This window comes from Neolamprologus multifasciatus, chromosome 1 (genome assembly GCF_963576455.1).
Source record: "Neolamprologus multifasciatus chromosome 1, fNeoMul1.2, whole genome shotgun sequence".
NCBI lineage: Eukaryota > Metazoa > Chordata > Actinopteri > Cichliformes > Cichlidae > Neolamprologus > Neolamprologus multifasciatus.
The window spans coordinates 34808065-34880153 of record NC_140439.1 but is presented as its reverse complement, the minus strand read 5'-3'; the positions used below and the strand labels follow the sequence as shown (position 1 = coordinate 34880153).

General features: G+C 39.2%; 1 long non-coding RNA gene across 2 annotated transcripts; it reads left to right on the top strand.

Moving 5' to 3' along the window:
* Window positions 1-22240: 22240 nt before the first annotated feature.
* On the top strand, window positions 22241-38126 carry LOC146526159 (uncharacterized). 2 transcript variants are annotated; one of them, XR_014874487.1, is made up of 3 exons: window positions 22583-23267; window positions 32535-33007; window positions 33664-38126. It is a non-coding gene; the product is annotated as an uncharacterized LOC146526159 (long non-coding RNA). The 2 variants fall into 2 exon arrangements; XR_014874486.1 differs by having other exon boundaries at window positions 22241-23267; window positions 32535-38126.
* Window positions 38127-72089: the final 33963 nt, after the last annotated feature.

Genomic DNA, 72089 nt, shown 5'->3' with positions numbered 1-72089 from the left:
AGCTCTGAGCTTGTGGATGAGAACATTGAAAATGAATACATGACTGAAATAAATGTACACCAGTTTTATAATATTATGTCCTAGGGTTAAATATGGATTAAAGAGAGCAGATGTGAGAGACCACGGGCTCTGACTCTGAATAGATACAAGACATCTATTTAGACTGCGCTACCAAAGCAGGTGTACATTAGTATTCAGCAGCAGGACTGTGATGAGGCTGACTGCATGGGTCAACTCAGCACCACATCTGGGCTGGCTGCATTTTAACACATTGTTCTTTAGGTAAAAGTGCAATGATGAGACGCTGCATCAACTTTCACACGGCCGGAAAGATGAACACAGACATGGATCTGTTTATAAATGTCCCAAATTTCAGTTATTTTCAGTTAATTTCAGATACACTAAACATCAGTATAAACCTTTCACCATTCACTGCCTGATTAACTGACGAGATTAACCATAAACACTGGATTATATTTGGTCTAAGACAGCACTGACAGAATTGGTGAATTGTTGATTCTATAGCTCTACCAATCCCCAAGGTTCTGTCCCTGCTCCACTTTCCCTTTTGAAACAAATAATTAAATAGATTGCGCATGTGTTCTGCTTTTTATGTATTCTCTCATGATATGAAGTTCAATTAAAAAGTTATACTGGCTCAGCTCAGGAAAATAATTTAAATTTGCATAATTTACGCTTCAAGGTCATCTCTTTGTGCACCTCTGGTCTGCTTCGGGTGCCTTCTATTTTTAAATAGATTACAATAGCAAAGTGTCTTTAATACTACTTGCAATCATGCATCTATGATTTCACCATGAAACACACTTAAGCAAGCATCGGCTCCTGTGTCAATCTCAGCTGGGTCTCCTGCTACAACTAACAGACCAAAAAGCCTGTTTCTGTCTGAAGAGTCCACAGTGACTAAGTCTAAACATAGTGACTCAAGTTAGCAGTGTTTCTAGGAACATGCTTAGGATTGTTTTTAAAATTCATGGCTGGTTTGCACACTTAGAATATATTCCACACAGTCAGACTCTCAGCACAGATAATTCAATGGCACCAGAGCAAGAACATCCAGCACAAGCCTCTTAAGGAGTGATTGGTTGCATTGAAAAAGGAAGTTTATGTCCACATCAGCACAATCTTTCAAAACACTTGCCCCACTCACCAAATGCCATTCAAGTGGAGGGGTTGCCATTTAACACACTGAAGGAGTTTTCTCCCAGATATTTAGTGTCATCAGTAGTGCATAGGTTAACTTTATAGAATGATATACAGAAGAACCACCTTATGCCACCCATCGGTTCACACACACCGACTTCTGTTGCTTTTGATCACTTTGAGCCCTTATCGTTTCCACTTCTGAATGAAGTAGTCAGTCACTTGAAATCCACAAGATGTACTCTGGATATTATTCTATCTCATCTACAGAAAGATATTTTTGACTCTTTGGGTATGAGTGTGCTGAGTCGTCAGTTCAGGTGTGTCCGTGCTGATTTTAAACATACTCTGGTGGAGCATATTCTTAAGGAACAAAATCAGCATCCAACAGGTAAGTTGGTTATAATAATAATAATGGATTGGATTTATATAGCGCTTTTCAAGGCACCCAAAGCGCTTTACAATGCCACTATTCATTCACTTTGCACACTGGTGGAAGCAAGCTACAGTTGTAGCCACAGCTGCCCTGGGGCAGACTGACAGAAGCGAGGCTGCCATATCGCGCCATCGGCCCCTCTGGCCAACACCAGTAGGCGGTAGGGTTAAGTGTCTTGCCCAAGGACACAACGACCAGGACAGAGAGCCCTTCCGGTTACAGATACGCTTCCCAACTCCCTGAGCCACGGACCAATTTCTAGTTGCCTTTTCTTTCTAAAGTCCTGGAGAAAGTTGCCCTTCATCAGCTCCAGCTCCTCTAAAGTGCACAACTGAAACTGTTCTTTTAAATTTTACTGATTTGAGAGATTCTGCCATTTTAATACTATTAGACCTCAATGCTGCCTTTGATTCCATAAATCATAGAATTCTTATTTCTGGAGCACTGTGATGAAATCAAAGGGACTGCACTGGAATATTTTAAATCTTACCTGTCAACTAGAAGTTTTTCTGTCACATTGGGGGATACAGCTTCCTTACAAACCGCACTTTCTTGTGGAGTTTATACGCTCCCTGTGGCTCAATTAAAGAAAAAAAAAAACAAAAAAAAAACATGGCACTTCATTTCATTATTATGCAGATGATTCACAGATTTATCTGCCACTGAAACTTAAATGTATGAGTCCTCTGAAGGTTTTACTGGATTGTTTGGATAATGATACGGGATGGATGGCTTTAAACCTTCTTAATTTAAATTAACAGAAAACAGTGGCCATTGTGTTTGGTCCCTGTGACCTCTATGATTTTGGCCCTTTGGGGATTTATAAAAAAAAAAAACCTTTGCAAGGAGCTTTAGAGTGATTTTTGACAGTAATTTAATTTTTGATAAACAGATGAATGCTGCAATCAAAGCTAGTTTCTGTCATCTCCTGCTACTTTCAAAAGTGAAGCCATTCCTCTGTTTCAGAGACTTTGAGAGAGCTATTCATGCTTTCATTTGATCTGTTACTACTGTAACAGTCTTTATTTAGGTGTCAGTTTGTCATCGGATAGCCGACTGCAGCACAGTTACTGGCACATGTGAGCAAGACCACATATTTCCCATACTAGCATCCTTACACTGGCTGCCAGTCAGTTTTGACTTTAAGATTTTATTGTTTGTTTTTAAGGCAGTGAGCAGGTTAGCACCTCTATACCTTTCTGATCTTTTGATCATTCCTTTAGGATCATTGAGGTCAGTGGAGATCAGGAAAGAGGAGATCAGGCCTTTCCTGTGACTACTCCTAAACTGTGGAACAAACTGCCTCTTCATATCAGGACCTCCCCAACATTAGACATTTTTCAAACTCATTTGAAAACCCACTTTTATTACTGGGCTTTGCTGCTTTTATTTGTGTTACATCTTACTCAAGGTTTCTCATTTTATGAGAGAGAGATGAGATGAGATAGCCTTTATTTGTCAGTTGCAGGTCTTTTGCCCACAACCGAGATGACAGACCTTGCCGACCGTACATACAATACACAAACATCACATTGGGGAGACAGGTCAGGCTAGGTAGCGAGGAAAAAAAAACATCGAAATGTGTAACACAAAAGGATAATACAGGAATGCACAGATATCAACACACCATAGCACAATAAACACAGACAAGCAACATGGGAAAGAGTTCCAGTGTGCACATCTGATCTGGGACCGCTGCAATCTTTCGACTGCGCCTCCAACTGACCCGATGTCCACATCAGAGGGGAGGTAAGCGTTGGAGGTGGCGTTGGATCCGGGGTAGGGAGGGTGATGCGTCCGTGAGTGCTTATCAGCATATGTATGTGTGTGCGTGTCGATAGTTCAGCTGAGACAGTGTCCTTTGCCCTGCCAGGCTAAGTAAACAGTCTTCCAGCCAACCCAGGTGGCCTTGCATGGAATGGGAAGGAACAGACTAAACACAGTCGTTATCAGGGTGTTTTGTTCAGCTCCGGCCTTGTAGCTGGCGCCGAGAGGGTATCCGCATAAGTGATGTTATTTTTTTACTTTAGTGCGAACAGCTCATATGAATTTCAAAGCAGTTCTACAGTCCAACACTGGTCCCATTGGAGAGCCGCGAGCTTCGCCATACTTGCTTTCTGTGATGTTGTCATTTCTTGTGCTCAAGGAGCCGATTTCTGAGAACTCACGGCAGTGTGCCTCCCCGAGATGTCATCCAATTTTGCGCCCAGAGATGTTATTCTGGGCTAGCCCTTCCGAGATGTAATCCAGTCTGCAGTCAGAGATCTTATTCTGAGTATTCACAGCAGCCGTAGCCTCTCCAAGATCTTATCCGTGCTGACTCAATGAGCCCATTTTGAGAAACTCACGCCTCTCCCATCGTTCCAATCCCAGCGGGCAGCCTTGTGGGGGTTTGAACAGCCGGTTCCGCTTTCTTAATTCTTCGATAAGTCAGGGCCAAGCCAGCTCCGATCCGCCAGAACCCTGTTACCATGGTTCCGAATAGGTAGATATCTTCAGCACTCAGGCTCACCCAAGCCCAAACTTCTCGTTGAGAAAGGGGTGTCAATTGCATTTAGGGACCAGTTGATCCAATCCATAATTCCTCTTTTAGGTTTTAGAGAACAGACTGTGAGAGAATGTTCCAGGGAAAATACAAAAAAAACCCACGAGACTAGACTTCCTTTTTTTAAATTTTGTCATGTCTTCCTTTGTCCAAGTCTTTTTCCATTTGATTATTTTCAGTGTACAGCACTTTGGTCAACAGCTGTCGTTTTAAATGTGCTATATAAATAAATTAGACTTTGACTTTATGAAGTAAAAGGTCTTACTTTTATTTTATTTTAAATTTCAAAAGAAAACTTTTGCACATTAGTACTTGCAAGAGACAGTTTACCACTTAATAATACAGTTCGTTTCATAAGGTTTTCTATAGTCTTTTTCAACCACACAGGTAGAATAAAATATGTAGTGCACAGCCTGATATTTAGCACAACTAGCAACCCGTTAAATTGTGTTTTTATTTGATTGCTATGGTAAAGGAAATTAAAATAGATTTTTCCCAATTCTTCTTTATTAGATTGATTACTAAAAAGCAATGAACTTCATCGTGTTATAGATTTCTTCAATTCTGGCAATTTTTAATGAGAATATCAACAAGAGACATTTAACAAACAAGTTGTCGATGGAGATCACTAGCTGCCCGATGTGCCTCCCGGCGTAGGAGGAACTAAGTGTGTAAGTAACAAACAAGTGTGCTGGCAAAACAAATGCTATTTACACTACTCATCAATTTATAAACCAAAATGTAGCCACCTTTGGCACATATAACAGCTGAACACACCCGTAGTATTCTTTTTATAACAGAAATCAAATATTCTTCAGAAAGTTCTTCCCATATCTGTTGCAGAAGTTTCCATAAATGCATGGCACTTGTGCGTCATTATCTTGGTGTAGGTTGAACCCCTGACCAACTAGCTGCATACCAGAGGGTATTGCATGGTGCTACAGAAAGCTGTGGTAGCAGTTTTGGTTCAGATGCCACACACTGGAACCATCCCTTTGCCTACTCAACGGCTTACAAAGATCCTGCATGATGAACCAAAGATGTCAAATTTTGATTCATCAGTCCATAATAGCTTCTTCCGGTAGTGCAAAGGCCCAGGCAAGCCTCTTTGTCTTATTCTGATGTCTTAGCAGGGGCTTTCTTGCTGCAATCTCAGCTGAAACTGAGATTTGCTTACTACAACCACTATTAAGCTATGCTTGAAGCAGTTGTCCTGTAGGTCGCCTATCATACAAGCTGTTAAGTCTCAGAAACATCCTCTGATTCAGTTGTGGCTTTGGGTCTCCCAGACCTCTTCCTGTCAGAGTTTGCCCCAGTTTGCCTTTCAATGGTGAAGGAAACTGTACTTACTGACATTGACTTTCTTTGCATGTAGGAAAAGAATTGAGGAAATACCTAAATTTTTAAGTGTTATTATGAACTGTCTCTCTTTCATTGTTAATTGCCTTTTTCTCGCCTTTTTTTGTAGCAACACTACTTTCTGCAATACTATTCAACTTATGCTCACGAGAGTACAGTACCACAGTGCTGCTTTTATACAGACAGAAAGGATTAAAGGCAGTTTTTGGTAATCCAAGTAATCCAAAAAAGTTGGAACACCCGTAGGAATTAGTAGCACCAGCTTTCAAGGCTTGATCAACCTCCATTTTTGGAGAATAGCTTTAAATTCTTAACCCATTCTGTGTTCCCTGAAAAAGGCCTTTTTGTATAAATCTGAAATGTACATTATTTTTCTGTTTTGAGTAACCTTACCTTTTTATTTTTTTAACCTCTGGCAGTTTGCCACTTACCTTTGTCCCATTTCAAGCTATTTATTGGACTTGAACTACTTAAGTTTCAATAAATAACTGGAAGATTTTGACCGGTAGTGTATAATATGGCCTCCCTTGTCCTCCAAGTGCTAACTGGCTTCTCTCTTTCTGTCCTTCTTGTTGATCTAGTGAGTTTCACTATCTTTCCAATCTTTTGCAGTGGTTATTGTGGTCACACTATATCCAGCAGGGACACCTGTACTCCATCCCCAACTCTTTCATTCTGAACAATCTAATTAAGTCCAACGACTTCGACTTCTTTTTACTTTTTTTTCTGACTAAAACTTGGCAGAGTGAAATGTTTCATCTCTGGAAGGACTTTTGTTCTAAAAGTGCAATATAAATAAACTTATTTGTGCTCATTGTTGTACTTCATCTTAAACAGTTTGTTCAACTCACACAAAACATGCAACTTACAAACTCACTTGGATGACCAACGACACCTTTCTCCCATTGAAAATTGCTGTATCCAGATGAACAGAATCAATTTTAACTGATTTTTGAGCATGTACCAAGACACAACATGCAACTGAGAACATTTCAGATGGAGTGAGACGGTGTACTGGAAGAGATGGGGAGCGAAAATGCACTCATCTACCATGGGTCACTACGTCTTACTATGGGGTGGCTCCATGAACACCACCCCATCATAACCTTCCTAAGAGCAAGTTGTTATGGCTCATGGACTCTTTACATAGTTCATTACTTCATGAAGACTATACCTGACACCATTCATATCACTGACTGTTGGGGTTTCTTTCTAAAAATTCGGGTTTTTACATTCTAAATCCAAATCCAATTTATTTATATAGCACATTACAATATAAAGCATTTTGAGGCAACTGTTTTTGGGTGTCAGCACTAAAATGTAATTTAACTCTAAACATTAATTGACTATATTGCAGTGTTCTGTTTCACAATAGCCAAGAGTCATATTAAATATTACTCATATTTTGTATTTTACTTTGTCATAAAAATTTAATTATGGCCACGGAGTATAAAAAGTGCATGATCCAAAAAGAGAAATATTGACATTTTATATGTGTATGGTTTGCAAAAGCATAAAATTCTACATGTTTGTGTGCTCTGCCTCAGTGGCACAGTTTGTATCTATACCAATCTGGAAGGCGCTTTTCAATAAGTTCTCCTTCAGCCAGCACTTACTATCTAGAGGATGAATCTGAAACCTCCTGCACACAGAACTCAAAACGGATCATGACTGGTTTGATTTTAGACTCAACTTTTCAATTAGTTTTTGTTTTATAATAGTATTCATCACAATTAGCACTGTCACCTCACAGCAGGGTTTGAATTTACTGGTTGGCTGGGGACATTCTGTGTGGAGTTTGCATGTTCTTCCTGCGTAGGTTCTCTCCAGGTAGTCCAGCTTCCTCCCACAGACATGCATCTTAAGTTAATGGGTGTTTCTAAATTGGCAGTAGGTGTAAAAGTGAGCATGAATGATTCTCTGTCTCTACCTCTGTCAGCCCTTTGATACACTAGCAACTTGTCAGGGGTGTAGCCTACTTCTTGCCCTATGACAGCTAGGCTTGCTTGTGACTTGGACAAAGGGATGAATGTATGGCATGGTATTCCTAGTTATTATTGCTTATACTTTATTGCTGTGATGTCTAACCCTTGATTTGCAAAATCCATACAACATACCTATGTCAAAAAATGAGAGTTAAATAAGAAAGAAATAAGAAAGAAGGTGTATTGAAGGATAGATTTAAAAGCATAGTTTCCAGTCCCTACATATAAAACAAGGAGCTGCAGAATGTTCTGTATCCCAGTTTGTCTCCTCTTCTTGGAGTGGTCCCCTTCCCATTCCTTTGAATTCCTTCAACTGCATGACTTTGCATAAGCGACACCTAATTGAATATTAATGGCTTCTGATGGTATTTGATTATCTGTTTTTCATTTGAAAAGATTATACAAATGAGCCTCATTTGCATGTCAGCATCCAGGAAATGAAATGAAGTGTGTCTGCCAGATTATTATTTCTTCTTCGAACGCTGCTGAGCACAACTTCTTTAATCTCATGAATTCAGGATTAGTTTCACATTTTGGTGTGATGCTGTAATTTAGTTTGTGCAAGGAGGTCATTCACACCAGGGGAGAGCTTTTGTTTTGCTCTAGTAGGTGAAGACAATAGACATAATAAAGTTTCAATCAGCTTTGTTATTATTCCTTAAAGCTTCACCGAGCTTTGGTATTTGTCGCATGGCATCCGTTCTCACGCAGGGCAGGTATGCAGGCAGATGGTAGCAGTAGAAGGATGATGAAGAGTATAGTCCCATTCAGTCAGTATGAAGTAAATGGAAGAAATGAAAAGCCCATAATAGGAGTGGAGTGGAGAATTACTGTCCTGTCTGGCTCCCAGGCAACAGCTTTATCTTCACAGCAATTTACAGTAATCCGGAGCGGCTGTGAGGGCCTGCCTTAGGCCGAGGTTTGCTGCTGCAAAATGACATGTGAGTATACCAAGCTACAAAAGGAAAAAAGAAATCTGGAACAAGGCCTAATCATCACTTTAAGTCACATATTATACATTTAGATGGCAACTATAACTCAATTGAAGGGCACTGTGCACTCTTTTGCTGCTGGGCCACTGTACATATGTCAAAGATAATAGTCTGCCTGCAACACAGAGTGGAAAGACAGAATGGGAAGGGCGTTTTTTTTTGTTTTTTTTTAGAAAGTATTTAAGATTTACCCTTCAAAAGTCTTGCAGACCTTACAGAAGTTCTTATTTCACAATGGAATCAAGCGAACTGGGCCTTTGGAATTTTAAACACCAATTGGTAAATCACATTATGTTATCCAGAATACAAATTGATGTTTATTCGCCTCATAGGCTCAAAGTGTAGCTGATTGCCGATGTTACTGACCACACCTCATATCGGCAAATCAATCCTAAGTGAGACACTGCTGAAGTAGCTCTTGATTTTGATTGAATTTTGAGCATAGAGTCTTCCTTTCGATTCTTATCCCAATCAATTCTGCCTGGCGTGCCACTGATCTGATAAACATGAGCGCAGTGGCAGTGCAGAGTTTTGCCAAGTTGATATTGAATCAGAAGTGACTGAAGAATATCCATAAGTATTGATTGTTCACTAAACCAAGTCAGTAAATAATCCTCAGGTGCATGCTTTATACGTGACGATAAGAAGACACGGATCAGAGACTTCCCCAACCAGAATGGATTCTACCATTTGCATGATATTTTTTTCTAGTGTAAGCTTTTGCATTTTGATGGATGGTCAAATATTCAAGTTTTCCGCAGAGATGATGCATTTACATTCAGAGGAGCAACAAAAAGGGCCTGGCACAGCTAATGCTGCCAGTGAACTCACATTCTTTGCTGAAGTCACTTTCTCTTCGTCACTGTCTTCTTTCCACTTCCTTTCTTTTTCCTACTCAGCAAGCAGTCTGAGGATCTATTTCTTATTAGAGTTCACCCCAGAAATCATGTTGGGCCAGTGTGCTCCTGCAGTTCCAGACTCCATTAAATGCCTCGTTCAATTTTATAATATAGTTTTTTATTTGACATTAAAGACTTTACAAAAAAGCTGTGGAATTATTAGTAAAACATAAATAAATAAATGACAGCGAGACTGTGTGTGTGTGTATAAGTGAGACAACCACTCACAAGAATGCTTTTATACATCCTGATTTACTGTCTTTCTTCTCCTGCAAATTTTCAGTACATCTTTTCCAAACCTCACCATGCATAAATTGGCTTCAGGAGTTCTACCCTGTGTATATTTTTTTATAATCCTTACCCAAATGTACCACAGCTGTGAAGATGGCTGATAGACCACGAAAGCCTTAAATACACAGCCTGTGATGACAGTGCAAAACAAATATATAGCACCAAAATTAACTTGCGAAATCTTGCTTCTAAATTGATTGGCAATTACAAAACAGAATTATAATTGTTTAGATTTATTTATCCCCTTCAGTGTCACAAAGAGCTCACATAAATGTAAGTCGTAAGGACTATTATAAGGACTGTTATAATTGCAAGGCTGCAATTAGGTATAATACAGGAAAAGAGATTTTTTTATGTAAAATTGTGGTTACTGTGTGATTGCTACCTCTTACTAACACTTAACAAAGACACAAAAAAAACCCTTTATAATACACTCTGTTTCACTTTCAGTTTAATTATGTGCTAATATCTTCTGCATAATTGCATTTACACTGTAGATTTCTTAAAAGATCCCTTTGTAAGTACTCTCTTGATTGCTAAGTATTTGAATTCATTCTAACAACACATATCAAATATCATTAAAAAATTGTTTCAGGTGTGCTTTGCATTTGCACCACACAGTAGACCGAGGATCACTTGGTTAAAACCAAGGGGGAAATACATGTCCTTTGATTCTTCTATTCTCACTGATTTGCTACAAAGGAAGCAAGTCAACATGAAGTCATACACACTGGTTGCTCACTAATTGGGCAGCTTTATTGATGTCATCTAGCATCATCAGTGGGTCTATGTGGTAGTATACGTTTGTACTGTGACTGAAACTAAAACAAAACGGGAAAATTAGACATTTTATACAATAATATTATAGAAATATTATGTTTATTGCTTCTTTTACACTATAAGAGAACTCATTGAATGCATCAGAGTATATGATTAATATGTATGTAGTATGAAAAAAATGAGAATTTACCTTCAAGAACTACTAAAGTGTATGGAACTGGGTTGAGGCTTGTTAAGTAACTACATAAAAATTAGTAATTAGTCCTATCTTCTCATTTACAGTTGTACAATTAAGTGTTAATATGGCCATTATAATGGAGTAAGACCTCCCATACAGAAAAATGAGCATTTTCTACAAGAGTGACTAGCTCTGCTACAACTGACTCTCAGAGTCCCATGTATCTGCTTGTGGTGACTGACAATCTTTGCTGTATTCCAGCAGAGACACAAAAAGACAGGTTTACTCTGACAACTTCCCCTTGTGCCTTGAGCTTCCACATCACGCATTATCCAGCAACAAGACCACAAATCCGTCAGTCAGTACTATATTTCTTTACTGGATTTTTAAAATATAAATAAACACAAAAGATGTGAGAAATATTTGAGAATGTTCAAATAATGCTGATAAATGTCAATAAGTTATATGAAAGCAGCTGTGAAAATCATATGCCATGAAAGCCAAACATTATTGAAAGTTTGGATTTTTTAAATGGCAACAAAACTAAAGCTGCATATCGTAACAACGTGGAAGCATCCGCAATTTTAGTGTAGGAGCTGTTTTATTTTGAAATATAATGTGATATTATTCCAGCCGGTGTATGAATGAGATATAGTGAAAATGACTTTATCAAAAAAAGCAAAATGCTTTCTTTTTACATTTTTTACTATGGAAATGCAAATATATTGGATCTGATGTATATTAAAACATCCTAAAAAGACTCACAAGAAGTGAACATCAGTGAAATCTATGGGTATTAGCACTGACAGGAAGTAACCCTGGAGGAATCTCTCTCTGAACTCAGCCCCCAGCCACAATATAATTAAAACCAATCTAAACAGCCAGCTACAGAGGTTCATTGTAGAGCTTTAACAGGCGTTCATTCTTCATCTGTTCTTGTAGCACCAAGAGTTTACAGCACAAAAGAGACAACAAGGTGGCATACAGCGTGGTGTCCCTTGTTGTCTTGTGTGCAAAGCCTGGAGACAGCTTGAAGCTTTTTTTCATCTTCGTTCTGCAATCTCTGTCAGTGGGGACTCTCATCTGGCGCAGGGCGGTGAGCAAGAGGGTGCAACCCAAACAGTCTCTGAGAACGCCGTCCTTTTTATTCATCTGTTGCTGGGTAAAAGAATGAAGGTCGTTCTAACATTTCATCAACAACTAAAAACTGCATTTCTTTCTTTGCAGATATATATGAGCACATTGCTCTTTGGAAAAACATAATCAAAAGGAAAGCATGCATTCCTAGACAGCTCACACAATTAAAAATCCTCTAGATGCTGTTTAACCTCCTAGGACCTGGCGTCCACATATGTGGACATCACATTTTGGGGTATTTAGGCCAAAATACTCAATTTTGCTCTACAAGGGCTTGATATCCACTTACGAGGACATTATACTGCTACTGTTCTATCAAAATTTTAAACAAATATCCTCATATGTGGCTCTTATTTTTCTTAACAACAAAAATGAGGTACAAAAAAAATCTGGTAATTCTTTGTTTTTACATTATGCCCAAATATCAACGTGAAAATAAAAATGCATGCTGTGGAAGAGTTCGCGTCTTAGGAGGTTAATGCAGATCACTATAGAAAATACTAATTTTTGAATTTGAACAAGCACAATAAATATAAAATTTAATGAAAGGGGCAGCCCAAATAAGCCAAAGGTTCTTTTCAATACGTGAAGCCTACATGTGGCACACAGACTATAACCGGAATAATATATTTAACTGGAAACCAACTAAAGGATGGAGATATTCAGCTATTAGCAGTCTTATAGAGAGGAGGAAAAATAGCCAGAATTACCTGTATTTTTTGTCTCTCTAGTTAATACAGCCAAATTTAAACAAGGGAGCAAATAAAGGGTTAATTGTGTTCTAGTTGCTTACAATTATATGAATGTGCTGCCTGAAAAAACGAAGGTAACAGCAACATATTTTGGCCTTCTTCAGCGTGAAAAATGTTTTTGCTGCTTCTTGAGTCAAAGAAGAAAAAGGCAAAAACTTGTTTGCCCATAGTTTTCGGTGCAGTCAGATTTATTTTTTCTAGTGCTGTCAGCGTTAATCTCGTTAAAATGACGTGCGAGGGGCTGCACGGCGCTAACGCATTAACGAGCTAACCGTGTTGACGCTGTGCAGCCCCTTGCACGGGGGAATAAATAAAGGCAGATGAACAACCATTGATACCAGGCAACTATAAAATGTATATCTTGGCCCCAACGAGACTATTAACTCTTGCAGCACCAGGTGTTCGTAATTTTGGTTCAAGTGAATTGATAAACTTTTTGAAGGCAACTGACTCACACAGCTGTGTAGATATCCCCGTCCTGTTGTCTCGGGATGCATCACGCTGCCTTGCCTGGGGTTAGCTTCTGTTTTCTGGGGATGAGGGTTGAGTGTGCTCCCTTACCTTCTCAAGGTAAGCTAGGTTAGCCTTCTTGTGTGAGCTTTTCAAGTGCACTTTAAGGTTTGTGGGATTTTTTTCCCTTTAGAAATGTCCCTCATAATTTGTCTGTTTCCACTACAAGACACTTGCTTTATCCAAAACACAGTCATATTCAAAGTAATCCCAAATTGGACTCTGGCTCCCAACTTTTCCTGACATGATTCTGCGCGTGGACGGAGCAGCGACACAGACGACTCGACTAACGTGCTGCCACCTGCTGGCATAATGAGACACAGCAAGAAAAAAATCTGGAAACTAAACCCCATTTTCACCCTTGACTATTGTATGACACGCACACATCAATGAAAACTAAACACATTTTTGCTATAAATTCAGTTAATTTTAGTTAGTTTTGTGAACACTCATTATAGTTTTAGTTAGATTTCCTTTTTTTTGTTTTTATTTTTATTTCCGTTAACGAAAATGTTTTTTCATTTCTAATTTTCGTTATTTCGTTAGTTTTCGTAAACATAATAACCTTGCAGCACACATTTTTTCTCTCTCTTTTGTAGCCTATGTCTACAGAAAAATTTAATAATAATCCGAAATATTTTTGTGCTTCATTTTTTATGTTTCAGAATTGATTTCATTTATTGGGACCCTACCATAGCAGAATTCCTATGAATTTGTTGTTTATCAAAAAGACAGCTTGAAACGTGTACAGCATATAAATTGGCTCTGTACACTTGTGTTTTTGTCGCTGGCCTATGGCCTAGCAACAACCAAAAGCAAGAACCAAAGACCTCTAGCATCTGAGAAAATCTAATCAGAAATTTTAAGTTTCTGCAATAGTAGCTGATATTATTTGTTATTTTTTATTCTGGCTTTTAATAACTTTGCCCCTTGCATGTTTTAACTTCCTGTTCAGTCTTAATTTGTAGCACTTTCAAGGCACATGAAAGTCTAGCTTAATAAACATTCACAATTAATGATATTTCAAAATCATTTGGGCATGTTTCGGCCTTAGGGTGTTGTTTTATTTCCCTAAGTGTGTTTTTTTCCCCCTTATTCTATTTCCATTCTGACTTCATGACTTACACCAAATGTTTTCTTATTGGCAAAAAAATCCTAATAGGCAGAGAGGAGTCTGGCTTCCAAGATAGAAGAGGGTGGGGATTATACCAACAGATCCAAAAGTCCATGTCTTCTCTATCAAGGCTTAATGGTTTAATGAGAAAAGAAAAAGGCAGACCACTCATCCCAAATGACTTAGTTAATGTATCACAGTGGTAAACAGCACTTTTTGGGTTTGACTCCAGCACTGAATAGATTCCAGGCTTTCTTGGTTCTCAGAATGACAGCGGACACTGAAGCATTTACTGGAATGTGAAGTAAAGAAATATATCTATAAAAAGGAGAAATAGTCTGTTTTGCATCATTATTTTCATCTATATTTCGGTTGTGTACCTCCTTAAACTGCCATGTGTGTAGAAGAAGAGTGACAGACAGCAGGTGTCTAACTATTCAATAAGAAGAGCAAAATGGCGCCACGACAACATTAGGTGCTGGCGAACTGCTGTCACTGTTGACCTGTTAAACATTTGCCGAGTCTTTGCAATCACAGATAATTTTCTTCCACATAATGTAAATCGCAAAATGTTCTTACCATTAAATGTCAGCTTTCAAAATAATTCATGTCAGTAGTCGTGTCATTATGCCTACTACACGCTGATGCGGTCCATCTTTAGAACATTTTACAGCTTCTTGGTGGTAATTAGGCATCAAGAATTATTAGAATATATACCCACAAGACAGAATGAAAATGTCGAGAATGCTGCAACTCATTAACAGTATTCTTCAGGGGGAACAAGCTTTGATTAGATTGTTCATTCCTTCAAGCCAATTCCAGCAGAACAAAGGGTTTCTGGTATGTCTATGAAACTGTGGATTTCACAGTCTTATATTTTATGCAATAAAACATATGAATATAGCCTGCTGCTCTTTGGATGCACAATTTCAGTAGTGCCCACATGCATGTTTTAGATTTAATAAAATCACTCTATTTGAACATTAAAAAGAAAATGATTTTGGCTAAAAGTAACTCTTTGATGCGAACATTGATGGTCCTCATTTAAGAATGCCAGCACGCTGAGATTATATGATTTGGCAAATTAAATGTGAATCTGGTGTGATTGGACAAACAATAATGTTCCATTCTGTTTACAGTGCAAATGGGATGAGCAGATGACCAAACAATGAGCTAAATTTAAAAGACTGATGTTCTGACAGTGTAAATTAACTAATGGAACTTCATAATTAAGAATTTGATGAAAGCATGACTAGTCAAAGATTAATAGCTCTGGGAGTTTTTTTTTTTTTTTTTGGCTGTAGGATTCAGTTTATCTTGTGCCGTTATGTCTAGAGTCATTGTTAAAAGGGAAAAGAGAGGCAACACATAAAGGTGAATTTACATCATGGAGCCCTGCTCTCAAACACTTACGTAAATGTAACTCTGTCGTGAAGCTGGATTTAAGAAATAATTGCTTAAAGTTAAAGTTTTAACAGCATGTTTAGTGCCATAGCTGGACTGGTCATCGGGCATACCGGGCATTTGCAGATGCAACACGCTGGCAGGTGGATGACGGAAAGGCATGCCATGTTAGAAAAAATATTTTGCCCTGCCATGCTGTTTATTGATGTGGCAAATGAATGGTTTATGAAAATATATCTAAATCTGTCATCAGTAATGATCATGTCTCACCTCTAGTTTTCTCTGTCTTAATTTCAGGTTTTCACCATGTGTTGTAGATAGTTCAGGAGGTTAACTCGACCAAGCAGTCTACTTCCGGGTACCGTTTAGAATACCAGAATAGGGACGATGGTGTAGGTTTAGGTTTATTAGACTGATACATATATACCAACAAGACAGTGTGTATTCGTTTTCATTCAAAGGCTTTATGGTTTTTCCTATAATACCTGGTGGGCCGGTCTCTTGTCAAAATGCCCGGGCCGATTTTTTGTCCCAGTCCAGCCCTGTTTAGTGCCATCTTCTTTTAGTATGGAGCGTCATATGGTTGGTTGGTTACATGTAATACACTTACATTAGTTTATGTTAGCTAACAGAATTGATAACTCAGAGGAAAATAAGGACGCTAAAACTAAAAATCAGTTAAATGCGTTAATTTTGTGCTGCTCCTGTCTGCTACGATGAGTTTTATGTTTAAACCAAGGATATACTGTCCTCTTTCACTGTCTGTGTGTTTAGCTGTAAGTGGCTCTCTGTTGTTTGGCTAGCTACACTCAAACGGGAAAATCCAGCCGTAATGTTCAGGTTTGTAAAGCAGTGGTCTCCAACCTTTTTTGCGCCACGGACCGGTTTATGCCCGACAATATTTTCATGGACCGGCCTTTAAGGTGTCGCGGATAAATACAACAAAATAAAACTAGTACCGGTACCGAAAAAAAGAAAATTTATTCATAACACACGTGAAAAGACCAAGGAAAACCGAGTAAACGATAAAAACGATAATAAAATAACGCTGAAAACCGATAAAAACCCTGAAAACTATACATTTCACACCTGAGCCTCAACTCTCGCGGCCCGGTACCAAACGACTCACGGACCGGTACCGGTCCGAGGCCCGGGGGTTGGGGACCGCTGTTGTAAAGCACTTAATAAATGAGGACTGTGTGGAGGAATCTTTATATGTGTAGCATTTCATGTCCCCTTATCTGATGTCATGTAGAGAAGGCATAATTACTGCAGATGCCATGTAAATTTGATAACAAATGCATCTCTCTCACTGGGTACCGCGGTATCTTTATATGACCCGGTTCAAACTTTACTGAGATGTTGAATCAAGTAAGCTTCATTGCCATTCATCAACAGAATCTCATCCTGTCTTGTCAGGCAAATCTTTCATTTTCCTCACTCCCATTTCTTTCTGAGGGGGTTTTCTCCTCTGCAATTCTGTAATTCCATTTGGAAACTGCATATTGTTGCAAAAAAATCTTCATTGTTCAGTCAGTGAGGAATGAGCAAAGGGGTAATGGATGCTTGGGCCATGAATACTAAATGCTAGGTAATTAAAGGATACCTGTGGAAAATTCCTTTGACTGGCTCAGCAGAAGAGAGTTTCAGGCTAATGTCCATTAGACTGAAGAGAGGACTGAAAAAGAGGGTCAGGTCTGAGTGATGGCTTCTCTCTGAATCACTCATTTGGGTTGAGAATCTGACATTTGATTAAGTCTGACCTACATGTCACAGACAAGAAGTCATGTCCTCTTACATGCACTTCAGTGGAGAGTCAGACTTTAGGAGTTTTATGAGTTTGAAGAGACTTCAAATAAGATTGTTGTTCAAATTAAAGACTGTCTGTCTGCCTTGCCTGTCTAGGTAGGAACAAAGAAATGCAAACAGCAGTCGCAAATATCCATATACTTACTCTTTTAAGGTATTTCCATTAGTCTTAATATTTTATCTCTCTTTCTCTCTCTCAGAGGTCTTAGTCGGGTAATCTAACCAGTGTTGAGTGTAATTGTGTCATTATGTGGCTGACAAAGGTTCTTCAGTCACCTGCACACTGGATGGACAGAAAGACAAATAAAATAGAATAAAAATACAAAAAAGGAAAACAAAATTGTTGTAACTAAAACTTTCACATCTGGCACCATCAGATCATATCAGCTGTATCTCTTGCTTTGAACATCAATTGGTCTAATCTGTGTTAAATTCAAAAATATAAATCGTATTCTGTTTTGCTGATACTACACGATTGCTTATCTGTAATGTCATAGTTTTGATATTTAAAAAAAGGAATAAAAGGAAGAATAGGTGTCACAGTGCTGTGGTGTTTAGCACTGTCACCTCACAGCAAGAAGCAATGGCTTTTCTGTGTGGAGTTTGTGTGGTTATGTTAATTGGTGATTCTAAATTGACCGTAGGTGCAAATGTGAGTGTGAATGGTTGTCTGTGTGGCTATGTGTAAGCCCATCAACAGATTGGCAGCCTGTCCAGGGTGTTAACCGCCTCTTGCTCTGTGAGGGGGCTCCAGCAAGGCTGAAATGGGTAAGTGGACAAAAACAGGTGGATGGAAAGGATGAACGCAGAAAAAACAACATAAAGTGGTGTGTGTTTATCTGGTTGTTGTTACTTAGAAATAATATTTGTATTAAAAGAAATTAGTTAGAGATGGAGAATTTGTTTTCATTGTATGCACACATAAAAAGATTCTCTGTTGTGTGTCTTTTCACCTTCATCAGCGTACACTGGAAATGAAAATGCTGTCTAAGAGACATACTCTGGGATCTGCATCACAGCACTGCAGCTGATACTCCTTCCAGCAGCGTTATTTCTGATACTGATGATAATCGTAATTTCTCCAGTGCTGAGCGTTGTAGCGCTGATGTATAGCTGCTGCATACCTATACTGAAAGTAGTCTACCAGTGAGGAGGTCCAAGACTCAGAACAAGTTAATGGGGCTTCCTGACAGAAATTCAGCTATCAGGTATTGTGGAAATTGTGTTTAAATTGTGGGCTTATATTATCAGTTCTTTATCTCCAGATGGAAGAAGACAGGTTGGATAACCGGTACATTGTGCTTAGTCGAACTTTAGATAGATTATAATGGAAAAGTTATTCAGAATAACCACAGCTAAGCACATTTCTTACTGTATGAGAATATGGAGCTGACAGGCAGGAGGAAAAGAGCAAGACCACTGTAAGGATTCATGGATGGAGTGAAGGAGGACATGCAGTGGGTTGGTGTGACAGTGCAGGATGCAAGTGTTAGGATGAGATGGAGCAAGCCGATGGTGACCCTGAAAGGGAGCAACTAAAAAAAGACTGTGATACTGTGATGCATTATACTCAGATTAAACCCTTGGCATTATCAGGGATCATTAACATGAATAATCATTATATAGCGATATGTTTCTATCCTACAACTCCAGTAAGATAATATCTAACCTATCTGATGATATGTAAACACAGCAGACAATTCACATAAAACACATTTTGTATGCCTTAACACAGTAGTGTGTTAGCACTGAAGAAATCCAGGTAACAAATCACAAGAGGAATCTTGGGATTACACACATTGACTTTTTGAGGTGTCTCACTGATATAACCTTGACATTAATGGGAGGTTTTCACATTCTCAATTGTTCTGGGTCTCTCCATAATCTGTTATAGACACGACTGAGTTCTCTATTGGGTTTGCCTCTGAAGTTTGAACCTTAGAAATAACCTTGTCTTGATGGGTTAGATGATGTAGTTGTCCATCCTTCTCACTATCCTCTTGATGTTTACCAAACCCTCTCCACCCTTCACAGAGCCTACATTTGCAAGCCCTCTAGAGATCAACGCACCAATTACTCCATGTGCATCTTGACTGAATAATAGGACTTTTAATTGTCTTGTCTTTCACAATTATGTCAAAGCCATAACCTTTAATTAAGTGTCTGCCAATTATATTATTCCTTTTTTTGTTTGAGTGGATGAAAGTAATTACTGTCACCTTGTAAAGTATGAGAAGTAATTAATCCTTTTTGATTTCACCAAATCCCATTTTTTTGGTCATTAGTTAGCCTTTTAATCCCCAGAAGATTATGAAGCCTGTTAATTATAGAGAATGGAAGCAGCTACTTGTTGTTTGTGCATGGTCACATTTTTTTTCATAGAAAAATCTACCACTTAGAACAGAATAAATCTGCACCAAATCTGAGCTGTAGGGCCTAATGAAAGAGTCACTGCAACTAGACTGTCTTTCAAAACATGCTGCAATTCAGTGGTTTTGAAATTTGACTTATGTAGATCAAATGTTTTCAGGTTCTCTCATTTTGTCAAAGCCGCCGGATTCTCACAGCTCCACACAAGCCAAACTTTATCATCATTGCCTTGAATTAGTGACTGTGTTAGTATTGGACACCTAGACCAAATTGCAGGAGGGTGATTGTGCTCTTATTTACAGGGGGTTCAACCAGAAGACCATAAAATATCCCATGGATTCTTTTTTTGGTCATACACACATGAGACAGCGTTGGGACCAGGGTCAGTAACTAACACTGTATATATCTCAGCAGAAGGCCAGAAAAAATTGCTTCCAAAAAAGCAAAACTGAGTAATAACAGTCATCTGTTTGGGCACATCGATTGCATGCTGGATGGGATGCAGTGTGTGTCCTCTTTCAAAACCATTTATCAGACAAGGCCAGGTGGGTTGTGGACCCAGAATGTGGGCCATTGTTGTAGGCCAAAGAAAACCTTGGATGTCTGGGGGATCCCACCTCCCAACCCAGGAGCTCTGTGTGGCTGCTATGTAAAGGCTCCAGCCCAGACCCAAGCATGCATATTGTGCAGGTCTGAAAGGACACTATAATCCATCCCCATATGTGCCAACAGTCCTCCACCCCCCATCCTCTATTCATACATCACTGTGACTACATGTCTCAAGAGCGCCTTTAACACTACACAATGCATCGCTGCTTAACATGCGTCAAAACATGATGGAGAGCTAAAATTGTCTTCTTCTGTGGTCAAAACAAGCGCTTCTCGGCACGAGGTATTTTTTAAATATATATATATATGTATTTTATCCAGAGATAATACCGACATGAGTATCTTTGATATGGAGAATGTTTCTTCCTTATTATTGTACATATGAGCTGCTTGCAAAAATAGAAAATAAGCACAGAGGCTCTGAGTAGCTTATAAGCTTGCAGTTTTGCCTAAAAAAAAATGCAGTCACATTGAGATTCAGGTCCAGCATCTCAGCCAACAGTTGGTCCCCCCCCCACCCACCCCCATAAAATGAAAGTAGTATTTATGTTGTGTTTTTTAGTCCTCCTGTTTTATTTTTTTCACTCTCCTTCCTGTCACTTCAGCCGCCTTGCTTTCTCTGTGATGAATCTCAATTATGCCAAGGTCACCTTTCATTGCGATGATCCCTCTCCCACTTTATTGGAACTGGCAGTATTTCCACACTATCATGGCCATGCTTATTGACGGCCACTTCCTTCTCCAAAACAAAACTGGCAAAGTATATAAATAAATAAACAAATAAATAAATAGAAAGGGAAAAAAAAATGGTGAAAAAGTTGCATGGCCTCTAATTTTGGCCGACAGAGCTGGCATGTCTACTTCAGGCTGTGCCTAATGATTTGTAATCATTCTCTTTTTGTGCTGTCCAGAAAGTGGGCGGAGGTGGTTTAGGGCAGCTTATTCATATGTTGGTTTTACTACTGTAATTGCTAAATAATTCTGCTGAAAACACGCTGTGAAGAGAGCCTTTGGAATCAATTTGTATTAAAAATTTACAAACCTCTCCAGCAGTCTTGGATTTTGAATAACAAATGTATTGTATTCACTGTCCATGTTTCGTCTGCCTTTTTCGAAGCAGCGAACTGTTTTTAAAACCATGAAGGTTTATTGTTTTCCATTGTTACCATGACTACTGTACGATGACACTCGTGAGGTCACACTTTCCTACCCTGAACAGGGGAAATGAATGACATAGAGAGTCACAGGCTAATTTGTTTGAGCATAAACAAGATTTGGAGTGTGCGTGTGGGTAGATGGCACCGAGATGACATCCGCTATTCACATTTGATGAGGATGCTACCACATGTAATTGTTGTTTCAGTGCAGCATCTGTTGTTAAGAGGAAGCAGAATGGGTGGGGTAAGAGCTTGCGGAGAGATAGTTAGCCTCACAATTGACAGTGACACGTTGGTAAGCACGAGTGCAGAGTGTGTTAGCTGAACCAATAGGCCTTTGATGGTTCTCTGATATAACTCGTTAAACAAGCATTGGACCGTTTTCCTCTGTGATGTATCTTGGTTGTCCATTTTCTGCTGTCCACACATCCTCACAAACGCTGTCCTTCTTCACTGGCATCAGATCTCAAAGGAGCTACTAGAACAAAGCTGTATAGTGTAATTTCCATTATAACTTATTCTTGGCATACTTGCATCTCTTGAGAAACTCTCTCTTGAGAACATAGCAATTCACTTTATATCAACTTATTTATCAATGTATATAAGACATTTCATAGCAAAGTTAGTTTGTTTACAGAATGAGTAATCAATCATTTCCTGCAGTAAAATAGCCTGAACAACTTCTAAAAATTAAATCAATCAAATTAAATGTTCTTGTCTCACACAGGCCTGATTGGAAATTATACAGACTTTGTATTACGGAGATAGGAGTGTAAAATCCCATCTGTGACTGATCCAGTCGGTTCTGACATTTGCATTCTTACATACAGCTTCATCGGCTAATGTCTTGAAACGTATGGTGCAGTGCATATGTGAAAAATGCTTTACAGCCTCACTGAACTAATGAAGCAATGCTGAGTAATATTAACTTTTTCTGTTGGGCCAGTATAATGGTCTGGAAATGAACTTTTGCCAACCAATACTGAAAATGCAGTGGTTTTTGTATATTCATCCATCCAAATGGTCTTCAAGTTTTAAAAGAAGAATCCTATGCTTGGTTTATAGATATAGGCATTATGATAGAGAAAGTTGACCCCATCTTAAAGATTGTCTTTACCGTAATTGTCGGGCTATAAGCCGCTACTTTTTGCACAAGCTTTGAACCCTGCGGCTTTTAGTCAGGTGCGGCTTTTCTAAGGATTGTCCATGATTTTTGTGATATCGTAAGAGGATTTGTTTTGTTTGTTCCGCTGTTCTCCGGCACTACGTTGCCTGGCGGAAGGATCGGGGTTCAAGAGTGGTATGTTGGTCACATGTCCGTCCGCCAGGCAACGTAGTGCCGCACGAAGTAGCGCGAAAAACAAACTTCAAAGTAGCGCTACGTGTTCAGCGGGAGGCGTGGATGATGAGCGGCGATAAACTTGCGAAAAGAAAGTTATGCCCAACTCCACCAGTGGATTCTGACAGCGTGGAAAAGTGTGAAAACATCCACGATCACCAACGGATTTCGAAGGGCTGGACTGCTGCATGATGGAGACACCGCCACGGCCCTTCAGAGGGTGTTCGACTCTGACACTGACAACGAGGATTTGTTTGGTTTTGAAAGTGACAACGAAGGAGAGAAGCGGAGAGTGGATGACGAAGCCATCCTGAGCCTGTTCGTTTCCGACACTGGAGAAGAGGACTTTGGTGGTTTTAGTGCGCAGGAAGAAGAGAAAGATGGTGAATGACTGACTTTTCTTCTTGTTAAAGCCGTGTCACTGCACCTGAGCCTAAAAGGTAGGCCGAATCTATTTTTCTGGTGTGCTGTAGGTTATTGTTATGTACTACATTTGTTACTCGTTTATGAAGCACAGTACATGTTTCATACTTGTATTTACCGGTACTTGTACATATACCTAAAAAGTTATACAAATATGTACCCATAACTTGTTTTTCAAAATATTAATAAAAGGGGTGTGTCTCCAAACAGCCACCTCTTTCCTGACAATTCCCTTTGTGCATATTCTCTTACATATGATAAGTCAACATTGAAACACCTGCGGCTTTTAGTCAGGTGCGGCTAATATTCAGGTGCGCTTTGTAGTCCGGGAAATACGGTACTTTGAATTTTAAAATTCAGCTTTTTAAGAAAAACATTGCTGATATTCAAAGATTTGTACAAGCAGTGGTTCTGTCAAGCATATAGTTGGAAAAAAGACGTGTGTCAATCTGTGTCACAATAAAAAATTGGACATGCCATTTATTGTCATACAACTGATTCCAAGATTCAATATAGAGAGCAACCCCTTGCATGCAAAAGAGAATGAATGGATTCACTTTCAAACATGCCATTGACCCTCTAAATGCCAAGTTCACCCAAACCTCTTATGCCTGGATGAATGGCAAGGTTCTAGGCAGTGTGAGTTTGTGTGCCATGTCTTTCGCCCATAAAAAAGTCAGATACCCCATGAGACATGGAGTCCACCAGACTGATCACAAAGCTGTTGCTTTATCCAGAGAAAAACTGGGCTTTAAAATGTTTGTGACACGGTAGTTTTGGCATTTTATAATGTGAGTTTAACATGACACTATGAAAGAAAGCACTTGCTTTTCTGTAAATTACCTGTAAAAACCTGTATACTGTACTTCACATGCCTGTCCTGTCATTGTTTTGCTATTTTCTTGCCTTTTCTTTTTTTTCTTTTTCTTTTTCTTTTGTTTTGTTTTTGTTTTTAACATTTTTATTCCCAAACCCACGTTTACAATTATTATAGTGATTTTTTTAGGTTTCATATTGTGGTAGAAGCATTCACAGAGTCACGTTGACAGGCATTGTTTGTGCCATTTTAACAGACAACTGTAATCAAATGGCAGGTGATCCTAACCCAAGGACAATGTGTGTATGGCAGTGTGCCATCTACGTTGGTGGTAAACACACATCCCGAGAACAGGAAAAAGCGGGACACGGCTTGCTGGCAAACACTTTGATCGCCTTTCATTCACTCCCGCCTCTCATCTCTTTGGGCTTTTGGGGAAATGCACTGTTTAATCCACCGTATGTCGCAGAAGTTTATACAAGGTACTCCGCAGAGTTTGGGGCTCACTCTACACGGAGGAGGCGGGAAAAAAAGCATACATTTACACGGTTGAGTGGTGTAATCTTCATGAAATACCGGTAAATAGGGAGAGGAAGCCTAGTGGAGCCGTAGATTAATGCTGCTATCAAATGGCCTGGGACAAAGAAGAGGATGGCTAATGAGCTGGAAAAGGCAGGGCTGTTCACTGCGTTAAATGATACCGTAGCACCATCTCCCCACTGGCCACCGCACTGCCATGTTCACACATTCTGATGTCGCTAACAGCAATGTAGGACAAATACTGGAAAATGTAATTTAAGCAAGAACCAGAAAGATGTGTTTGATATGTTAAAAATGGCATCATTAAAGGCATATTCCTACCACACAAATGCTTTCTAATTTGACCGTCTATCCCATACGCTTTATATGCCTCCTTACAGACTTTCTGAGAGGTAATTTGCTGACAACTTTGTTTGTATCCCCCAAAACGGATGGTCTGTTCTCTCACTCTGTCCCTTTATCGAAACCTCTATTCTTTGCTTTAAGTTCATTTAATTCAACCTCTCTTAGCCATGATATAATGAAAAACAAGATTATCTCCCTTGTCTATCTCTTTCCTTTGGTATCATCTCAGGCACGCTTGTAACCTCCCATGACTGTCGCCTAGGTTACAGGAAGAGTGAGATGAACTCTTGGGCTTAGATAAATTTCTTGGTCTGGCCTGTGGAGACCGTATTAATTTTTGATGTTCTACTGCCTCACAGACACTTTTGCAGGCATTTTTTTCATGTTTTATTTAGGTGTGTGTTAGAGCTAGGTTAAAGTTTCACCAGACCGACGCCCTGAAAGAGTCTGGTGGCATGGAGGAAATATCACGTTGAGGGCACGAGTGGCCTTTAATGAGGGTCAGACAAAACTCAATGCTTCAAGCTTCGAGCTCGAAGCTTGCATGCTTCAAAATATAGCTATAACGTTGTTGGCTAAAGTATAACATGAATATCTGTCATGACATCTCAACAGCGATCAGATAAATTAAAAAGAAAAAACGATATCGGATTTCCATAAAAAAATGTCTCTCTCTTTATTGTGAGTGCAGTCAAATACGCAGGCCTGCTCCAACAGCTTCAGGCCTCGACATATTTATCTTACTTGAACCAAGTGACAGTTGTCTCCACAGTTATTTCATTTTACACGCCACAACAACAAAAAATATGAGAGAAAAAAAATTAAATTAATCAAATGTGGAAGGGATGGGCGAAAGAATGGGCGGTGGAGCTGTGTGGTGGAGTGGATGGTCGGGGGTGCAATATACCCCCCAGTTGTGCTGTGAATCAGAAGGGATGGGTAAATAAATAAATGTGTTATGTATGACCAAGCACACAGACCGGGCTCTGGGGCTACGTGCTGGTTCGACCGCGATGTACTCAGACAAGTGAATAAATCAGCACACAATTAGGGCTTGTGATTTCATTTATGGTACCTACGAGCGCTCTAGTGGCAGTTTCTGGCAGATGTCATTTCTAGCCAATTGATTTTGCTGCTGTCCCGAGGCCCGAGCAGTCATGGCCCCTCTATCCGAATTACAAATGAATGGCAAACACGAGCCAAATGGCTGTCCAGGCAATTTCTGCATGATAGGAGTAGAATAATGTAAGAGACCACACTGGCACCAAAGAACAAAGACATAAACTGACACACACATCACTGGAGGCTCTGCTATGAACATACTGTAAAAACATGCATGTAAGAAAAGGAGTTTGTTGCACTCCTAAGAAAACGTATTTTCAGTCAGACATTAGCGAATTCCTTGAAGGCGCATTCTGCATGTCTTTGTTACGGTAAATAAGATTCTGTTCAGCAGACAGGTTTTAGTGGTGAATTCACTTTAAAATATCCTTCAGCGAGAAGAGTGAAATTGTTTCTAAGCTACCGTGAAATCTCTAAATGTCTTGGGTTTATGCATCTGTGATGTTTTCACTTAAGGCCATGCACAAAAAAAGAAGCTCCAACGCAATCACCACACACTGAACACTGTCATCTCAATCATGCGGTAAGAGCACTTGACCACATGCAATGCAAATTAGCAATGTCATTTCAAAGCTGGAGTGAATGAAGACCTTAGGCTTCAGTCTGAAGTAGTTCATAAATCTGCCAATGGCAGATCTACTGCTACCTTCCTTCTCTACCTGTTGGCTCTATTTTATGTTTTGCCCTTAAATTTCAATTTCCCACTTCCTCTGATGGAATAAAGTCCATGTACACCATATGAACAGTGTACTGCAGCTGACAACAAAATTCCATTATAACAGCAAGAAGGTGGAGATTATCTCAATTGTTGGGATTTGATGGTAGTAAAAATATGCTTAAGTGAGTCGTACCACCTTTTAAGAGATTCATAACTGAAATAAACATAATAATAATTATATTAATACTGTTAATCTGCTAGCATTTGAACATCCTTTTACAGTCTCAGAACTTTATTAACCTGTTAGGCTTCTATTGATGGACAACAAGGCAGGTAGAGAGTTGTCATCAGGAAAATACTAATGAAGTCTCTAAATCTTATCATAAACTAACCGAAAGCCCCTCCAAGTAAATAACTACCAACCATGAGAAAGATATGTTTACAGCTTGAAATTTCCCACTGCCTGAAATATCATGAAGTAGCAGTTAGTGGTAGCAGAGGAACTTAGGGAAAGACCTGGATGATCAAGAAAATGTAGTGAAAAAGCTATGGATCTGCTGGCCAAAAAGGCAAAACAAAACTGATGAACTGATGAACAAACATGAAGGATTCCAGGATGTATTTTAAATCAAACACTCAAGTAATGTCTAAAACCCATGAACATCACCAAATACTGTGTCTAACCTCTTTGAGATGCTCTGCTTGATCGGCTTCCTTCAGTTGATCCTTTTTTGAGAGTATGTGTTTGTTTCATCTTTGGTAACTCAAAAACATGCTCAGTTGTGATGAGATCAGGTCATTTGACCAATGAAAAATATCCCAGTACTTTGTCTTAAGAAACTTCCAGGTTGCACTGCAATATTTGGGCCATTACCCGTTTACACTCTCAAGTGCCATCCAAACAGCAGTGTACCCTTGTACACTTTAGATTTCATCCTGCTACGTCTATCAACAATCGCAATACCAAAGACCCTGTCATACATGCCTATACCATAATAGTCTAATTTAGCATTCTTCTTCTTCTCTCTAACCATGAGTTTGCACTTTGTTGTAAACCTCAGTATTTACATTCACAAAGGTGACTCTTAATGGTAGAACTTGGCACAGATGCTCCAACCATGTCAAGACAAGAGTTGTCTTGACGTGGTTAGATGCTGTGAAAGGGATGTTCCCAAGGAAAAACATTTGCCATCTTCCACTTCAGATATCTTTTGTGGTCCTCTAAGTCTTTTGGTGTTGCTGAGCTGTCTAGTGTATTCTTTCTATTTTAAAATGTACCAGATTGTTGGTTTTACTACTCCTTAAGCTTGTGCTATTTGTTTTTTAGTCTAATGGTGCCCCCTGTTTAATCTACTAACATCTCCACTGATCAGCTCAAATACAAGTCCAACACTTGGAATTGATTATATCTGCTTTCCATCTTTATCTGCTTAATTTGTCATGAAATAATGAGGAAACAGCCCTAACCTGGCAATTAAACTGCTTTTCAGTCAATTGTACTTTTACTTTTAAGCCTCTTAAAATGGAAGACCATGTATAAGAACATAAATTCAATAACAGTTAATCCTATATATGTACTTTGTTGAACCTTTTGAATAAAAGATGAAAGTCCACAATTCAATCAGACTGTGGCTGTTTGATTTAAATACACGGTGGAGGTTTACAGAGCCACAGAATGTGTGACTGTCCAAAAACCTATGGACCTATTTCTAATGGCCCCAAACCTTTCTATATAACTTCATTAGCATAGGTAAAGGAATAAATAGTAGGGTGTTTTACTTTGTGATAATATCTCTCTGTCCTTTCTCTGTGCCCACTGCTAAAGGGCAGTCTTTATGAGGATTCTTTCCAGGATTAAATGATATTTGGCATAGAAAATAGAAAGTGGAAATAGAGGAAAAAGCGAGACACCAAACTGTGATTTTTTTTCTTATATGCTTTAATTTACTTTAGCTTTACAAAATGTCAAATAGACAGCCTTCATGTTCAGGCAGTGCAGACGTGAGACCAGAGACAGAAAATTTTACAAGATGGCTTCTACTGGTCCTAACTCCCAGGTGTTGGGAGTCAGACTTTTACTTTACAGTGAGAGATGTCAAGAATCTCAGCAGCTGGTTGAACATCCAGTCCTTTTGCAAAGTAAGAAATTATATCTTGACATGCAATCTTAGCCCATTGGAACACATCAGTCATTACTTGAAAAGGTTATGCTGAAAACAGGGAAAGCCGTCACTGCTTACACTCCTCCTAACTAAGTGAAAGTCTCCCATGTCGTGGGTTGGCCTTGGATGGAAAAGGAAAAACAAACTGCACCAATATGCAGAAGAGTGTATAGCACGTGGCCTTGTCAATGATGGTATCTAATAGTGAAGTGGAAGGTGACTGTCATTTGGCTTGACAGGAATGTCTTGACCTAATAGCGAGCTATCTGTAAGTCATATAAGGTGAAGCCATAGTATGATATAAGCTGCTTTCTGTTTCTTTTTAACTAGGAATAAAATAGTAACAATAAATAAATAAAATAAATATTTATTTTCCCCAATTCAAACAGAGGGGAGATATAGATATAATTATATGATTTAGTCAAAAAAGCATGAACTCTGTATTTTTACAATAATGTAATCCCTACTGATTTCCATGGAAGGTAACATATCTTCATTATCATATTTTTGCAGGTGTATTAGAACAAAGTGAATGAATTGTAATTTTTAAAATGTGTTCTTCAAAACATCAAAAGCTCTGATATTTTTGCATTTAAAAAACATAATCTCAAGTCTGAAAGTGTTCCAGGCAGACTTGTTGAAACATCAATTCTTTATGTTCCTACAGCTGGTTTAGTATTATATTCTCCACATACAAAGCAAGTGAACCAAAAGAAATCATATTGGGTTTTTTTTAATTTATTTATTAATGTCATTTAATGCCACATAGGCATTAAATGACATAGGGCTCTTTCACTGTGTCACATCAATGTCATAGCACGCTGTGTGAGGCAGGTTGGATTGGATCCCAAAATACAGGACACTCAAGCAGGACTGAACTCAAACCTCAGCTTTATTGTTGGATTCACCCAAATATAATAACTAAACTGAAAGGCACTAGAAACTAAACTAAACTAAACTAAACAGACTTACTGACAGAACACACAGCCAAGAAATGAGAGAGAACGCAACAACAAACAGAGGGGAGATGCAGACATAAATACACGAGGCAAACGAGGTGGAAACACAGCTGAACGTAATCTAACAAAGGAGATAGGAGCCAAAACTGAACATACTGCACACAGGACAGGAAACTATCAAAGTTAAAAAGGAGTAAGTACGAGAAACACACACTGAGATGCTGTATTATAATGTTAGCTTTAGTGACCAATGTTTTTAAAGGCACTTTATTAATTAATGGCTCTTTGTCCAGTAACCAGTTAGGTGGTAAGGGGAAAGAAAAGACAAACAAGAATAATACAGTCACAAAGAATTGTGTAAAAACTGTGGTAACCAGGAAAATGATGAAAAGGTGTATTGCAGATGAGAAAATATTGTAATATGTGTGTGAAGTTGAGAAAGCATATATTTTAAATTAAATTGTACTTTTTAACCGAAACTTAAGTTCAATTGTAAAAATATGATGCCAGAAAAGAGTCAGACTACTGCCTTCTGACTAGATGCTATGTGATGATGCTTACTAATGCTGACTTTACCAGATGTTCTTCTTCCTTGCCATCCTATACTAGAATCATACACTAAAAAAGTGAGTGTGACACAAATTCTGTAGCGAGCATATGATTGATTTATCTACTACATTCAGCTTTGACTCAAGGGGTTTGTTGACCTTCTATTCAACAGTTTTTCACCGGAACTCTCAATATGAGGTCCAAAGAGAAGTTGCACGTGAAAGAGGCTTACAAACAAACAAAATAAACTCACCTAGACAGAACAGCAACATATTGTAGATGCACATCCACTGTGAGTTGTGTTAGGTTTTATGTAGTGGAGACATGTGATTGCTTATTGAGAAAAGGTTGTTTCTCCATCGCTCAGAGCTGCTTTGCCTGAATTTCAACTCTCTTTGCGCGGCTCACACAGAAAGGGGATTTAATAGATTTAATGTTGCTTTCTCATCAGCAAGACATCATGGCAATGTTGCTTACCTCTGCTTCACTGATGCTTTTTTTTCTTTGTCTATCCAGCTAGGGATTAGGTAACACGGACATTGTTTTCCCACTGAAAAGATGGAGCACATACGTTGCTTACCGCTGCTTTAGCAACTTCCTGCTGTTCTCTATGCGATGTGTATAAGCCACATACTGATCTTTCATGTATCTCATTCAAACCGTGGTCTACTATATATGTTTGTATGCTTTCAAATCCATTAAGCATTCATATATAAATTTTAAAAACTATAAAACCTAAATACTTCTACATTTACATGTTAAAATTCAGTGTGTAGGCTTTGTTGCACAGAGAGAGAAAAATTATCTATAAAGCAGAGGTAAGCAAAGCTGTCCCAATGTTTTGTTGATGACAAAGCTACATCAGGACTTTTAAATCCCTCTCCATGTGGGTCATGCAGAGAGATAGAGCATAAGCAAAGACCTCTTCCCAATGGGTAAATACTCATCTCTCCTACATAGGGGCTACCACCACCCACACAGCATACACAGGCTATGTAGGCAATGTGTTACTGCGCTGTGCTGGATGAAGCTAACTGACTATGCTCCTTTGTAATGCTGATATCATGGCAATGTAGGGTACTGTCTGGGTATCAAAGGGTCTGTATAGGTTCTTAGGCATCCAGGACATGGAAGTCTTGAGTGATTAAAAAGAGGCTAATTGGAATTCTTTAGATTTGTAAAAACATGTCACCTCTCATTCAAGAGGCTTCTTCAGTTCTAAAACAACAGAGGGAGAGTCCTAGGTGTGGGGTGAAGGACATAAATGGCCTCCTTTATTACTTTGTCTGTGAATGACCATTGTTAAACAGGTAGTGGCTTTTAAGACAAGCTATCAGCCACATACAATGCAGTATTGAGATCCCTCCCTAAGTGTTTCAATCCCCAGTAAGCTGTCAAGGATTGCAGTGTGGCAAGCAGGAGTAGGACCCAAAATGCAGGACTCAGACTCAGGGGATGAACTCAAAATCGCAGCTTTATTTGCTGGCAGGAAAAACAAACTAAAACACACAGGGAATTAACAAACTAAGACTCACGGGGAGACACAGGGAGATCCACACATCAAGAGGGACGACGCGACACTGACTCAGAGAAACACGGGGTTTAAATACACTGGGAAGTAACGAGGGGAATGAGACACAGAAGGAGAGCACAGCTGGGGAAAATCAGAACTGACGAGACAGGGAGCAAAGTAGGATACACTCACATGAGACACAGACCTTCAAAGTAAAACAGGAAGACGCAAACTAGACTAGGGGAGACAGAGCAACTAAGAAACACAGACAATACCAACAACAAAGAGACACAGACGGGAGCTACTAAATACTCAGAGAACTAAACAGAATACAAGAAAACCAAACAAAGACACTACACTAAAGAATAAGCTGGGACAACAAAGTGAACTAAGAACATAATACAAAAAACTCAGAGGCACAAGAAACTCAACACACTGGGTCACTGACCCAGGACCATGACACTAGCAGAGCCTGTAAGGAAAGGAAACAGCATTTGGAGGTATCTGTTGGTTTGAGATTTCAGGCAGACATTGGCTAGAGGGAACTTTGGGACAGTCACTTACAAACAATTCTTATATTTAAATTCATTTTTCTATCCATTTTCTGTCACTTATCCAGGTCCAAGTCATGGTGGCTGCAGTCTAAGCAAAGATTCCCAGACCTCCCTCTCCCCAGCCACCTCGTCTAGTGAGGGATTCCCAAGCCAGAAAAGATACATAATCTTTACAGTGTGTCCTGCTTCTACCCTGGGGCCTCCTCCTGAGACATGCTCTACTTCAGGTTTTCCAAGTAAAACAAAGAAGTGTACCCAGCATTTACACACACACACAATTGTAAAGTTTGCAAAATCATGCTCAAAACAAAGTCTTGAACCCTAATTGACCTGCCGGATGGACTTGCATCAACCAAGTTGTACTGGCTGTACCTTCTTCCCAGGATAACCTCCTTGAGAACTCCATGGGAATCAGCCGTGCCCAACCACCTGGTTGTCCCAGTCTGACATGTGGCTAAACTGTGCACAGACATAATACTAAACAAGCGAAGTAACTGAGATACGCCAAGATACAGGCACTGTGGAGGACTCATCTTTGGTGTGTTTTCGCTTGTTACTGTCATCACATTGTCAATACAAACAAGAACTGTAAATAAGTGGGTTTGGTTTCACACTCAGGTTTCTCTTCACCATGACTGACTGATACAATATTTGCATTACTGCAGCTCCACCAACTATCTGTCTGTTAGTCTAACATAATAAGATTAATTTTGTAGAATTACTTTTAAAATGTTTAGTAGACTAAATAAATATGTAGAATCTCTTGAAACAAAGTCTGCAGTTCAATCACATCTTTATTATTTCATTTAAAAATGGTGGCGGTGTACAGAGGCCAAATAAGTGTCATTGTACAAAAACATATTCATCCAACTGTACATTAACTGAAGACAACAAATTAAATAGACAAGAAAAGTTAAGTTTTTTCAAGTTTTCTACTTAAATTACAAAAAGACAATTTCACACAGGCTGCACTAAATCTTAGTGTCACCACATGAATGAAAGGCAATTCATTTACAATTGTTCTGCAATTTGAGCAAAAGTCCACTGTGTTATGATCTTTTCTCTCTTTTTTTTCTTTTCTTTAACCAAAATTACTTTTGTATAGTTTTGACATAAAATAAAATGAGCCAACAAGGGAAAATATTCACAGAGTGTTGAATCTCTTGTCTGACACTACTGCTTCTCTCTTTTCAGCTGAAATCCAGAGGAGAAAAAGGACAATTGAACTGGTGTTCTCTCAAAACGAGCTAGGCTTTGGTTAGCTCTGCATCGGCTTCCAGCAAGACTCCTTTAAAGTCATATGCTTTTTTTTGTTTTGCTTTTTTTTCTTCCTCTCCACAGAACCCTTTTAAACTACATGCCTGTGAAGACTGATACTCAGTAAGAAAGAGCTAAATGGAAATGAAAACAACAGGCCTTTGGAAATAGTAAACCCCATGTACAAGAGTGAAATAATGGCATAAAGCAGTGAGATTGATAATGCAAAGAAATGTCCTGCTGAGTATGGATCCACCATAAATAGGAGCGAGGACAGAGCGAGAGATGTAAAAAGCAATTCAGCAGGGGTTACTAAATATGGGGTTTTGGTTTTAATAATGTGAATGCACTGTCTAACCACCTAAAGGGGTTATGTCCACAGCAGGGAGATGAAGCTGTGATGATGGGGTCAAGAAGACATGCTCTATATGCCTGGGGTGGGTGGAGAAATGTTCATCGGTTCAGTGATATACATGCATCTGATATACTTAATTCATGTACCATGAATTCTTCTCAAACTTGGGGCACTGGTTTAGCTCATTGGATTGAGCAGTCCTTAAGGCCAATGCAGAGCTAATGCAGTGCCCAGGTTTGAAGCCATTTCATGTGTGCCTTCGCCCAGCTTTCCTGTCTTCTCTCTAGTGTCCAGGCAATATTAAAGACTAACAAACCCAAAAAACTGATTTAAAAAAGTCTCACCAAACTGAACAAGTAGACTTATGGCCACTGGATGTGGTTATACTGTTTAACTTTTGATTTTAGATTTACAATTGTAGCCAAAATGCATCAGTGAAATACTCAAAATTTAAAAACAGTGGTTTACCGTTAGGTAAAAATAAAGTGACACACCCAAAATGTGAGTTCTGTAACTTGGTTTTTGTTGTAATTTCAAGCCTTGGTTTTAAAGATGCTTTTTGTGACAAAAGCAGCTAGAAATCAAAAGGACAATGGCAGCAACAGGAATTAAAATGGACTGATTTATTGACTAATCAGATTGTAGTGATTACATTCTCCTGCGTCAGTGGTTGGTTTCATGTGTAGACTTGTCTATTGTCTATGTGGAGGGAACCCCTGCCCACCCACCCTCCAATCTGGACCATGATCTTAGTAACCCTCATCACTCAGGCCTCACACACAGACTCTATACTCAGACCAAGTGCATTGCACTACTTTCAAGCACTTTGCAGCCTGTCTTCCAGCCTGTGTGCCTTTCTGTTGGATGAAGTACAGGACAAACTGCGTTCCTTTTCACCTCAGTACGAAACGCGTCATCCATCCATCTTCTTCCACTTTATCCAGGGCCAGGTCGCGGGGGCAGCACCCTAAGCAGAGAAGCCCAGACCTCCCTCTCCCCAGCCACCTCTTCTAGCTTGTCCGGGGGAACACCAAGGCGCTCCCAGGACAGCCGAGCGATACAATCTCTTCAGCATGTCCTGGGTCTACCCCGGGGCCTCCTCCCGGTGGGACATGCCCGGAACACCTCACCCAGGATGCGCCCAGGAGGCATCCTTATCAGATGCCCGAACCACGTCAGCTGGCTCCTTTTGATGTGGAGGACCGGTGCAGCATCCGCATCACTGCGGCCGCAGCACCAATCTGTCTGTCGATCTCCGGCTCCCTTCTCCCATCACTCACGAACAAGACCCCGAGATACTTGAACTCCTCCACTTGGGGCAGGAACTCCTCCCTGACCCGGAGTGGGCACTCCACCCTTTTCCAGCTGAGAACCATGGCCTCAGATTTGGAGGTGCTGATCCTCATTCCCGCTGCTTCACATTCGGCTGGGAACCGTTCCAGTGCGAGCTGGAGGCCATCGCCCGTTGAAGCCAACAGAACCACATCATCCGCGAAAAGCAGAGACAAGATTCTGAGGCCACCAAAGTAAAAGCCCTCCACCACTTGGCTGCGCCTAGAAATCCTGTCCATAAAAATTATAAATAGAATCGGTGACAAAGGGCAGCCCTGGCGGAGACCATCACCCACCGGGAATGAGTCCGACTTATTGCCGGCAGTGCGAACCAAGCTCTTGCAGCGGTTGTATAGGGATCGAATGGTCCGTAGCAATGGGTCAGACACCCCATACTCCCACAGCACCTCACACAGGACACCCGAGGGACGCAGTCGAATGCCTTCTCCAAGTCCACAAAACACATGTAGACTGGTTGGGCAAACTCCCATGCGCCCTCAACTATCCTTGAGAGGATAAAGTCCAGTATTCCGCGACCAGGACAAAAACCGCATTGTTCCTCCTGTATCTGAGGTTCGACTACCGGACGAACTCTCCTTTCCAGCACCCTGGCATAGACTTTCCCAGGGAGGCTGAGGAGTGTGATCCCCCTGTAGTTGGAACACACCCTCTGGTCCCCCTTCTTAAAGATGGGGACCACCACCCCGGTCTGCCAGTCCAGGGGTACTGCCCCTGATCTCCACGCAACATTGTAGAGGCGTGTCAACCAGGACAGCCCTACAACGTCCAGAGCCTTCAGGAATTCGGGGCGTATCTCATTCACACCAGGGGCTCTGCCACCAAGGAGTTGTTTAACGGCCTCAGTGACCTCTCCCCCAGAAATTGGCGGGTCATCCCCCCCATCCCCAGACTCTGCTTCCTCCTCAGAAGACGTGTCAGTGGGATTAAGGAGGTCCTCGAAGTATTCCTTTCACCGCCTGTCAATTTTCTCAGTCGAAGTCAGCAGTGCTCCGCCAGCACTATACAATGTGCAGGTAGAGCACCGCTTTCCCCTCCTGAGATGCCTGACGGTTTGCCAGAATCTCTTTGAGGCAGTCCGAAAGTCTTTTTCCATGGCCTCTCCGAACTCCTTCCACACCCAAGTTTTTGTTTCAACCACTGCCTGAGCCACATTCCACTTGGCCTGTCGGTACCTGTCAGCTGCCTCCGAAGTCCCACAGACTAACCAAGGACTCCTTCAGCCTGGTGGCTCCCTTCACCTCTGGTGTCCACCATTTGGTTCGGGGATTACCACCACGACAGGCACCAACCACCTTGCGGCCGCAGCTCAATGCAGCAGCTTCGGCAATGGAGATGCTGAACATGGTCCATTCGGACTCAATGTCCCCAGTCTCCCTCGGAATGCTGTTGAAGCTCTGCCGGAGGTGTGCGTTGAAGATCTCGCGGACTGGGGCCTCTGCTAGGCATTCCCAGCACACCTTCACTACGTGTTTAGGTGCACCGGGTCTGTCCAGCGTCCTCCCCCGCCACCTGCTCCAACTCACCACCAGGTGGTGATCAGTTGACAGCTCAGCCCTTCTCTTTACCTGAGTGCCCAGAACATATGGTCGCAGGTCTGGTGATATGATTACAAAATCAATCATCGACCTGCGGCCTAGAGCGTCCTGGTGCCATGTTCACTTATGGATACTCTTATGTTCGAACAAGGTGTTTGTTATGGCCAAAGTGTGATTTGCACAGAAGTCTAATAACAAAACACCACTCGGGTTCAGATCAGGGAGGCCATTCCTCCCAATCACGCCCCTCCAGGTCTCGCTGTCACAAAACACATCATATTTTCGATTTTTTACGGGACGGTTGGAAACTCTATTTTATTCATAAGGTTAGTTAGTAAAGTTCTCTATCAGTAACATCATAGCAACCACCCAGCTTTACAGAAACTCCGTCATGCTAGCTAGTACACAGTACGAGTTATTGTAACTGACGGTAAAAAGTCAGCACAACTAAAATACCTAAACCTAACCTAATGAAACCTGAACCTATACCTAAACTTGGTTTATATCTGACCCAGATAGACTGCAGGTCATAACTTCTTACCTGAAGTTCAGTTCACCTGACACTCGGACCGGTGTTGTGCCAAAAAGTGATTGTCTGCCAAAAACTGATTTCTGGTATTTGCCAAAAACGGATTGCTCGTATTTAAACTGCTATAAATAACTTGTTGGTCTATAATATGTGTCTATATGTCTATAATAACACAGAGTTATAAAGATACTTAAAAAAACAGGTAATTTTTAAATTCTATATATAATTCCTTTGTAAACCCTGTTCACCCAACTCTATTTACCAACATATGTAAAGATATAAAAAACACACGGAAACATTGGAAATCAGTTTTTGGCAGGCGATCACTTTTTGGTACAACACCGGCGGCTGCCTCGGGTCTCTCCTTCTCCTGCCTCCCATTTCCCTCATCCACCTGCTGTCCTTTATGGTAGCTATGGTATGGTATTGTACATATACAATGAAAAAAAAAAAAGTTATTCTATAAATTGGTGTCATCTGGCTTACCATAATTTGAACGTTTGCTAAAAAAAAAAAGATATTAACTAAACCTAAACCCCACCATTTTTTTAACAACCAGTCACTCAACACTCATGTTCACACTTGTGGCACCTGAAAGCCCTTCCGTCTTTCCCATTGTGAAGGTTTGGGAAAAAAAACTACATGGCATGGCTGTGTTAAGTTGCTGAGGCTACAAAACAGATGTATTGAATATGTGACTGGAAAACAGATGACTCTGTGACCTCCAAAGCAAATCCAAGTCTACAGTGATGAACTGTATATCTGGTTGTGCGGCAGAGACCCAGAATGTGCACATTGTCCTTCCCAAAAATAGTCTCAACAGTAAGTGTGGACAAGGGCATATTGTTTCAGTGGCACTGCAAGGGCTACTCAAATGCTCATAACTAATAGCATTGATTCTACAAGCTGTGTTGATCAAACTCCTGTCGAATCATAGCGGGAGGTTCAAAGCTTAGCTATTAGACACATGCTATGGCGCAGACCATCTCCTAAGCGAGCTCTGACTGTTCTGTTAAGAAGGCAGAATTAGATTTCAAACAGAGTGGGAATAAATATTATTCTGTTCTCAGCAAAAAGCCCAGAGTGGTGTCTATGTGATACACCAACCTTTTAATGGAAGCTTATCAGCCATAGCCAGTGCCCTGCAAGGATTCTTTCTAATACTGCTGTTTGCTCACAATCAGCATTGTGTTTAATAAATGTGGTTGAATATTAACTAATCTTTTGATCTCACTTTCATTAGGCCACCCCAAGAGAAGTGCATTCTTCACGACAAATTAAGACCCCCCATGTCCCCGCCTACAACCCTACATCTTATACTCGTGAGGGAAATGAGCAAGGACACAAATGCTCTTATGTAAAGATAACTGGTAAACTGCTTTAATTAGGCCTTGTTTTCAAAGTACCCAACTTTCTTTGGGAGGGACGTTATTATGGGTTTTTTTTTTTCTTTCTTTATACTGTTTGCCAGGCCCCAGTTTCAGCTCGTTTTAGACAAACAGCATCATACACACATACAGGGAGCAGTTTTTATACTGTGCCAGATTTACTCCTGTAGTATTTTAGAACATGTCATGTAGGACAGGATTGCTCCTGCCGTTGGGACAGCTTTTTCATTCAGTGATGACATGTGCCCAATTATTAGGTCCTTCACAGAAACTCAAATGCTTCTCGGCCCACCTATGTCTCATCATAAACAAGCTACAGGACCAATACTTACACTATGATCAATGATTTTCCCTAAAGGCCAATAACACACCACATTGTTAGTTACGCTTTGATTACTGAGACACTGTAGTGTGTCTATTACTTTAGTGTCACATATATCTTCAAACACAGAGTGTACTGTATGCTGACTGGGTTGAAATGTACTGTATGAAAATTCAGCCTGCCAATTTTATTCACATCAGCAGCCATACATACATAAACCATGTAGATTTAGATTGGTCAATAATGCACCAGTGCTCCAGATATACTACAACCTGTTCTCCATCAAAGCAATATAAGGACACATTTAGGTCATAACTAATCAACTTTTATTCTCCTGCCTCATTAAAGTATACCCTTAGCTCATAAACAAAGGACTGAAAACATGCTCACCTGTTCTCTCCCCCCATTAGGTCCGCATAATGCCTACTAATTATGTTTGCTCATCTATAAGCCTTAATTATGCTGGGAGCTGATAATTAGCTTGGCTAGAATAGGTGCATATGTTTCTTCACTATCAACCTGCCAGGAATAAAGGGTATCCTCATCTCCAAGCAGACTATAAGACTCTCTGTATAATTTTACATTTTACTGCTTTGGTACTTAATGTAACATTAACTTTTGACCAGTGTGGATTCTGTAATGTGTGATAGAATATAAAGGCATGCCAATGTAATATGCTCATGCTATACTAGAGGGCATATAACCCTCTATCCACCATGTGCTGACAATGCAATAACAATTGCCACTCTTTCCCAGTATAACCCACAGAAACCTAGAATTGCAGTCCATCCATCCATCCATTCATTCACCTGACCGGGTGAACCTCTGGTGACCTGCAGCATGTTCTCTACCTTTTTATAGGTCAATAATGTTTCCAGAATCACAAACACTGTGAAGTTTATCCCATGTTATTTTATCCATGTTAAAAAAGATGGCTACAGGCCTGGATAAAGGTGCACATCACTTTCTTTTTTGACAAAGCATATAGTTAGGGCTGGATCAGGTGACCCTTTGCTGGAGGTTTCTTCTTGTTAAAAGGAAGTTTTTCCTTTCCACTGTCACCAAGTGCTTGCTCATACAGGTGCATTTGATTGTTGGGATTCTCTCTGTTTTCTTTGTATTACTGTAGGAAACTTTTAAACCTTATCTTAAAAGTAGAGAAGGTGTCTGTCTCCCAAATGCAAACTGGGAGCTGCTTTGACAGGAAGGTGCCTGAAAGTTGAAGGCTCTGCCATTTAAATACCATAGGAACAAGAAGTAAATTAGCACTCTGTGAGCCAAGTGTGGTGATATGGTACTATGAGGTCTTTGAGATAAGATGGGGCCTGAATTTTCAAGATCTTGTATGTGACAGTTGAGAACCATCCACTATAGAAGGAATGAGACTGGGACGAAGGAGATCCTCAACATATGCCTTTGACTGCCCATTCTCAGTTAAAGTCAGCAACTCCATCCACACTGTAGACAATGTAAGCTGAAAACTATTCCCCTCTCTTGAGTTTCCTGATGGTTTGGCAGAATCACATCAAGGCAAATCGAAAGTCTTACTCCACGGCCTTGCACAACTTCTCTCACACCTGAGTTTTTGCTTCAGTTGTTGTCAAAGCTGTCAGCTGTTTTCAGAATCCCACAAGCAGACACAAAAATTGTGAATTAAATGCGGAATTAACAAAACATTAATAGATTAAATGCTAGGGTTAGAGACACCGGATAAGGGAAATGAATGTAGAATTATGTTCTAACTGAGTCACACATTTTGTTTTTGTGGATGATCCACGTGGATGTGCCAAAAAATTGAATATCACCCTACCTATACCAAGGTTGTGTGGGAAATAAGGTAAGAGGTTTGTGTCCTTTTATCTGTTAATTTGTTTCCTGTACATGTGCCCTGTCTAAAAAGAAAAGCCAAATTAAAAAAAAAAGAAACTTCATAACTACAAATCTGATTTCACATGGAAAAAAGGCTTAGTAGGGGAACAGAGCATGGAAACTAAGTGAGTATCAGAGGTCAAATTACTTTTCAGAGCTGTGACTGGCTTGTGCCGTGTCAAATCATGGCCAGGCTGAAGGATTCTGAGCGGGCACTGCATGGCAATCTAAATCCTATCAGTTCTATTCAATGCACAGTCTGGCAGAACAAAAGTGAGTTCATCATCAGGAGATCAATAAATCAAGGTTTGTTCACAGAAAACATAAAACCAACTTTATTTCAAATACAGATATTTTCTAAATAAGAATTCTAGCTTATTATACAAAAACCCTCAAAGCATTCTAATGATGGTCACAGACATGGGTAGTAGTTTCTCTTTTTTTTTTCTTTTTCACTTGTCCCGTTTGGTTCTTTTGCCATCAGAATTATTGTCTAAAGGCAAGGAAAGATGCGGATTTACTTTGCCAAATGGACCATCCTGGACTTGCTGAATTGGCCTCAATACCTTGGAGGGCCTGAGATGTCCCTAGAGAGGTGGCGTCTGATACCTGACCTGACATATAGACACAGACAAACGGGCACACACAGATACAAACATCCATTCCCACCCTCATGCTCTCATATGCAATTATTCAGCACTCACCCAACGTGGAGACAGACATAGATCAACACTGTACACACAATCACACTCCCCAAGCGTACTCTATACCCCAGGTCTAGGTACTATTGCCCCTTGAGGGGGAAACTGCACCCAGACCCAGGTAGTGTTACCCTCTTCCCTGGGGTGGAGAGAAGCAGACCGCCCCGACTTCGCAGCAGCAGGGAGGCCCCACATTCCAGACCCCAATAGGACGACCAACTCAGAACAGCCTCGGAACAGCCTCCCCCACCAGTTGAAGAGCCCCTCAGGTGGCTTGATGCACTGGCGGCACCATGCGCCAGGGCTGAGCCCCCCATACACCTGCGCACAAGCCCGGCGACACACCAACCAGGACCCAAGCCCCCAAGGCCCAGCCAGGGCCCCAGCCCGGAGACGGAGCACCCCCAGAACCTCACGCCCACCCCGGACCCACCCAGGGGTAGCCAGGCTACCAGGTCAGGAACCCACGTTCATTAACACAGACCCTACCCTAGCCCTGCTGCATGTAGCCACAAGGAAACCATCAGAGCCCTTAACAGGCCATGACCGCAACCCCGGGTTGAGCCCTCCCCTGAGGCCCCAAGCCTGTCCCTACCCCCACACCAATCACAACAGCGAAGGTGGGACCAAACTATGACCGCCCACCCACACTAGGTGATGAAGCTGATCAAAGGAGCCCAGAGCAATTGATCTGATGTGGTGGCAGAGGTTGTGTCAAGACTAATGTAATCTATTAGATAATTTCTATATTGGTTAGAATTAAGATTATTTTTATTTTTCCAGTTCATGAGGACTGTTTTCTTGGCTGTGCATAGGGCAGTGAAAACCATATGGGCTTTATTCTTTTCTGAAGTGACATTATCTAAGCTGCCCAACAAACACACTAATGTTACATTTCAGACACTTCGATAAAGTGTCGCCAAAACTTCTGAACTGGTGGACAGAACCAAAGAGCGTGGATATAATTGTCCGGTGAATTGGTTTGGCAGTGTGAGCAGTTGTTGGTAGACGTAAAGCCCATCTTGAACATCCGATGACCTGTATAGTGCACTCTATGTAGTATTTTGTATTGAATTAATTGAAGACTGGGATTTCTAATTAAATGAAAGGTTTTTATGCATATCTGAGACCAGAAGTTTTGGTCTAAGTTAACTGATAAATCCGCTTCCCCTTTTTTCAATAGGAAGTGATATTGATTCATCTGTTTTAGAAAGCATTCTGCATATTTTTGGAAAGTAATTTTGGGGTTTTAAGAGTAAGAAATTGAACCACACTTGGTGGTGTTTGTAGTTCAACTTGACCCGGTTTGAATTTCTTTTTTATTATGGATTTAATTTGTTGATATTCTAAAAATCTTTTCTTGTTGATTCAATATTGTGTAACTAGTCTGTCAAATGAAATAAATTCTGTTCCTTCTAATATATGTTCTACATATTTGATTCCTTTACCACTCCAATCTGGAAAGTTTATCATATTATTGTTTTGTAATATGTCAGGGTTGTTCCAGATACGTACTGTACGTTTGTATGCATTAATGAAGACTCCGTCAATTTTAGAAACTCCCACCATGCTGTCAGAGAAGAGCTGATGCTGACGCTTTTAAAGCATTCATGTTGTTGGATGTTTGAGCTGATAAATGTTAGGTCTGAAATCTCTAGATTATTGCAAAGTTCTTGTTCTACATCTAGCCAAGGTTCATCTAAGAAGGTATGTTTTAGCCATCCTGAGATAAATTGAAGCCTGTTGACTAAGAAGTAGTGCTGAAAGTTAGGCAGTTCTAATCCTCCTTTATCCTTGGTCTTTTGTAATGTTTTTAAGCTTGTACGTGGGGGTTTATTTTTCCAAAGGAATTTGGACATATATGAATCTAGAGATCTGAACCAATCTTGTGGAGGTTTAGTTGGGATCATTGAGAATAAATAATTTATTTTTGGTACCCCCATCATTTTTATAGCGGCAACCCTTCCCATGAGTGATATGGGTAGATATTTCCATCTAGCAGGATCGCCTTCTACTTTCTTTAAAAGTGGGATATGGTTTAATTTAGTTAAATCTGCAAGCTTGGGAGAAACATTAATACCTAAATATTTTATATTTCCAGATTGCAGTGGTGTAGAAGAAGAATTATGGAAGGAGCAATTAATCAGAAGGACTGTAGATTTTGACTAGTTAATTGTAATCTGATATTCTTGCAAAAGAGTTTATCAATGCAATTACCCCAGAGAGATTGGTTTGTGAGTTTTGGAGAAAAAGTAACACATCATCCACATAAAGGCTGATTTTATGTTCCACATTCTTGCATTTTATGCCCTTAATTACTGAATTCTGTCTAAATGCTGCTGCTAGTGGTTCAATAAAAATTGCAAACAGTGAAGGGGAGAGTGGGCATCCCTGTCTGGTGCCCCTCAGGAGACAGAAGCTGGAGGATGTTTGGTCATTTGTTTTGACACAAGCTGTTGGGGAATTGTATAATATATTTAACCAGTTAATAATAATAATAATAATAATAATAATGGATTGCATTTATATAGTGCTTTTCAGGACCCCTCAAAGCGCTTTACAATACCACTATTCATTCACTCTCACATTCACAAGGCAAGCTACAGTTGTAGCCACAGCTGCCCTGGGGAAGACTGACAGAGGCGAGGCTGCCATATCGCACCATTGGCCCCTCTGGCCACCACCAGTAGGCGGTAGGTGAAGTGTCTTACCCAAGGACACAACGACCGAGACTGTCCGAGCCAGGGCTCGAACCGGCAACCTTCCGATTACAAGATGAACGCCCAACTCTTGAGCCACGATCGCCCAGTTAATGAAAGAGATTCTAAAACCAAATTTGTGTAAAGTTGCAAATAGAAATCTCCAGTTAACTCTGTCAAATGCTTTTTCTGCATCTAAAGAAAATATTGTAGTTTTGATGTTTTTACTGTATGAGTAGTCTATCAAATTAAGTAATCTACGTGTATTTGTTGATGATGGGTAGTAGTTTCTAAGCCACTTCTAAACTAGGGGAGGGAAGGGAGTATTGGGGCCACACACACACACACACACACATATATATATATATATATATATATATTTAGAGGAAAAAGGCAAATTTCCTTTTTTGAAAAAAAAAAAAAAGTTGAAATTTGCAGATTACAGTTGTTGTTGCAGGATAAACTGCCACAGCTGCTATACTCAACATAGACCCTCTACAAAATGTCTTGTTTAGATGAGTTAGTGAAACGAGCTGATCAGCTGTCTTGCATCAGAAGATATATCCTCTTTATTGCCTGAGAGTGTAACCCTCAATAACCTTGCACCTGTCCACTGGCAGCCATTTCATTTTGTACCAATCCACTCCTCCAAGAATATATTGGGTTTTGCTGTTTGACCAGATGTGACTTTCTGCACCATCTTTTCAATGTCCTCATACTTATCACCACACTGTTTATGTGATAAAAGAGAAATCAATTCTTTTGTATGATTTCATTATTTTGACTTTTTCTCAAAATAATATTTTAGCTTTTTCTCAAAACAGATTTTTTACTTTAATCTCAAAATATCAATTCTCAAAATGATAAATGATTTTTTATGTGGCCCTAAAACTCCATCACAAAGCCCAAATACTGGTAGGGTAGAATCTGTGGCCAGATTATCCAATGGGCATTCTGGGCACGTGCCCAATTAGGGGCCCATCAAGGAGGCAAATGAAAAAAATACTAGATTTGTGTTATTTCAAACATTAGATCTTAAAACCATATATTATCACAACAATTACATAATTGTTAGAATACAGAAGTCTGTATTTACCTGGGCTTTTCTCCTCTAAACTGCTGAGGCAACTGGTCTCTCCCAAAGTCAGCTAGCTAATGAATATGTACTTCCAAAATAATTGAAACAGGCATGACAGGAAAACAGAAAAAAAAATGTATAAAATTGCATTTTTTTTCCCAACAAATTCAGGAATGAAACATTGCCATTAACTTTAAAGTTGTTCAGAGGTTCATGCAATGACATGCAAGCTAATCTGGTTCACAATATGACATTAAAGTTTGCATTTAAATGAAGAAGCTAGGCTGCGTTCACCAGTACAGGGCCTGCTGCACCTCACAACCGAAGAGGAGATTTTCCAGGAAATATTTCTGTTTTACCATCATTGTTGTTATTATTACATTTTTGTTCTTTACAAAGAAAAAAAAAAGTTTTTCTAAGTGGACATATCCCATAAGTGCTTTTCCTGATAAAAGCTCTCTGGGCTCTACTTCATTATTGTTTCTACATTCATCCGGGAGTGGGACTGTGGTACTGTCAAGAGGTGCTGAAAAGAGGAAAAAGAGGAGGAGTTCAGAAGGATAACAGAGAGAGAATGAGAGACGAAGAAGAAGACAACAACAGGTTTGTATGTGTAAAAACGTAGGTTAAACAATATTTTCATTGCTTTAAAAAAAACACAGAATGCTCTGACAGCTTTCATTTTCCATTTAATATAAGGTACTTTTAGTAAGTTATTATGGTTACTTTTTTTTATTATTTAGTAAGGTACAATCTCTAGATTTTGAACTGTTCTGAGTACATGTATGCACACACTCTTGTCTGATGTGTCTGATTACCAAAGAAAAAAAATCAGATCTTGGCTTGTTTTCAAGATCAAGAGCATGGCCAGCATTTCTCTGTAAATGATTAAAAAGAAACTACAAACAGGCAAACAAAGGAGAGAAATCTACACTAAAACATATCAGCAGGGATTGTTTTGTTATTAGCTTATCTAAAAGGAAAACTCTCCTCGTTTTAAAGGTGTGTATTTGAAAAAGAACAGAGTAGGGATTTCTGAGATTAAACAGAATGAATGACTGTATTAAGTGTGGTTTCTTGATTGTCATGTCAGAGGAAAATTTAATGGTACTTCAGTGCTACTGATTATTGTGGTTATTTTATTACTTTTGTTTATTTTATTTTCTGCTAATGCCCCTCTTCTACACTAATGCCCTTTTTTTCTGATTTTAGAAATGGGCATTAGTGTTTACCGTAAGCTTGTTTGAAAAACGATATAAATTTTGTTAGTATGAAAAAGCTCGATGTAAAACCAAGGAAACCGTAGAGATTTTTTCCTCTGTTTTTTTGTTTATACTCCATGTTAAATATATTAATTAGAAATATAATCCAAAACTATCTAGATTTAATGAGTTATTCACTTTAATATGTAAATAATGTAAACCAACTTAAAGCATTCTCAGTGTGCACATATCACAGTGTAGAAACTGATAAAAATGTCCTTTAAATCCTCTCAATCATCAGGTCTTCATCTTGCAGCTCACAAGAAAAGATTATTTAATTTTTTAAGTAACATTATATAGAAAAGCATCATCATCACTTGTTGCTGCAGTGTAAGGGACACTATGAAGTAAAATGTTGTTTTGGTTCATTAAAGAGGCACAAAGAGATTTGAGCTCTTAGTATGAGTCAAATGCACGTGGGCATAACAAAAACAAACAACAAAAAAGAGATTGACTAAAAATCAAAATTCACATCTCAGTGGTAACACTACACACCTTTGAAATGTCAGGTGGAAGAGATGTCCTGTCCCCACTGCTGTTCTGCATAGGCCTGACGCTCCTCAGTGAGATCATTGACAAGACTGGCTATGGATACCAACTACGATCAATATAGGCTGCGGTTAACACACCAGGCAAGACCCCAGGTGCAGGCTGTGCAAAGATGCCCCTGAGACAGTCCAGCATATAACAGCAGGGTGCAAGATGCTAGCAGGGAGAGTATACATTAAACACTGTAACTAAGTGGCCGGCATAGTATAGAGAAACATGTGTGCCTAGTATGGCCTGGAAGTCCAGAGGTAACAAAATGGGACACACCCCATAGGGTGGTTGAGAATGACCATGGTAAGATCGGTCATTCTCAGGTAAAACAGGGGGACTTCCAGATACAGACAGACAAACAAAAGTACTGTAGTGATACCGAATGACAGCAACATCAGAAAGAAGGAACATGGAAAGCTGGAGAATTACCAAGGGCTCAGAGAAGAGCTCGAGAAGATGTGGAGGGTGAAGGCAGCAGTGGTCCCAGAGGTAATCAGAGACTCGGGACAGCGATCCCCTAATTGGGCGAGTGGCTCCAGCAGATCCCAGAAGCAACATAGACGATCTCTGTCCAGAAGAGCGCAGTCCTAGGAACAGCAAAGATATTGCACAGGACCCTCAAGCTCCCAGGCCTCTGGTGGACGACCCGAGCTTGAAGGATAAAGACTGCCCACAGGGGCAAGAGGGGAATTTTTTAATATATAAATTTGTATATTTACTCTTAATGTATTGTCAGATTCTTTAACTGTAAAAAAATGTACTTTGGTAAATACTACTTGTGTCATCTACAGTTTTTTTCACAATTGTAAAATTACTACTAGGCAACATTCTTGCCTACATTAAGACTTATGGCTAGTTTAGTTTTCAACAATCAACCTTATGTCTGGTTTTGCAATTCAGATCAAATGTAATTTGTTCTTACCCAACTTTGGTTCCAACACTGAGATGGCACATAAACAGGAAGAGGAGCTAATTGAGTCGCCACTGGATGACATTTGTTTTCATTTTATTTGCCAGTGTTGTCTGCTAGCATTTCTGCTTCTGTGTACAATTTTCCTTTAAGCATATCTGTCCACCTCCCTCACCAACACACACACACACACACACTACACCAATCAGCTTCAACTCTATCCCTCCATTATGACCTCAATCTAAGCTGTGGAGTTTGGCCAGCACCATTCCTTGTCCCTGAGGTACTGACCCTGGAGGAGCCTCCTCTTTGCCAGGGAGCCCTTAGCAGCAAGGGACCAGTGGAAAATGCCACTCTGTAGGCAGTGTTCTGCATATGTGATGGCGTCAGTGTTTGTCCAGTTTGCGGAGAGATATTTCAGTGTATGTGTGTCTGTTTGGGTGGGCAGAAAGTACAATAAATAAACAAACAAATTAATAAAAGAAAATATCATGAATTCAAGGAGGACTGTCTGCAAAGAACTTACATTCTAACTGTCGATGCGCCACAGGGAGTGGACTTTAAAGGAAGTATAAAGGAATGGCTACTCAGTGGTGAGGTCTCCAGTTGTATGTGTCCACATTGGAGTATTATCAGTATTATTATTAAGTCTTTGCTTTATGGCACAGGGCTCCTGTTTGTTTACTGTACCCAGTGTTCACCAGTCATCTGCTGGTGGTCTTTTACAGGGTAGAAAAAAGGCCCATTTGTGGCTTTTTTGAAAAATATGTTAAATAATAATATAATTTATTATATTGTAATTTATCGTATGTTGTTATAAAATAGTTTAACATATATCAGAATATGCTGTAGAGGCCAGGTTGCAAATGTTCTGTACTGCATTTTTTAGAAGATGTTTTGTTAATTTCATAAATATTTGTTTTCTTTACCTTTCCAGTAGTTTAATTTGATTTCTGTATTGTAACCAGAAATGATCCTCACAGATATCTAGTAATTCCACTAATTTAATCGTATTTAATAATAATTAAAATAAACAGAAAGCATAAAAGACAAGATAGTTTAGACCAAATGAATAAGACTAAAACTTTAATGAGATATGTTGAGAAGATATGTATTACTTTTATTGGCCAAAATCTAAATCTAAATCCAGAGACTGAATAAAAAATAGAAAGGGACCCAGCTAAGGTGCTTCAGGCATCTAGTTAGGATGCCTCCTGGGAACTTCTCTTTGGAGGTGTTCTGTGCACATGAAACTGGAGAAGTCCGTGGGGTAAACCCAGAATGTGTTGGAGAAATTACACATCTCTTCTGGCCTGGGAATACCTCAGGATCCCTCAGGAATAACTGAAAAGCGTTGGTGGGTAAAAGGACGTCTGGCATATGCTGCTTAGCCTGCTGCAACCCTCACCCGACTTCAGATAAATGAAAGATAACGGATGAATGGACAGAAAACAAACTGATAGCTGTGAGTTTTTAACGCTTAACTAAGATTTTTGGCATCAACTAAATTTAAACGTTCTACATCCCTCCTCACATTTGGCCTACCACTGCAGAGGGAAGTGACCTTTCTGAACGGCACCACCCACACAACCACATTCAGGCCCTCCACACACTCAGTCATCCAAAGATCCCCCTTTAAGCCACTATGCACAACCAAGCGTTAACCCTTCCTTATGCCAAGTAGCATACAATAAACCAATTTCACCATTCTCCGCATTTTCCAGTGCGTTTCTTGTGTGCCACACCAAGACCCTCATACTTGTTGACGTGTTAACTTGAAGTCAGAGCATCTTTGATCAGCGGGATCAGATCTCAGAGGGGAATGTCATTAAAAATGACATTCTGAATGCCGAAAAACCCTGGCAGCAGGGCGGATTTTCCACGCAGTGTGAAGTTGTAAGCTCATAAAAGACATACACCACTGATTCAAATGTGTAGCCCAAACCCGCTATTATAATACGGAGCTCTCCCTGCCTTTCCCTATTTCTTTTTGTTCTTTTTTCTTCTACTTGCTCCTTCTCTCCTTTTCACCCATACACATGCTCGCTTTTTTTTTTTTTTTTTTTTTTTTACTGCTGGTTGAATATGCGTTTTGCTGGATGACTTTCAAAGCTACTTGTTCCACTTTCTTACATTTATGCTAATTGGAATGCAAATATTGAGGTTCCATTTTAAGCTGCTGGTTTAAGGAGAGTGTGTAGGGATGAACGACAGTGTATTGACAACCATGGATCGCCAGCCAGAAACTGTCAGACTTGGGAGAGATTTCCAGGGATAAGAAGTTGAGAGTAGCAGGAAAGGACCACCAATATGTTCCTTCTCATCCTGACTGAAAAACATTACACACTGTGCTATTTTCTGCCTCAAGTGCACACTGTAAGCTCAAGCAGGGAGCATTTGAAAGGCCTATATGTACTGAGCTTGAACAGTGGGCTCTTTTACAGTAGGTGTAGTGTTATGCCTGTGCACACCAGTCTAATCTCTTGAGTCACAATGGAGCACAGAGCAGGGGTTGCAATGAACTGAATAAAGCTTAGAGCCTCCATTGATCAAATGACTTGCCTAGCTAAGACCTTTTAACACACACTTACCTGAGACTACTTCTTTAAAGTTACAGTATTTGTAATGAATACAAGGCAAATTCTGTTCGCTTTCATCAAAGGTAAGGACATAGAAGATCAGGGCACTGAAAACGTTGACATCCACATTGCTCTCAAGGCCAGAAAAGGCATCATGTGATGTACTTACTGTGAAAGATGTCTCTTTTATAGTAAAAGTCCATGTAAGAAAGGAAGGGGGTGAATTATAAGCATGGGTCAGTCTGCTATTATGTCATAGTATTGAGCATGTGCTCTCTCTTTGTGAATGCTGCAGCATTTTATCAATACACATGATGAAAGTTGATGGGCAGTAATGACAAAGCTTTTTTTTGTCAGAGGAAAAGATTTTCTTCTGCTGGTTCACAAGAGATGATTAGGTTTAAATTCAGCAGCACAATGTGACCTGGTATTATTTTTTAAGAACTACTCAAAAGTTGCAACATTTTGGTTATATAATAATTATTAAATGATGAGTTTATGAAAATATTTTAAATAAGACTGAAAAAGAACGTTGTTTTTTTTTTCCAATCTTATTTTTAGTTGCATGCTTTTTTATGATTTTTTTTCACAGACAATTTGGAACAACATTAGACTAAAATATTTAGTAGTACTTTTTAATACCAGTGTAATAAACTGATGAAAAACATAGCAGAGAATGTTATAATATTTATTTATTTATTCAATGTTTTCTGCAGTTTTGTAATGGGTAATCAAGAACTGCAAAGCTCTTATAATGGTCGTTTTCCATGTGGCAGTTTACTTAGTCAGGGCTCCTTCTTGTATATGGTGTCAAACTGCAACATTTTGTGTTGTGCAGACAAGATTAAGTGAACTGCAAAAGCCGTGTGAAGCAAACCTTATTTGTATACTATGGCTTAGTTTAAAGGTTTTGAAAGCTTTCTGCTTCTTTTAAGCAACTTGTATACATGCTTACTGTGGTCCACTGAACTAACTCACTCTTCCATTGATATTGATCATCTGCATTTATCACCTTAGTTTAAAACTCAGCATTTGCTTTAGAAATATTGAATTGTCTAGTTTAATTATACATGTAGCCATCTTAGGCAGGATGCAAATCTCACCATAAAATGTAACATTTCTAAGTTAAATTATTTTATTTCTTCTGTTAACCCACCGCCACTTAATTTGCCATCTAAATTATACCATTGCCCAACCAATTACAAAGACTTAACCTCTGCAGTTACCAACTGGCTAATGAGCACAAAATTGAGCAGCTAAGGAGTATTGTTAAAAGAAATCAAACTGTTGCTTTTCTGCTATTTCAAAAAATGACCAGTTACAATTTCTTAATTGTAACTGGTCATTTTTTGAAATAGCAGAAAAGCAACAGTCCTAGCAGCTGGGCTGAATTTAACTTCACTGGCATACACTAAAAGCCCACATGTTATGAGCTGAACATGCTTCTCTGTTGGAAGTGTGTTGGCAGATGGAGGCAGTGGTACAACCAGTCTGTGGGATTCTCCCATTCCTGGTGAATTTTGCTGGTGAATTCCCTTCCTTCTTTGCCTCACTTGACTGCAAGGAACATGTTTACACAGGTTGAAAACTCCACTTTGTAAGTGAATATACAGGCTGGGCCATTTATATGGATACACCATAATAAAATGGGAATGGTTGGTGATATTAAAGTCCTGTTTGTGGCACATATGTGAGGGGGCAAACTCCTCAAGATGGGTGGTGACCATGGTGGCCATTTAGAAGTCGGCCATCTTGGATACAACTTTTGTTTTTTCAATAGGAAGAGGGCAATGTGACACATCAAACTTATTGGTAATGTCACAAGAAAAACAATGGTGTGCTTGGTTTCAACGTAACTTTATTCTTTCATTAGTTATTGAGAAGTTTATCTTTGTTCACAGCCATTGACATGTCAAAGAGGTTAACACGTGAGGAGCGGATCGAAATTGTGTTGATATCTGGTGAACACAGTAACCGGGTCATTGCAGCAGATGTCAATGCAAGACACCCTACGAGACCACCCATCTCCCATGCTACAGTTAGCAAACTGCTTGCTAAGTTTCATGAAACTGGTCCAGTGTTGGATTTGCCAAAATGTGGACGCAAGAAAACTGTCACTAATGAAGAAACATCAGAGGCTGTCCTAGCTTCATTCAGCAAGCGCCCACAGCGTTGCACTCGCCGCATGTCACTGGAGAGTGGCATTAGTCGAGCATCCCTTCAGCGGATATTAGCTACTCACAAATGGCACCCTTACAAACTCCAGCTACTGCAGCATCTCAACGAGGATGACCCAGATCGGAATGGGCAAAACAAAATTGGAACAGGACCCTCAGTTCACGCAGAAGATTTTGTTCAGTGAAGAGGAAAACTTGGAATGGTGATGTTAACAAACAAAACCACCGCTATTGGTCTGTCACTAACCCACATTGGATGGATCCCTCCAAGACTGTCGGACCAAAAAAAGTGATAGTTTGGTGTGGTATATGGGGTGCAACGATAATGGGTCCATTCTTCATCAATGGAAACCTCAAGGCCACTGGATATTTGAAATAGCTACATGATTATGTGTTTCCCTCTTTATGCACTGAAGCTGGCACGTTCCCTGAGTTTTTCCAGCAAGATGGTGCACCGCCACATTATGGGTGCCAGGTCCGAGCATTCCTAGATGAACAGTTTCCTGGAAAGTGGATTGGTCGTTGTGGGCCAGTTGAATGCCCCCCAAGGTCTCCCGATCTGACCCCCTTAGACTTTTATCTTTGGGGTCATCTGAAGGCAATTGTCTATGGTGTGAAGATACGAGACATGCAGCACCTGAAACTACGGGTACTGGATGCCTGTGCTGGCATTTCTCTTGCGGTGTTGCTATCAGTGTGTGAAGAGTGGGAGAAGGGGGTTGCATTGACAATCCAACACAATGGGCAGCACATTGAACACATTTTATAAGTGGTCAGAAACTTGGAAATAACTCATGAAAGAATAAAGTTACATTGAAACCAAGCACACCATTGTTTTTCTTGTGACATTACCAATAAGTTTGATGTGTCACATGGCCCTCTTCCTATTGAAAAAACAAAAGTTGTATCCAAGATGGCCGACTTCTAAATGGCCACCATGGTCACCACCCATCTTGAGGAGTTTGCCCCCTCACATATACTAATGTGCCACAAACAGGACTTTAATATCACCAACCATTCCCATTTTATTACGGTGTATCCATATAAAGGGCCCACCCTGTAGATGCAAACAGACACAGTTGCAGAACCATAAGACTAGCATTAACCTTCTGAAGTCTGCATCTACAGTGATAATGAGAAGCAACCCTAAATGCACCATATACAGTACTCCAATATTCCATTTAAGGTACAAAACATTTTCCACGCAACTTGATACAGTTCAGTTTTTTAAATTTGCTTTCCACAAAGTAGCTGGGTTCTTATATTGATAAGTAAATACAGTTTGTTAGATTTAACAGTGTTGAAATGCTGACACAAAGCCTTCTTGAGACGCAGAGAATAACAGCATGCAGAGAGAAAAGCATGCACAGATGATGATTTCAAGACACTCTTAAAATGATTCAATCACCTTACAGTTTGTAGTACATAACACATTATGAATAAACTAAATATGCTCCAGGTAACTGCCTATGCTTTAATGCAAACATATTGTTCTTTCAGCTCATCCTTTTAGGTCTTGCCATAGTGGATTAATGGTTCCATCTCACCCAATCCCTAATGTTCTCCTCTCTCAAAGCAACCCTCTCCATTTTCTCCTTAGCCAGTCATTGTCAACGAACAGGTCATCCTTTTTGATGATTAGCATGTTTAATTTGGCAAAGATTTTACACTGGGTACTCGTCCTAATGCAACTCTCTCCATTTTTTGGGGCTTGGGACCAGCACTGGGAGTATACTGTCTTGTTGGCCCATGTGGCTGGGTTAAATGTCAATAATCCAAACAAACATTAAAACAAAAGAGATACATTATACATAAAGCATATTATTGTTTGAATCGTGAATACACTTGTAAACACTGTTATTTATTTAGTCCAGTTCAATTGCTTTCAATTTTATATATATTGAATTGGTCCTAGCACAGACCCCTGTGGAACTCCATAACTAAAGTTAGTGGGTGAAGAAGACTCCCAAGATTATATGAACTATAAGTCTATTAGACAGATTTATGTTTTAATCTCTATAGTAAAATATCATGGTCAATAGTATTGAATGCTGCACTGAGGTCTAGCATAACAACCACATATGACTCCACTATCAGAGGTAATAAGAAGATATTAACCTTCACTGATGCTGTTTCTGTATTCTGGTAAAATCCTGGCTGAAATGCTTCAAATAACCCATTCCTCTGCAGAACATAAGTTAGCTGGTTGAGAACTACTCTTTCAAGAATTTTTGAAATAAAAGGAAGGTTGGAGATTGGCCAGTAATTACCTAAGACTGTGGGAGTGGACACTGAAGCACACTCAATGGAGAGTTAAGGTGTGATTTAAACAAAGCTTTACTCAGATTAGTGACATGAACCATAGGCGTGGGAATGTGGCGAGAGTCCCTAAAGAGGAAACTACTGGTACAGACAGATATGAACAGGTGAGGATGGCTGAGGATGAGTATGAATTGGGATGATGGAAGGCTTACTTGCAGGGTGGTGAGTTTGCTCCAGGAGTGAGGGTCCGTGAGTGCAAGTGAGATTGCATTTCCAAACTTTTGGTTTCCAGGGGTCCTGTGGTAGTGCAGCAAGCAGCAGGGTAGCTGAGTTTGCACAGAATGCTTTTGCAGACTTACTTGGAAGGTTTAACGTGAGTGACCAGCATCCAGAGGACTGAGTTGCAGGTAAGTCTGGGTATTGAAGGAACTAGAGGCAAAAAGACACACAAGTAAGTACAAGGCAAAACTTGGCTAATGAGAGACATGGAGCTGATGAACAGGCAAAGAATGGCAGATGAGATGGTCTTAAGAACCATCCAGCTGATTACTACTGATGAACGATGGGTGGAGAGATGCAAGTGTGGAGCCAGAAGTCTGAGGAAAGTAATTATTAAAGTGCTAAATTCTTGAAATTTTTTCAGACTAATGGGGGCTTTTTTAAAAATAAAATAATATATTTTGACATAAACTAGTTGTACTATTATTATCTTAATTTAACTTACATTGCTAAATTACATATGTAAACAGTATCATTGTGTGTGCTATTTGGTTTCCTGATGATCGGGAAAGCTAAACCACTCTGACATGAAGAGGAATGCCTTAAATCCTTTGTGGTTGGTTCCCTGTTTGGTACTGCAGAGTGTGTGAATAAAGATGTCAGAGCATGCACAATCCAAAATAGGAAGCAGAATAGGCTATCAAAAATACATTTGCCAGACCAAGGAATACAGTTGAGAACAGGCCTATCCATTAAGCTGTCTAATGTGACATACAACTGTATAAACTGGGCATGAGGCCATCTCAGCAGAAACCATATTCAGAGCTGTTTAAGGCCAAGACATGGTTTCATTTCACACGATATTCATGAATTTTATAGCAAGTATATTTATTTTTAACCACCAATGGGTTTTTTGTTTGTTTGTTTTTAATTTTATTTCTGAACAGCTTTTTCCCTCTACAATATTCTGCTTCAAAGGCCTCACAAGTAGGCTTTCTTTTTGATGTTAAAAGCCAAAACAGTAGTCCTGTCCCTAATGATCTAACGCGCCATGTCAACGGCCTATGAGGCAGCGATTTAGTGGAAGGTCTATGTGTTCAAATGTAGGAGTTGTGAAAAAAAACCTGTATGTAAAGCTGGCAGTATAAACAGAGCTAAAGAAAAACTGTGTGGAGAAAGGAGTGAAACACTGGCAGGAACAAAAAATGATGGAAGCGTATGTGTGGCTCAAGTGTGAACACATAATCAAACTATAAGTAAGAGGTGCAACTGCAATATACTCATGCTGTAACATTACCATACACCCTCCCATATTATTAACTTTTTTATAAAGTGTATATTTAGGAATGTATTTTTGTGTTATCCAAAGTAATTTATGGGTCATTTAGAGCTTCTGCGCTGAGAAGATTATTTTCTCTGCAAACAAAAGGTTAATTTGGTATTTTCTTTTTCTCTATTTTCTCTACTCTGCTTTGTTCATTGTATAATATCCATTGTGGCAGATAATATTAAAGTTTTGCCTTATTAAATTCCAACCATTAAAGGACATAGTGCTAACTAGAGGAGCAGTTGACAGAGCAGCCACACCGTAAACAGAACCACAACGTCCTATAAGGTTGAGTCATCTCTCTGACTTGACTCACAACAATAAATGGCCAACACAAGTTTGATACAGGCAGTTTCTTCTGTTTTGTGTTAGCAAATAAATCATCTGATCTGTTATGCTGAATTGTTGTGGAAAGTGTAGTGTTATAGGCAGATTAGACATATTTATTCACACTTGACTTGGACTTGTTTTGCTTGGTGTGTATTTGTTTGTGATCTCTAAGGGAAATGTTCTAGTTTTCAAAGAAAAATTCTGATACTCTCACCTGCCACCTTAGAAAATAACATCTGCCTGCAAAATAGAATGAACAGCAGGGGTGTATCACGGACGTGTTCCAAAAGACACATTTACCAGTAATGTAAATGCATTTATTTCATGTGAAGTCTCTTTTCTTGCATTTTTAAAATGTTAAACATATGGGGATGCTCCATCAAACATGTTACCAGTAAGTTGTTTTTTTTCACTGCCTCTTCTCAATTTTTAGCAACTCCACAATAATATTAAATAATAGAACACGTTGTGCAAGAAACCTATAAAAATAATGCTTCAGCTGCAGGGTGATGATACTGAAGCTAATGTCAGCGCCCTCTAACAAGCTTAGAATTACAAACACTAATGTTTACTAATGTTAAGCAAGTACATGCATTCAATTTTTTTTTTTTTTTGCATTTTATCATTCTAAAATTTGCTATTAAGCTCTAAATACAAAGAAATATAGTAACAGTTTTTAAGTTACTGAATTTGGTGATGCTGATTTTCTTGTCACCAGTCTGAGTGACATGTATAATATGTATTGGTAAAGTATAACATGGTTGAGCATTACCCAAAGAGCAAGTCATTGTTCATATTTGTGTGCTTCTTTGTTTAAGACACAGAAAAAATTATGACAGTAGCTGCAGATGTGGACACTGCATTTCTCCAGCAATACCTGCATGAGGCTTGAGGTCACACTTGCCTGAATCTATTGTTTCCTTACACTTTAATGGATGCAACAAATGTTCCCTGCCATGTGAATAACATTTGGTTTAACATGAACAACATTTGGTGTAAAATAATTCATAGTGGCCTTCAAGTTAACTTTGGCAATATTAGGTATAAAATGGATTGTGTGGGTCTCCCAGTATGATAAAGCTCATTATAGGATAATCTTAGTTCTCTGTTCACGAGGTCACTATAGCTTTAAATTCAAGATTTTTTTAAGTCATAGACATATGCAGAGACGAACGTTTGTACTATTATATGTATTTCAACTTTTCTATTTTAGTGCTATTTACATCTGGTATTTAAAAATATTAGGAATGAGTAAAATTAACTTTTTCTCCCTATCTTAATAAAATAGAATAGAATAATTTTATTATCCACATTAATGGAAATGTTTTCAGTTCACAGAGTCATAAAGCAATCAATTAAGTCACTTCACATCAACCCACTTTAACACATCTACAAATGCAAAACTTCAATACAAAAAAACACTTCAATGCAACAATATACATCACAGCATCTCATTATTCAACGCAACTTTTAATTCTCGCAAAAAAAGCAGAGATCATCAAAGCAACTCAGAAGCAACTGGCTTTCTGACTTAAACAACGAAGACAAAACAATAGAATCACTGGAATATTTATAACAGAAATCACTTTTAATCTATTTCCCTTTAATTTCATCAACTGTGCAAATAAGTACCAAATAACACTACACAATACTGGGCAAGTGGTATTATTGTTGTGGTTCATTAGCTTACATTATGTTAGTTTCTGCGATGTGTGACCCTAGCATCATACATGTATTATATAGATATGGCACAAACTAATTCACAAAGCATATTTATAAACTGATCAGAAAGAAAGAAAGAAAGAAAGAAAGAAAGAAAGATACAATTTAGTACTGATTTGCACAGATGGAGACAAATGGGAACTTTATGGTTCCTATTTATCATTTTTAAAAAGTGTGGTTTTTTTTCATATTTAGCTCTTCAACTGCATTCTTGAATGATTTATGGTCTTGTTACATTTTACATGAAACTACTTTATTTTGTGTTTCTCTGTGCCAATTTGTGCTTGCGCATGACGCTGCTTTTGTCATTTCTCACCTGGCTGCTTGCTTGACATTTGATTGCCACAAATGCTTTGCAATTATTGAGAGTTTGATTGGCTGAATGATAAGGCTGAGTTGCACCAAAGACTTATGCTGTTATTCACAGGAAAAGGATGTGTTTACACTGTGTAATAAAACATCTTAGCTTGCTGCAATTTTTATTTTTATTTTCCTGTCAATCAACTATGAAATATCACATGACATTGGCAAATATTCATACTGAAAAAAGTATATAAATGAATAGACATATAGTAAATAATTGTTTGTGAAGCAGACATATTTTCTCAGCCAGTATCACAGTGCTATATCCCAGCTAATAATCCCTGTGTTATTGTGTATCCACTACCCAGCTACAACTTTCCTAAATATGCAAAACAATTTAGGATCTTTATTATTAATTAAAATATCAATGTTGTCTTTTCAGAGCCAACAGTTTAAAATTGATGTGCAGAAAATGTATCTGATGTGTTTAAAAAAACATATATTTTTTAAACTGCATCATAAAAGTCATCTTCTGGGAACAATGACCTCTTTTTTTAATTTAGAAAAAAAGATTTTTTTTAAATATTCATCTTGTGGGAATGATGGATGCCTTGACTGAGCCAATTTGCTGATATTTTCACTTTATAAAGTAAAGGAGTTACTATAGTGAGCAACACTCAAAATCTAGAGAGCCTGGTCATTCTTATAAAATTTCATGGCATTTCTGTTAAAGTGGAAAAAGTTTAGATATACTTGAACAAGCTGCTTGCTTGGCATAAAGCAGTGAACATGAATATAAGTACAGAATACTACAGATACTTTAATAAGTATATTTTTAGGATTTGTACCCAAAATATTGCTTGATTTTTATTGTTCCCATATTATCTTACTTTTCACTAGCCATTTTTATCATTATAAGTAGACAGTGCTTTCAGCCATTTCATATGTTAGTCATTGTTTTTAACGGCAAAATGAAGTGGTTATTGTAGGTCATTAGAACTTGTTTGTATTGCAGGATGACATTTTTCTACACTGGGTAGAGAGCCATGAAGACAACGTTTCCTGTCAGCCCAGAGCACTTCTTACACTGACTCAAGGCTATGATAAAAGGTCAGTGGCGGGCTAACAAAGGCAAGGGTGAGAGGAAGAAAAACACACGAATCAAGCTTTATAGACCGTAGGCTGTGTGACCACACACAGATTTAATAACAGTCCACCAGGCACAAAGGCATGGGAAGGGGGGTTAGAGAAAGAAAGAAATAGCCTCATACACTCATGGTTACTCAGGGCAGGATTTTTGTACACAAAGACTCACAACATCCTAGATCATGCTATTTGAGTTTCCAAACTGCTTACCGCTTGGTCTGCTGCTGGGCAATGATGTTGATGTGCAAAAATTAAGGCGCAATTTGTGTTCTCTTTATTTTTATGTGTGCATGTTGCTATATTTCTAATCAGACTGTCAATCTGTCAAAACCATTTCATAACGTTACAGTTCTCTCTCGCTATCTTTTTGTTGTGTTTTTTTTTTTTTTTTTTGCTCCAATCACATTAATAATTTTAAATTCATAACTTATTGTAGTTTTATGCTTAAAACAGCAAATAACAATAATATGAACAATGACTTGCTCTTTGTTTTTTAGTAAATGGCCTGTTTTAAATCACTGTGTTGGAATGAGCTTTTAGACATCTGCATGTAAAAAGTAATCTATTTCAGTATAGGAGAAGATCACATCAGTAATTGGTATATTTACAAATATGCACTCCTTTGTGCAGCAGAGTGTGTATAAGTTATTCCAAAACATTCACTTAATCACACTTCCAATGAAAAGGTATTCGCATAACATACAAACACAGCACTGAATATTTATTAGCACTCGATTTAGCAACTTCATTTATTTTCTCTGAAGATGTGGTGAATTTTAATTTTCTTATAGACTTTTTCACAGCAATAAGTTTATACAGATTAATTCTTTCCTGATCGCTCTTCTTTTTGTCATCCTTCACTTTTCTCTGTGTTTTCAACATATTTTTTCCAGGCACTGTTTATGAATCCACTGGCATGAGCGCACACTGATTGCACTAAGTGTTACAAATGACTTTTCTTGCTCTGTGAATACTATAAATGCCATTATCTAACATATAATGTATGGATTACTCCAAAATGTGGTAAACCTGTCACAGATTTAGGGTGAGGAAGGAATAGGATCGCTCAGAACCTGTCGTGTATTACAAACACTTCTATTATTGAGTTTGACAGGTTCCAACAAGAATCATATCTCATTGTTTTCAAACAGAAAAGAAAGACAGGCTTTTTTTTCCTACTATTGGAATTAAAGCTTTGAGTACATCTGCTCTTTCATTTGCTTTCTTCTTCAAAGCAGCTGAATGTTTATGACACACAGCAATGAGAGTTACACATCCACAAAACCTCTTTGCAACAGATGCTTTCATGCCATTACCCAGCATTGCTGAGACATCAGGAGCAGAGCCGGGTTAAACCTGTTTTCAACAAGACTCCTTTGTCTTCCTATCCTTGCTACCCCACCATGCCATCTCACCTCTTTTTCTCTTTCATATCATAATACGGTTATAAGGTTATGTACTATTTTGCTGAGAAATAAAAGTTTTGTGGATTATTTTATGAACTATTTTAAACATGGAGCATTCTGTCATAGACAGACTAACCTTACAGTATCTCATGACTCCATGTTTTAATTACAGGAGATGAAAACCGAATGTCTTATTATCTAAAGTACATAATACAGAAACATGGGTCAGGCTTGAAAATCAGTCTTGGACTGCTGTGATCTTCAAAAAGTTCGGCAGCTTTAACATCTGGAGAGGCACCATCAATGCTGGAAAGTATTTACAGGTTTTAGAGTGACATATGCTCCCTTCCAGATCACGTAGTCTTCAGGAAAAGCAACGGACCGACCAAAGCTCCTTAAAATGGCATCATTAGTGTGTTAAATAGTCTGGCACTTGTACAGTGTTTTATATGCTAATTAGGGCTGGGTATCCTCACTGATTTCTAGAATCGATTCAATTCCGATTCACAAGGTCCCAAATTGATTCGATCCATGATTCGATTTAATTCGATTCAATTCAATTCGATTTGAATCTGGGAAATTTTGACAGTCAGAAATATTATAATTCAGATCAGTACATTTACATATTTTTGTATCTATAAAAAGGAAGCTGACACACGCGAGAGAGGTGAAGCGTAGTTTGGATCTTCTTTTGCTGCTGGTTCGGTCAATCTTGTTTGGAGAGAGATCAAAATAACAGCTTTAGAATCAGCGCATAAAGGGCGTGAACACAAAGCGTGGACCCACCGACAGATCAGAATCAGCGAGCTGTCGGCTTTCAGCCCCGACTGTGAGAAAGGCGACATCTAACTGATTCTGATCCGCGGGTTGCGCTGTGTGTTTAAGTCTTTGTCCTGCTCTCATTTGCTGTCTTAGCTGTTTGGTGGTTGTTGAAATTTTGTGAAATTTCACCAGAGATTCTGGCATTTCGGGCAAAATAAATTTATATCAAAAAATCGATTCAGGATTTTAATGAATCGATTTCACGTTATCCAAGCCAGAATCGATTTTAATCGATAAATCGATTATAAAAACCCACCCCTAATGCTAATAGAGCACTCTAAGCTTTTCTATTTTTACTACAAGCGAGATCAATCCATTAATGCAATGCTTTATTCGATGCCTTTAAGTTCTTTCTGATTCTATCATACTCACACTTTGGTGAGTGCATAAGGGGCCATTTGGGGTTCAGTATCTTTCCCAAAGACAACTTGACATAGAGACTAGAGATGCTGGGCATCAATCAATCCTCCTTCTGATTGGTAAATGACCCACTTTATGTCCCGAGCCACAGTTGCCCTAAGGCAGGGGTCGGCAACCTGCGGCTCTTTAGTCCTTTTAGTGCGGCTCCGCCTGGTTTGGGAAAATAAATCATTTTTTTAAGTAATTAGCTGAAGTGTATTTTATTTATGTTAGTTCTTTTTTAACTTGTAGTTCTAAATGTGAAGATTATTGTGATATTGAAATATAAATATAAAATTATATTCTATTACTTTTTTGATCGCTCAAAATAAGCGTCACACTTGCGGAAGCCGAAAGGCCGTGCATTTATCGAGACTTTCAACCCCAGGTAGGCCAATTATGGATCTTCGGATCCACATTATGTCAGCAGCTCCACCGTGAACTATGTTAAAAACAAACACCGCTCACGCCTCACAGATGACAGCTTACAGTCCTGCGTAAAGATGAAAGTGACTTCGTACAGCCCCGATTTGCAGACGCTGTTCCAGTTCCATTGTAAACATATCACGGCAGACCCGACGATGTTTGTATGAACATGCTTTTCAGCATCTCTTTATTGACAACTTTTCACACACGATTGCTGTACACATACAGCCGGTGTTAAAGCGCACAGTCCGACACACACCAACACAACAGCATAGATGGCACAGATGTTAAGGCGGCGAGGCGCGATTGCGGGTGCCGCTCAGGTGCGTCCGCATCCCCTGCAGCGGCACTGCAGACCACGCCCCGCCACACACATTAACCAGGTAAAATACATATTTAGGCAGAATATTGCAAATATCTATTTTTCATTTTTCAGCAGCATAGTGCTTTTTTCCAATTATTTTTTGAAAGTCAGGTCAAGGCTCCAAAAGCCCAAAGGCGATATAAGGGTGGCGGCTCACAACAGTTTTTGTTTGCTACATGGATCATTTTCCTTTTGTTATATTTCTTTAAGAGTTCAAAATGTGTTAATTACATGAATAAAATGTAATTTTCTCTGTAGCACTTCATGGATTTAAGCAACACACCTTAGTTGTTCACACAAACCATAAAGGTTAAAAAAACAATATATGCAGTGTTATCTTCATTTTAGATGTCAAAAAGTATTTGCGGCTCCCAGTGTTTTCTTTTGCGTGGAAATCATGTCCACATGGCTCTTTGGGTGTTAAAGGTTGCTGACCCCTGCCCTAAGGCAACAAAACCAAAGAACACGTCGAGGATATCGGTTGAAAGCTTGTGGCTTTTGATAAAACAGCAGTATTCGAAGACCTGAACCAAGATAAAAACTGGTTTTACCTCCTTTATACCATGCTTTTGGGTTGTTTATTCAACACGCGCTCATAAAAAGGCACCTACATAAAAACTTATATCAACATATATCTATGTGTTGGTCATAAAATGTAAAGTTTGTATATTATATTGTAAAAACAATATGTCTTTTATGTAGTGGTACAAAACATTTCCTAATCACTATATGGAACAACTCTATATGCAATAATGTAACAAATATGTGAAATGTTTTCTTTGACATTTTTTCCTGATTATACTTTTTTGATATGTTTTGACTAGAAATTTGAATACATTGTTTTTCCTCTGTGGTATTATACTTGAGGAAAAGGTTGTGAATACTACATCTACAGAAATGTCATGTCATTGTGTGTGGAGGCTCCTAACTTCAAATATATGAAGTATTTTTTAAATAGTCCTAATATTTAACAGTTCTGTCCATCAAGCTCTGTATGGGCAAAGCTGCTTTTTAAGCCTCAGTCTCTAAAGCATTGGGCAGTTATGGACACCTGTTATTGAGTTAATTGCCCAATTAACTCATCCATCATTAAAATAAATTAGGTCACGTAAATTAGTGCATATTTTCACTGACCTATGGGAGCTGAGTATAAAATGGGCAGGTGTTTTCATATTAAAGACAGATATTAGCAAAGCCTAAGTACATATTCAATTGGTTCCATCTGTTTGGATATTTCTTTCTGAGAATTTAAAAGAATGATCGCTTAAATCAGAATTTTGTGTCTAATAAAGCTCGTGAGCTGTGCCTCTCTAGCTTCAAATGCTGTTAGCACTGTCACCAGTGTAACCTTGATAGAAAACAAAAGGATTTAAGGCTGCTAGTGTCTCTCTCGTGCTCTGCCAGGCAACACGGTGCCCTGTCAAGAAGTAAAAAGGAGAGGACAGAAAGGTAGACAGGTTGCCAATGGAGAGGTGAGATTTCTTGTCCCTAATTGCTTGCAGAAATTTACCCTCCCTGTTAAAAATGTCTCCTCTGAATACACAGCATATGTAGATTTATGGTTGAAAGAACCCATCTACACATGTATTGATACGACACACTGAAGGCAGCAATTGCACTGTCAAACGAAAAAAAAGGCAACACGATGCAGCCTAAATGCTGATTGTAGTGATCCGCATTTCGTCTTTGCTAAACTTTGTGATGTGATTAGAAGGAGCTGCTTTTTCATTTCCCCAGTGTTCAACAAGCAGAAAATGTCTTTCCTTTATCTTACGCTAATGTGACAAACAGTGTGCTTTGTGATTTCTGCCAAAGACATCAAATGTCTCTTTTGATATAAATTGGGTGGTGTGAGACTTGCTGGGAGAATGAGAAAGCAAGAGAGGGATGTCAAGGGAAGAGAGATGAGCATTCGGAGAAGAGTGTTTATCAGAGCCAGTTGTTTACACTTGACAAACTCTAATCATAATAATCATAATCATAATCTGCAAAGGGCATTCCAAGCAGTTGGGGTATCAATCTGGTGTGACTGAGCCATGCTTCAGCTTGGATTCATCTATTTCAGAAAATAAAATAAAAATAATAGGAAGTCTGGGGACAGTGATGATGGCACCTGGTGGGCAGATGTAAATACAAAAAAACAGTAAAATACAGAGTGGGAATTAAAAGTAATACACATGCTCAAACCTAAATTACAAGTTTCACTTCACAACCAGTGTTCATTAAGCATTGCCACACTCCACTTCCACCGCGCGTGTCTGTCCATGCCCTGTCTCTATGGTAATAACAAAACAGCTCCCCCCAGTGTCAGGAGGGAGAAATAGGCCTGGTTTAAAAACTGAGAAAAAATGAAATTGGGGACACTGAATCTGAAGCTTTCATTGTAACATATACACATTTTTAAATTGGGGGGAATTTTCAGTCATAAAATGCAAATATGGATTAACTTGTCATGCAGAAACCGCATATCCTTCAGTATATGAGAAAACCCATATTCCTCTGAATCTTAATGAATGAATTATATTGTTCTTTAATAGTATGGTGAGTGAATCCTGATTTTAAAATTAACACTGCTGTAAAGTATTCCAGCATGTCCAGCAAGGCCTTGGATCATATCATAGAACAGGGTATAAAACAACAGGAACAGTGTATACATACAATAAAAAAAACTGTGGTTTGCTTGTCTTATTTTTCTCCCAAGAGTTTGGGGGAGATTCTTTTAAAATGAGCCCATTCTAGTTGGGCTATGTATTGTGGCGATCCCCTCGTCAGTGATGCATCGCTGCTTGAATTATAACCATTGTATAAATTCTCCTGTAAGACCTCGTGCACCAAAAATGGGAATTTTATCATGTGAAAAAACCAAGAGATTAATTGCAACCTTGATGTGAAAATAATGGAATTTTTGGTGTATGTGTTGCTTGGTACCAGCAAGGCAATTGCTGTATTTTTTTTTTCTTTTTTGGGGGGGTGGGGAAGGGGGGTGGCAAGGGGTTATGTTTAAAAAAAATTAAATTTAGGTTCTTTGCAACACAACTGTAACTGTGTTTATGGTTTTGCAGACTGTATTGGGAGAGCACTAAAAGGGTCACATGAGATATTGAAAATATAATTGAAATGGCACACATGAAATAAATAAATACTATTAACAGAGGTTAAAAGTTATAGTTTCAACTGTCTTCTCTTTCTTCTCTGCCCTTAAAATCACTCTTCTTTCTCAAAACTAGATACTTTATCACTCGCTAAAACCAAAATTTCCTCGGCTTTCCATGCCCTAACGAAAAATTAATTCACAGTTTTACCATTTTAATCTGGCTTCATGAAGCCATAAAAGAAAAGGGAGAAGTAAAAAATCTGAGGTGTAATATAAAACCAAATGCATTAGTTGACAGGGCACTGATGAATGCCACATCCATCACGCAGTGCGAAGTGGGAGAGAATTGATCTCCATCCATTTGGAGCATTTTTTTTTCTTTCTTCTGCCGAGCTAGTCAGCATTAGGCTCCGCTGCCTGCCCCCATTACAAATGCATCAGTATGCTCTGTAATACCCGTGTCCGTTATTCCCAAATGCAGACCCCAAAGTCAACTGAAGGTTGTCGGCGGCTCATGTAAATGAAGCTTGATTGTAATAGTTCTAAGTGGATTCCACCCACACAATCCTGTCACATTCGCTCATTGTTATCTGCGCCCACCCCCCACCCATCAGGGTTTACGGCGTAAATAATAAAAGTTGTGTCACTTCGCAAATTACCCAAACAGCTTATCACTTATTCATTGTGGTGTATCACAACAACTCCTCGGTGTGTACAAAAGCCACAGCAAGTCAGACACAGGCTTTTGTTAATGAACTTGGAAGATTACCAGATCTGAAAATTAACTGACAGTGTTCTGGTTTCTTTCCCCTCGTGTGCATTTCTCTCCTTTTTTTTCTCCCCTGTTTATCCACCACACACAATAAGTTATGAGGAATTTATTTGGCTTGTTGTGGTCTTATCTATTTCTGTTTGACTCGACTATGCTGCATTTGGCCTTCAGTCTGAGTTTTACCGTTTCAGATAGGTGTCCTTCACATCAAGAGTTTAGCACTGAAAAGGGGAAAATGATGTGTGACACATATGCAGCTATACCACAACTTCTACATTTTCTACATTTGGAAAGTGGCAGCAGTAGCAGATACCATACTCAAAGAGCTTTTTTTTCCTGTGTTAGATGTGTTTCTATATTCTGCCTGGTTTCTGTGTTTGAATGAAAAGGCTCCAGGAGAGTAATTGAAGATGTGTCACGTACAATGTTACAACGTAATTGGATGCTTGAACTCCCAAACAACATCTGAAGTGCAATTTGGAATCCATGAAAAAAAAAAGTGCTCATCAAATACCAACTGGACAGCAGTGGAATGTGACGCTGGAACTTAACCATGTTGCATTTATGTGACTGAGTTAACGGCACAGCACAGTTAATTTCTAGGGCCCCTTTGAAAATGATCTTCTGCTGTTCATTCGCTACTCCCCGCATGGCCCCTGTAGCCATTTTATGCCTGGCTGCCCTTAATTCTGATCCGCAGCCACCTAGCTCATAGACTACACTGAGATACTGAGACAGAATATTCCCAAGGTGATGAAGAAGAAGCCAGAGGTAGAGATGGATTGATATTACAGATATGAGAAATTGCAAAAACTTTTATTTAGAATGTAAGATGACAGAGAAACTGAATCCCACGCAAACTCAGCTTCACAGTGACTTTGTTAGTTGCCTTTTGTCTGCCTTTTTATCATCATAATTGTGTTGATTAAATAAATATCTCTGTCGGTGCAAACTGTGCATCACATTGTGACTTCAATTTGCATGTTTTCAGATGGTTCGGATTTGTTTGGTCCTAACCTGCTGCCTCATTTTTAACATTTCTATAAGTGCAAATTAATCAGTTACAGTTTTGGCCTATTTATCAACAAAAATACATATTTATCAGTAACCAATAAATTTTACTTTTATCTGGTGACCGACCAGAGTAATTTCTACGCAATCCTTTTTAACTTCTTGACAGAATCAGAGCTGAACCTTTAATATACCCTTAAAGGTTATATTTAAGGTTACCAATCTATAAACTTGTGATGCTGAAATCATGTATATATATTTTTTGTTAAGCCAATTAACACAGAGAAAAACCTGGTTATGTGTTTTGCTATGTTTCACTCAGGAGACATGTTTGTCTTACAACAAAGCAGCAAAGGAAATCTTTGGAAAACATACTACCAGATGTTCCTTTTGAGAAATTTGCAGTCGACAGTTGGTTTCTAAGCTAACTGACCTACAATGAAAACTTTATCCCGTTACTCTGTTCATTTTAATAGGGTTATTACTCTCCATTGGTCAACTTGAACCTTTCATTTGATTGGCTAGCACATTTCTATTTCTATTCTCACAAGCAAAGCAGAAGCCTGCAGTTCAGGTCGGTAATGCGAGACCTCACAGTATTCAGAGTGAATGAATCCTGCCTAAAGGTGAATGCAGTTTTACTTGGAGCCCTCTGACCTTTCATTGGACAGATAGTTTGGGTCTGTAATCCTAGTGGAGGCTCTACAGAAAACACACCAATTAGATGGAGGTAGCAGAGGCAGCTAGTGATTAGCAATCCGGTCTTTAAGTGATGACGTGATGAATCCTGCTTTCGGGCCCAAACTACCCTGCGTTTAATAAGGTTTTTGTGTTTTTAACATGTTTTAATGCTCTTTTTGGGTTTTTTTTTATCTCAAAAAGCCCCTAAAAACTGTCAGTGATCACTGTTGGCCTCTCTCGGTTTTTATTACCGCTATTCATTTTAAAGCTCAGTTTTTAAACCCTTACGATGTAACTATAGCCCAGCCCATGCAGCAGTATATTAATAACTAACCTCGTATTGTGGATGGATTATCTCAGTTGTTCTCTTAACTGAAGTTTGATCTGTTTACAGCATCCTGCCATGCGATTGCGTTTGCCCCTGACCATCAAGAATCGTCACGTTAACTTTTATTGAGTGGAAAAAAGTTAGCGTCCAGGTTCACTGTGTCTATGTTATGCTAACATAGCTGTGTCACTAGCGATCACGTAGCGCATCATTATATACCAGCTAGCCAAACTTCAGTAACCCTACAAACGCCACTGCTGTTTACTTTCTTGTCTTCATTTATGTCGGAAGTGATAGCAGAGCTGTACGTCTTAATTCGTTTCAGAAATCCCTCAGTCAGAACATGCTATATTATATTTAGATGGAAACTAACGAGCTAACTCCCTGCTAACTTCTAACTCTGTTAAATTTAATAAATTCCATTTTCATGGATGCCTGGATGTTAAACTTAATTGTTACACCTGGTAGAGCAGCCACACTGATCATTTTATTACAGATGAAAGGATTTACACAGTTTTTCAACTCTCAGTGATCCCGCAGTGATCACTGGACTTATGGACCTGTAGCGGTGTTTGGGCCCAGACACACTAATCACGTCAGACTTAAAGACCGGATAGTTTACTGCTGATTTCACCAGGACATAGGAATAGAGTGTGATGTGAAGTCCCGATCCTCACCAGAGAATAATTTCACAACTGATAGTCCTCAGTCCTCTTTTATAGAGTACTTAACAATTTACTGTATAAACTGATAATTCCCTTAAAAGGATTGCATGTAGAGCAGAAATGGTTTTATTCCTTTGGAATTCTGCTTCTTCTCTCCTCACAGAAGCTCAGAAGTCTCATAACCCTTGGGGAAGGCCAAGGATTTGCCATCAAGGGATTATTCAAGTTTGGGGAATAATGACCCGCTTATCTTTCTCAGTTTCTTTGCAGAGGCTCCCCTTGGGCCCTGTCAGTTCCAGGCCCTACAGTTTGAATAGATACATCAAGAGAGATCCCTCCCTCACCATTACATGCTCTTCCTCATCTTACTTTTTCCGCCTTATGCCCTTTTCTAGCTGATAATACCTCATTGTGGAAACCATAAAAAGAGAGAAAGTTATCTCACTTTCACCTGAGGTCATTTCTTTTGGGGGGGGGGGGGGGGGGGGAATTTTCATTTTTTTATTCTTCTTCTTTTAAATTGCTCTCAATTTTGCTTCCTTCCATCTGTGGCCTTGTTCCCGCTCCCCCTCTTCTTACTTTCTCTTTCTTTTTCTCAGGCACACACTCACTATATCGTTCTCTGTCTCTCTCTGTGGTGTGTTGGGATAATAGGCTTCAGCTGTGAACACTAGTCCAATTTTAATTCCTTTTATTCCAGCTAGTCCAGCCACTGTACGTCTGTAAATGCATTCAGAGATATTGTCCATTCAGTGTCAATTGAAGTTAATTATCCTTTGACTTCTTCACCTCCTCCATGCACTTATTATTGCCTCCATGAAGGAATTATCTCATTTTGAACCACTATGGCAAAAAAATTGCCCTATGTCAATTGGACAAGTAGATAAGACAGAAAAGGTTTCATGTTTTGTAATTTCATTGCAATATTTAAACCCTTTACCATGTTGGGTTCCAATTAATCGATTTTTGCTAGTGATACACTCTAATTGTTGAAAAAATGTGCCTGGTAGCATTACGTTTAGTTTGGGCGTCTAATTTGCGCTTTCATTTGTTTTTGTTTTTAATTACCACATCTACAAGAATGCTATTTGACTCTACTGGTTAAACAGTGCTTTAAAATCAACAGACAGTATAAAGCGAATGCTGAAAGACTGTTAAACACTATAATCTTTTGCAGTTGAGAGCCATGTTGGTATTATCTCAGGAATACAGGAACCTTTTAGGATCTGAGGATCCTGTGGTAAGACAAAATAATTACTAGTTGACTTACAATGCAAACAACTAATAGTAGCTAGCCCTATTACCTTCTGTAGCTATTTAATATGAAATTAGTAGCTAGAATCAGTTGCACTCCATAGTTATGCTGCCATATCCTTAAAAAACACAGCTGACACCAGGGAGTAGCTCTCGCTAAGTCCAGCTGTGCAATCACAGTATGTTCTTAACACAACTCCATCATTTGTGACTACCACCCATGGCTTTAACTCGAGGTCCTTCAGTCTGTGAAAGTGATTCAGTTAACAATTTTTTTTATGGCATCTGCCTGATGATGCGATAGAATGGGCGGGTGATCATTTATATAACATATTCAGATTTCTGATAAAATGTAGCTTTAAAATAGAACAACTACTGTATGGTGTCCTTTCCATATGATGAAGGTCACTGTGGAAAATTGAAATATGTGACCATAATAATGATAATAAAACACTGTGTTCATTATTATTATTAGAACATCTTTCCAAATAAATAGTCTTCTTTTTTCTTTAGTTATCTATCACAGTAAAACAAT